Raw genomic sequence first — 72,089 nt, forward strand, 5'->3', positions numbered from 1 at the left:
CCATAGCTTGTTATAGCAAGCCTCAGCCATCCAATGCTTGTTGTAGCTACACATAGCTTGCCTAGGCGCTCCACGATAAGCCTCATCTTCCCTGCCATCGTTAAGGTCGACCCTTTTGAAATCCGTCAACGCCATCCTCGATGTCGACACAACTCTCATTTTACCTTTCATTTCATGCTTGTCATCGATCCTTGTTCATATACATGATCTATATATTTATGCCTGTGTTGTGCCTTCGTGCTGGTCTATCTCATATGCTATGATGTCTATCTCTTGTGCAATGGAAATGTGCTACTCCTTCAGTCGTCGTTTGTGTGTTGGTTCATTATGTGTTTGTGTTGTCTATTGGTAGACCAAGCCTTTGAGCCGGTCGAGGGATCATACCTCGTTTGAACGTTTTAGTCATGGGTTCGTCCCACCGTGGTCGTGATGTCGAGCATAACTTGACCCCTCATTTTTAGTTGACTTTGTAGTGCTGTGTTCATTGCCCCCTCCTACGGCTCTAGGATGTAGCCACCATGGGCTCGATATGTAACACCCCAGGTGTTTGACTTCCACATTTGCACTTGCATTTAATAAACATGAGCATCATTCACCCATTCATCACTTTAGAATTTGTCTGAAACATGCTTTTGAAACATTGCAACATATTGTTACATTCTATGTGTGATTGTTTTAAGGAAATGAATAGTGTGTAACAACTTAAGTGCAACATGTGCAACACACTTAGTGAAACATGGTTAGCTAGTACAAAGCCACCAACTCATGAAACATATGAAACATGGTTTTGAAACAGAAGTCACAAAGTCACTTGTTTGTCCTTGTGTCAGTACATGTAATGCTTGATTTTGGTGTGACCAATGTGTGGTGTGGCTAATTATTCTCCTAAGAACCTTAGTTATACTTAGAATGTCATTAGGAGCAATGTTCATGTTGATCATTTTGCCTAATTAGGTTTCCAAGTCATGGTTTGACTATTATGGACCCCTAGAGCTCCTGAGTTTGACTGTTTAAAAAGTGTAGCTTAGAGTGTTTGCATGTCTGAGCAAGCTAAAGCAAAGTTGTAGCAAATTTTATAAGGAACAAACTTTGTTTCGAAGCTAAGTCATGAAAATGAGCAGAACATGTTCAAATAGGGCCCACAATCTAGAAGACAGTGCTGTTTCAACACTTAGAAATTTTCTAAGTTATGGAGTTGTTCTTCAGTTTCATGTACCCAACTTGTTCACTTTGTAGCTCCCTAACCAAGCCGAACCAGCTCGAGCTCCAATTGGAAAAGTTGAAGATCTCACTTAGTACTACAACTTTGTCAACTACACCTTAACCTGGATCATCACGGATTAGGAGATTTATCATCATGAACTTGCTTTGTCAATCGGCATCGAGGAACTCTGAATCAGGATTTTTAGACCGGTACAGTGGCCGACCGGCCGCAGGTCATTACCGCCGCATGGCCACCATGCGTCTGGCTGGCCCTAACTATGCTGCGTGTTGTCCAGCATGAAGTGGAGGACGCCTGCTGCCTCTCCGTCTGCCTCCCACTCGCTCTCTCTCGCAACGCCGCTGCTCGCCATTGCCGATGCCGCTCACTTTGCCACCGTAGCTCACCTTCGATGCCGTGCTTTTCACCAATCCATCTTGGCCATCACCGCATCTTCTTCCATTCCACCTCCCGGACCTCTCGCTCTATTCCCTTGAACCGTTGATAAGGAACATTTCGATTTCCATCGTTGGAGACTTCACTAGAGCACGTCGTGCTTGCGGTTCATGTGGCCGTGGCACTCCACGGCACCACGCACTACCTCTTCCTCTGGTCCAGCACCGTGCTAGCTTGCTAATGCTCTAGTAGGAATAGCTCTAGATGCTACCGAGCATGTGCCTAGGAACGCTCCGGTGCACCCCACCGTGTCCACCATGGCCGTGAGCACAAGCTCATCGTGGCCGGCCACCTTGAACCTTTCCTGCCTCTTCTAGCATGCACATGAGGACCCTTATGAGCCAGTGTCTACCTCAAAGACGTAGTCCTCGGATTCGCCGCCGTTGAGCCGGAACAGCTATGTCGCCGTGTGACCGTCCATGCGGCCAAGCTCACCGGTGCTACCCTAGCCGCCCTTACCTTAGGTTATCTCTGCGTTAGGTCTCTAGGTAACTCTAGCACCTTTCACTGGGTGATACCATGGCTAGAGTTGGCTGGCATGCCATCGGGCATCCTCGCTGTCTGGGCATTATGTCTTTCTGGAAAGTTCTCGGGACTTTATAAAGTTCCCCATGATATTTTGGTTTGCTGGGAATGTGGTGAATACAAAAGTTGTAGATAACTTATTTATCTAGCTCCTATCAAAATTTGGTGGCATTTGGCCTAGTAGTTTAGGAGCTACAGCTGTTCTAAATTAGATCACAGTTTTGCTTGCTCTCTGTCTTGTCAGACCTGATTATGTGGTTCTATAAATTTGACCTGGTAAAAGTTGGAATCATGCCTTGAGGTCTAAAAATGAATTGTAGGTAATTTCATAAGCTTACCAAATTGTCTTGTTGCATGTCATTTGGAATTGTAGATCTTCAGTTATGGTCAGCTTACCGTACCGCTGTATAGTCTCTGTTTCGCTGAAATATGAATGTTTGTGTGCATGCTTTGTTGCAATGTTCTTGTTGATTGTTAGGTGCTAGCCTAACTTGAGAACATTCTTAGGTGTAGGTGCTAGGTCCTTAACTGAAGATGAGCAATTGTACATTAGATTGTATATAAACTTGGTAAGTTAAAGTGATTTGAATAGAGCCTAAGTCGGAAAATGCGGACTGTAGTAAGCATGTGCATTCCCCGAGCATCCCTAACTTTGTTCATGTGCATCCATGATATTTTTCTTGTGCATTCATGCAATAGGTGTGCCAGAGGGAGTGACGCTGCTAGAATTCGAGGGAGCCAGCCAGGAGGAGGAGCCCAAGGTGCAGGAAATCGACGAAGCAGCCGCCGAGGAGGATTTGCCCGAGTGCCCTGACCACCGTCCTTCCTCTTTCCTGAAAGGCAAGCCCCAGAGCATATTAAGTCTCCCATATTTTTACAAATACCTTGAGTATCTTTTATTCGTTGATGATGCATTAAGTATAGGAATTGGTTGGAACCAATTGTTGCATTATATATCCATCCTTGTCCAGATATCGCACTGGAATCCTATTTAAGTTTAGGAACAGGTTAAATGCTTAGCCATGCTTAGTGCGGTAGAAGTCAGGTGATTTACTGTCACTTGCGAGCTTTAGGATGAGGTGGATCACGGTTGGCTATATTTGCTATCATGGAAAAGAACCATGTTAATAATGAATTAAGACCGGGCGGAGTCTTGTGCAGGGTTGGACATAGTGACTCCATCTGTGTCGTTTAAGGACCAATACGCTGTACGTCCTCATGTCATGTTGAACGCAGCCTAACACTTAGCTGGTCGGATAAGTCATTCTGACCGTGAAGCCTAGTAGCTCGACTCAGGCCGGGGACGCGAGCAGTGGCATGAATTCTGGAGGTAGTAAGGATGTGCGGAGAGCCATTGGCATAAGTCCAAGGCGGGTTAGAGTCCCGAACAACCTTGGTAGAGTGGTTCTCTAAGAATGTCGATCTATTTAGACTCGCGACTCCTGAATCATACCAAAGGTGACTTGTTTGCGACCCTGATGGGGGAAGCAGGGTTTGTGTTTAGGAATACCCCTCCAGCTGGATAGGAATTAATTCGAATCGCCATCTCTCCCGGATAGTGAGAACTTGACTGAGCAGCGGCAACGTAGATTCAATTAATTTAACGATATGGTTAAATGAATGATGATGATAATGTTGCCACGATTTATACCTGCTATGGTTATTAATGTTTGCATCTTAATCAAATGATTGCTTAGTACAGGTGCTAATATAGATGACAAGTTAATGGCTAAAAGTCACTGCTAGTTCAGGTTATGAGTTGATCATTATTACATATGCTTTTCTGCAAAAAGAAAGTGCCAGCCAGATCCACTAAATTAAGCTATGCATGATCCTTGGTGTCATTTGTTTTGGTTTCCGACGGGTAAGTCTAGCTGAGTACATTCTCGTACTCAGGGTTTATTCCCTCTTGTTGTAGATGACCTTCTATATCAGGGCTTCTATAAGTATTGTCTCCACCCGGCGGGTGACGAAGACTAGATCATGGGCATGATCTCTATTTCTCTTATCCAAATGCTTTTGTGGGTTGTGATCAGCAAACTAGTATTGGTATTTGAACTCGGGTGTGTAAGTTAAACTATTTGCTTCCGCATACTTTAGAACACTTGTTTTGTAATAACGATGACTCTGAGGTGATGTAATCTATTTGCAAACCGTCTGTGAAATGTTGTAACGTATGATATGTTATGTTGAATTACTGTGATCTTGGTTGTATACAAGTTGGTTTGAAATCCTTTGAGGTTTCAGTTGACTACCGGGTTTATATGGGCTCAAGTGCGAGAATTTGATCGTTTCGGTGATTGTTTTTTGTACTTGTGCTCTTATAAATTGGTCAGTTCTATGACAGCTGGCATCAGAGCTAGATTCAACACTAAACATGTCATATGGGTATTTAAAACAAAAGCTTTTGTTATGAAAATGGTTTTCCAACTTATAGTTATATATAAGTGTTCAAAAATTCAAAAATTTTATGGTGTACTGGTGATCACATCCCTTGTAGCCCACTTAAGGACTTCTAGGTGGCTTATATAATTACTAACTTGGGGGAAATTGATTGTTTCTATTTCATCGTCCATACGGCGTGCTATTGCATGGGTGCCATTCGTTTGAATGGTAATGTATGGATCCATTGCCTCTATGCTAAGGTAAGTGTGAGTTGTGAGAGCATGACTGTCCAACTGTCGGTCTAGAGGAGAGTTAGTTGTGGTTACTGGAGTATTTACATGTTGCATACATGTATATATGAAGGTACTTAATTGTGGGTACATCTGTCGTGTAGTTTGGATACCAAAGTATATATATCTAGGGATGTATATATAGAGAGTATCTTAGTTACTACTTTTGTTATTAGCATTATATCTTGTTGGGTTGGGGCTGCAATGAAGTTTTCTGCAGGTACGCTAACAACACACCATGTAGATCGACTAGTTATCGCTAATTAAGAGAACGTATGTATGCCACCGTATATTCCGCTAAAACTTAAATTTTCTTAGGTTTGTGAGGACGTACGGAACGAGCATGCATCATATTCACTCATGTCATTCATATTGCATTACTCTCTCCCTTATAATTGCTTATCCCAAGTATTAAGTTCAATCTCTTAACAAAATAATCCTCTCACGTGAGTTGCATCCCTTGTTGATACAGATGGCCGCGCCCGCATTTCCTACTGGTAGCAGCACCTTTTTGGACCAGTTCGGTACGCCCACCTTGCTCTGGAGGGTGCTCAGTTCAGTTGGGTACTCGGAGGCACCCCGCTACACATGGAGGCAGGCGGTGCTATTGGGAGATGTACCATGGTACGTTGTGACCTTTATAGTGCCATAGAACCCCATGAGACCGTTGTGGCATGGGTGGAGCATTGAGACTGATGGGCAAAGCCCATGGGAAGCCGCTCAGGTTGCTGCCCTTGATGTGCTTATGGATATAGCACAAAGCTTCGGGGACGAGTTAGTGGGTGGACCAGCTTCATCCATTCCCCGAGTGGCTCCTACTGAGGTTGAGTGGACTCAAGAAGTTGGCCAGGCTTTGGTTCGAGGCCGTGGTGAACGTGTTCAGAGCGATAATGCTGGAATGAGTGCTATGATGGACGTCTTGAAGCTTTGTCGAGTCAGGCAGGACACCCTTTCTAGTGTGTTAGAAGAAGCTGGCAAGGCAATGGTAGCCTAGCACAAGTTCAGGTTGCGTGCCCATAAATATCGCCATAGGGTGGATGCATGTGGGCGAGCTCAGCAGGAAGTAGATGAGATCTAGGGTATTGCAAATTATCGCCTGCAACAGTGGCATCAAACAGCACGCGAGAGAGACGAGTTTCATAACCAGCTGATGAACCTCACCATAGAGAGAGATGAGGCAGCGTGTGACCCGTCATAGAGATGCAACCTTAGAATTAGCAGAAGAAAGATGTCAGGGCTAGATCATGGCTAACCACAATGCTTTCCAAAGGGAGCAAGAACTCCAAGAACAACTTGAAGAGCTTCAGGTTGAGCACCATCAACTGAATAACTGTCTATTTCCTATTCCTCACCCCATACCATGGTATCCTAATGTGGGTGGACCTCAAGTGATTGAGGCTAATAAAGAAGAAGAGGACGTGCAGATGGATGACAATGCAGCTGAACCTGCAAATGAAGAAGAAGAGGAAGATCTAGAAGAAGTCCAAGGCGTCTCTGATGTGGACAGCGATTACTTCGATGAGTAGTTAGTTAGCAAGTCTCACTAGTTTAAGCTTTTGTAGTCAGTGGTGTAATGGACTTAGTACTATGACTGATGTAGGATGTACCTTTTAATTCAAACTTGGCATGTAATGTACCTTAATTCGCTCCCTTTGGGATGCATATCTTGTTGGTTAAGTTTAAAACTTGTCATGTTGAAATGCACTGCATATGGCGCTAGTAATCTAATTGATGATGTGGTGATTGGAGAATGAATTATTGCCTCTGTTTATTGTATGAATTTTACATTCTCTCCAGTAAATTTAGTTTGGCGTAATTATATTGTTCCTCTCCAATGTACTAACATCACCAATAATTGCTGGTTGTGCATTATTGTAGATGCCTCGCACTCATTCCACTGGTGCGGCTGGTGATGATGATGATCTTCCACCGCCACCACCACCCACACTAATGGAATTGATGGCAATTCTTGTGGAAGGACAGCGCACTATGGCGGAGGCTCTCTGCACGATTACAAATCATGATGGTCGTGGTGCACGCCAAGGACCAGAACCAAATCAGTATAGCGACTTTAAAGATTTCCTTGACACAAAACCACCGATCTTCAAGGAGGCTGAAGAGCCTCTCCAAGCTAATGAGTGGTTGAACACTCTCGAGCAGAAGTTTTGTCTGCTTCGCTTGACTGAGGTGCTGAATACTGAGTATGCACTCACTAACTACATGGGCCAGCTGGTATTTGGTGGAGTCATCATTGGTCCACTATGCCCGCTAATGCCCAAATCACTTGGGATCAGTTCAAGTCTGCTTTCAGGGGAAATTATATTCCTCCTAGTCTCATGGCAATCAAGCATACGGAGTTCATGAAGCTCACCTAGGGGAACAAGAGCTTGAATGAATACCTGCAGGCTTTCAATAACCTTGCAAGGTATGCTACTGAGTTTGTTGACACTAATACCAAAAAGATCGCTAGCTTCAAGTGGGGACTTAGCCCCAAATTGATGAAGACCATGGGAAATTGCAAGTGTGCTCATTTTAATGAGTTTGTGAGTGATGCTTTATCGCAAGAGAACAACAATGATGTATATGCTGCTTTGAAAAATCATAAGAGGGCCTATGAGGCGAGTGCCTCACAATCCAAGGCTCCAGTCACCCAAAGAGCTCCATTTCGCCCTCCAGCATCAGCTGCTAAGTTCCGCCCATAGCAGAAGAAGAATCCAGGCAGGACTGGGTTTCACAAAGCCTTTATAGTTGCTCTTCCCAAGGGCACTACCAGTCAAGGCAGTTCCAAGGCTCCCCCAAGCAACATGCTATGCTGGAACTGCAACAAGACATGTCACTGGGCAAGGGAGTGCCCTTACCCTAAGAAGAATAACTACCAAGGTGGCCGTCAGGGACAGGTGAACCACACTATTATTGCTGATATCCCGTCAGGAGAGGTAGTAACTGCTGGTAAGTTCCTGGTTGATCAACACCCCGTAGTTGTACTATTTGATTCGGGTGCTTTGCATTCTTTTATTAGTCCTGCATTTGCATCCAAGTTTATGCAGAAAACATACACTATTGAGGGTGAGGGTTATTGTATTAGGGCTGCCAGTGGTACTATCCCAACCAAGCTTGTAGTTGGGGACGTGCAATTTGAAATAGAGGGGCGAAGTTATCAGGTTGATCTGGTAGTTTTACCGGGGCTAGGTATCGACGTGATATTGGGAATGAACTAGATGAGCAGTCATGGAGTGCTTATTGATACATCGACTAGAGTAGTCATGCTCAGAGATCCTTGTAATCAGGAGGGTTTTCTAGTACAGCTACCTAGGGACATCAATCTTTCTTATATGGCTAATGCAGTGCAAGCAAAGGCTATGGCAGATATCCCTGTCGTGTATGATTTTCTGGATGTTTTTCCTAATGATTTGCTCGAATTGCCCTCGGATCGAGACATGGAGTTCAAAATAGAGTTGCTACCTGGTACAGCGCCCATCTCTAGAAGGCCTTATAGAATGCCTCCCAATGAACTAGCCAAACTTAAGACTCAGTTGAATGAACTTCTAAAGAAAGGCCTTATCCGTCCTAGTTCATCTTCGTGGGGGTGCCCAGCTATCTTTGTAAAGAAGAAGGATCAATCACTACGCATGTGTGTAGATTATAGGCCCTTGAATGCAGTTACAATCAAGAATAAATACCCTCTGCCACGCATAGATATCTTATTTGATCAGTTGTCTAAAGCAAAAGTCTTTTCCAAGATTGATTTGAGATCTGGTTATCATCAAATCAAAATTCGGCCTAAGGATGTTCCAAAAACTGCATTCTCCACAAGATACGGTCTGTATGAGTACCTTGTTATGTCTTTTGGATTGACCAATGCCCCCGCACTCTTCATGTATTTGATGAATTCGGTGTTTATGCCCGAGTTGGACAAATTTGTGGTGGTATTTATAGATGATATCCTGGTTTATTCTGAGAATGAAGAAGATCATGTTGAACATTTACGAGTGGTTCTCACTAGATTGCGGGAACACCAACTTTATGCAAAGTTTAGCAAGTGTGAATTCTAGCTTCGTGAGATACCTTTTCTTGGACACGTGTTGTCCGATGGTGGAATTATGGTGGATCCCACCAAAGTGCAAGAAGTGTTGGACTGGAAGGCTCCAATCTCAGTGCACGAGGTTCAGAGTTTTCTAGGATTGGCTGGCTATTATCGTCGCTTCATCCCAGATTTCTCTAAAATAGCCAAGCCTATGACTCGGTTGCTGCAAAAAGACATGAAGTTTGTCTGGACTTCTGAGTGTGATGCGGCTTTTCACACCCTGCGAACCCTTCTAACTTCGGCTCCGGTTTTGGTGCAACTGAATATCGAGAAACCTTTTGATGTGTTCTGCGATGCATCAAGCGTAGGTTTAGGAGGTGTTCTTATGCAAGAGGGTAGAGTCATTGCTTATACCTCTCGCCAACTTCAGAAGCATGAGGTGAACTATCCAACACATGACTTAGAACTTGCTATAGTTGTTCATGCTTTGAAGGCCTGGAGACATTATTTGCTCGGCAATGTGTGCAATATCTACATTGATCATAAAAGTCTTAAGTACATCTTCACTCAACCGGAGTTGAATATGCGTCAGAGAAGATGGCTCGAGTTGATCAAGGATTATAACCTCCAAGTGCACTATCACCCTGGCAAGGCAAACATCGTTGCGGATGCCTTAAGCAGGAAATCTCATTACCACTCTTTGATTGGAAGTGACTTCCATTTGTTAAAACTCCTACATCCTGCAGTCCTTCACAACATCACTGGCAGTTGTACTCTACTGAGTCGAATTATTGAGCTACAGAAGGCTGATCCAGGTGTGTTCCACATCAAGCGTAAGATGAAAGAGCAAGAAACCAAGCATTTTTGGGTAGATGAAAATGACGTGTTATGGTTCAAGGATAGGTTAGTAGTTCCGAAGGATAGAGAGCTTAGAAATCAAATCATATCCGAAGCACATTCCTCAAAATTATCTATTCATCCTGGTAGTAACAAAATGTATCATGATTTGAAGCCTCGCTTTTGGTGGACAAAGATGAAGAAGGAGATAGCCGCTTATATGGCTAGGTGTGACACATGTTGTCGAGTCAAAGTGGTGCACATGAAAGCTGGATTGCTTCAGCCACTCTCTATTCTAGGTTGGAAATGGGAGGAGATAAGTATGGATTTTATCGTTGGGCTCCCTACTACTCAGAGGAATTTTAACTCCATTTGGGTGATTGTAGACCGTCTAACCAAGTCTGCACACTTCATTCCTGTCCGCATAGATTTCCATCCAACTAACTATGCGGAGTTGTACTTTAATCAGATAGTCCGACTTCATGGGATACCTCATGCTATTGTCTCTGATAGAGGACCATAGTTCACTACTCGCTTTTGGGAGCACTTACACGGATTATTAGGAACTAAGTTAGTAAGAAGTTCTGCCTATCATCCGCAAACCAATGGGCAAACTGAACGAGTGAATCAAATCTTAGAAGATATCTTGAGAGCATGTGTCATCTCGGCTAAGGGTTCAGGGGAAAAGTGGTTGCCCCTAGCTAAATTCTCGTACAATAATAGTTATCAAGAGAGTATCAAGATGGCACCATTTGAAGCTTTGCATGGCCAAAAGTGTAGAACCCTGTAGAATTGGGTAGAAGCCAGTGAAAGGAGATATTATGGAATTGATTTTGTTCAAGAAGCCGAAGAACAAGTTCGTACTATCCAAACCCATATGGCCACAGCTCAAGCTAGGCAGAAAAGTTATGCTGATCGTCGTAGAAAGCCTATCGAATTCGAAGTTGGAGACTTCGTTTATCTTAAAGTCTCACCCATGAAGAGTATCCAACGCTTTGGTGTGAAGCGAAAGCTTGCGCCGAGATATGTCGGTCCGTTTGAAATCATTGGACAAAGTAGTAAGGTGGCATACAAGATCCAATTACCTCCTAAGATGAGTGCTATCTTCAATGTCTTTCATGTATCCCAATTGAAGAAATGTCTTCGCATCCCTGAAGAGAAAGTTCCACTAGGGGATATCGAGTTAAAATCGGATTTGACTTTTAAAGAGAAACCGGTCTGAGTAATTGACACTCGGGAGCGAGTGACTCGGAGTCGGGTGGTCATGTTTTACAAAGTCATGTGGAGTAATCAGGGTAGTGAACGCGATGCAACTTGGGAAAGAGAAGATTATTTGAGGGACAGTTATAATGAATTCTATCAACAATGGTATGCTTGTCAAATCTCGGGACAAGATTTTTATAAGGGGAGAGGGCTGTAACACCCTAGGTGTTTGGCTTCCACATTTGCACTTGCATTTCATAAACATGAGCATCATTCACCCATTCATGAGTTTAGAATTTGTCTGAAACATGCTTTTGAAACATTGCAGCATATTGTTACATTCTATGTGTGATTGTTTTAAGGAAATGAATAGTGTGTAACAACTTAAGTGCAACATGTGCAACACACTTAGTGAAACATGGTTAGCTAGTACAAAGCCACCAACTCATGAAACATATGAAACATGGTTTTGAAACAGAAGTCACAAAGTCACTTGTTTGTCCTTGTGTCAGTACATGTAATGCTTGATTTTAGTGTGACCAATGTGTGGTGTGGCTAATTATTCTCCTAAGAACCTTAGTTATACTTAGAATGTCATTAGGAACAATGTTCATGTTGATCATTTTGCCTAATTAGGTTTCCAAGTCATGGTTTGATTATTATGGACCCCTAGAGCTCCTGAGTTTGACTGTTTAAAAAGTGTAGCTTAGAGTGTTTGCATGTCTGAGCAAGCTAAAGCAAAGTTGTAGCAAATTTTATAAGGAACAAACTTTGTTTTGAAGCCAAGTCATGAAAATGAGCAGAACATGTTCAAATAGGGCCCACAATCTAGAAGACAGTGCTGTTTCAACACAGAAATTTTCTAAGTTATGGAGTTGTTTTTCAGTTTCATGTACCCAACTTGTTCACTTTTTAGCTCCCTAACCAAGCCGAACCAGCTCGAGCTCCAATTGGCAAAGTTGAAGATCTCACTTAGTACTACAACTTTGTCAACTACACCTTAACCTAGATCATCACGGATTAGGAGATTTATCATCATGAACTTGCTTTGTCAATCGGCATCGAGGAACTCTGAATCAGGATTTTCAGACCGGTACAATGGCCGACCGGCCGCAGGTCATTGCTGCTGCATGGCCGCCATGCACCCGGCTGGCCCTGACCGCGCTACGCGCTGGCTGGCGTGAAGTGGAGGACGCCTGCTGCCTCTCCGCTCGCCCGCACGCGCTCTCCCACTCGCTCTCTCTCGCAATTGCCGCCGCTCGCTTTGCCACCGCAGCTCGCCTTTGATGCCGTGCTTTTGGCCAATCCATCTCGGCCATCACCGCATCTTCTTCCACTCCACCTCCTAGACCTCTCGCTCTATTCCCTTGAACCGTTGGTAAGGCACATTTCGATTTCCGTCGTTGGAGACTTCACCGGAGCACGCCGTGCTTGCGGTTCACATGGCCGTGGCACTCCACTGCACCATGCGCTGCCTCTTCCTCTGGTCCAGCACCGCGCTAGCTTGCTGATGCTCTAGTAGGAATAGCTCTAGACGCTACCGAGCATGTGCCTAGGAATGCTCCGGTGCACCCCACCATGTCCGCCATGGCCACGAGCACGAGCTCGTCGTGGCCGGCCGCCTTGAACCTTTCCTGCCTCTTGTAGCATGCGCATGAGGACCCTTATGAGCCATAGTGTCTACCTCGAAGACATAGTCCTCGGATTCGTTGCCGTTGTGCCGGAACAGCTATGCCACCATGTGACCGTGCGTGCAGCCAAGCTCACCGGTGCTACCCTAGCCGCCCTTACCTTAGGTTATCTCTGCGTTAGGTCTCTAGGTAACTCTAGCGCCTTTCATTGGGTGATACCATGGCTAGAGTTGGCCGGCATGCCATCGGGCATCCTCGCTATCCACCGTGGCCGCCACCGTCCATGCTCCGAGGGGTCATTCGTCGTGCCCCGTACATCCCTCAACGCGGTTCGGTTTGGAGATGGCGTCGGTGGTGACGCAACCGCCTGAGCCCTCCACGCCGACGAGGAAAAGCTCACCGGAGCACCGCGGCAGTCCCTCCCCTGTTTCCGTTTCACTGCCATGCAGGCCCAGCTAACGTGTGGACCCCGCGTGACAGTGACTGTGTATTCAAAAGCTAGCTCAATTATTCCAGAATTGATTGATGTTTTGTAAAAAAATGTATCTCCACTTTTATAAATCCAAATTGGGTGGTTCCAATTTTTTTAGGATCATAGTGAAGTCTAGTATTTAGGAAAAATATAACATGAACACTTGTAGTGGAAGTTTTGGATGAATTAAATAGGAACTTGAAATGTGTTTTTAAATGCATGCAAACTTATTTAAATTATATCTTGAGTTCCAGTGCTCAAAAAATTATGAAATTTTGTTGGTAAGCTATTCCTACTTAGTAGAAGCTCTGGTAAAAATTTGAGAGTCATTGCATGTATGGTTTTTGAGTTATAGATTTTCCTTTTATCATTGAATGATCCTTGAGTGATTTTTTGTAATTTATCTAGGAATCCAATGACCATGAAATTTTGTGGGGAATGTCCTAGTACCTTAAGGATGCTAGGAAAAAATATAAATCTATTGCTTAACACTTTTCACTAGGGTTTCCTAATTATGTCATTTTAAGCCTTTATGCCTTGTCATTTTTGTATAGGATGTTATACTTTCTCAAATGATGTGAAATTTTTATAGTAGTCTACTTGGAGCATGTGGTACCTACTATAATTTTTGGACATTAAATGGTGCAGTTTTCATATATGTTTACCATTTCCCCTAATTAATTAAATAAAGAAAGAAAGGCATTAAAAGAAATGAATTGGTGGTGAACACTTTACTTTCTGGTGTTCTTGTGACATGTGTGATAAGTGAGTAGAGTTGGTTTTATCCAATTGGTTGTTTGCAACATAAGTTAATAAATATTTCGAGGCATTATGTCTTTCTGGATAGTTCTCGGGACTTTATAAAGTTTCCCATGATATTTTGGTTTGCTGGGAATGTGGTGAATATAAAAGTTGTAGACAACTTATGTATCTAGCTCCTGTCAAAATTTGGTGGCATTTGGCCTAGTAGTTTAGGAGCTACAGCTGTTCAAAATTAGATCATAGTTTTGCTTGCTCTCTATCTTGTCGGACCTGATTATGTGGTTCTGTAAATTCAACCTAGTAAAATTTGGAATCATGCCTTGAGGTCTAAACATGAATTGTAGGTAATTTCATAGGCTTTCCAAATTGTCTTGTTGCATGTCATTTGGAATTGTATATCTTCAGTTATGGTCAGTTTACCGTACCACTGTATAGTCTCTGTTTCGCTGAAATATGAATGTTTGTGTGCATGCTTTGTTGCAATGTTCTTGTTGATTGTTAGGTGCTAGCCTAACTTGAGAACATGCTTAAGTGTAGGTGCTAGGTCCTTAACTAAAGATGAGCAATTGTACATTAGATTGTATAAACTTGGTAAGTTAAAGTGATTTGAATAGAGCCTAAGTCGGAAAATGCGGACTGCAGTAAGCATGTGCATTCCCCGAGCATCCCTAATTTCGTTCATGTGCATCCATGATATTTATCTTGTGCATTCATGCAATAGGTGTGCCGGAGGGAGTGACGCTTCTAGAATTCGAGGGAGCCAGCTAGGAGGAGGAGCCCGAGGTGCAGGAAATCGACGAAGCAGCCGCCGAGGAGGAGTTGCCCGAGTGCCCTGACCACCGTCCTTCCTCTTTCCTGAAAGGCAAGCCCCAGAGCATATTAAGTCTCCCATGTTTTTACAAATACCTTGAGTATGTTTTATTCGTTGATGATGCATTAAGTATAGGAATTGGTTGGAACCAATTGTTGCATTATATATCCATCCTTGTCCAGATATCGCACTGGAATCCTATTTAAGTTCAGGAACAGGTTAAATGCTTAGCCATGCTTAGTGCGGTAGAAGCCAGGTGATTTCCTGTCGCCTGCGAGCTTTAGGATGAGGTGGATCATGGTTGGCTATATTTGCTATCGTGGAAAAGAACCATGTTAATAATGAATTAAGACCGGGTAGAGTCTTGTGCAGGGTTGAACATAGTGACTCCGTCCGTGTCATTTAAGGACCGATACGTTGTACGTCCTTATGTCATGTTGAACGCAGCCTAACACTTAGCTGGCCAGATAAGTTGTTCTGACCGCGAAGCCTAGTAGCTTGACTCAGGCCAGGGACGCAAGCAGTGGCATGCATTCTGGAGGTAGTAAGGATGTGCGGAGAGCCATTGGCATAAGTCCAAGGCGGGTTAGAGTCCCGAACAACCTTGGCAGAGTGGTTCTCTGAGAATGTCGATCTGTTTAGACTCGTGACCCCTGAATCATACCAAAGGTGACTTGTTTGCGACCCTGATGGGGGAAGCAGGGTTTGTGTTTAGGAATACCCCTCCAGCTAGATAGGAATCGATTCGAATCGCCGTCTCTCCCGGATAGTGAGAACTTGACTGAGCAGCGGCAACGTAGATTCAATTAATTTAACGATATGGTTAAATGAATGATGATAATAATGTTGCCACGATTTATACCTGCTATGGTTATTAATGTTTGCATCTTAATCAAATGATTGCCTAGTACATGTGCTAATATAGATGATAGGTTAATGGCTAAAAGTCACTGCTAGTTCAGGTTATGAGTTGATCATTATTACATATGCTTTTCCGCAAAAAAAAATGTCAGCCAGATCCACTAAATTAAGCTATGCATGATCCTTGGTGTCATTTGTTTTGGTTTCTGATGGGTAAGTCTAGCTGAGTACATTCTCGTACTCAGGGTTTATTTCCTCTTGTTGCAGATGACCTTCTATATCAGGGCTTCTATAAGTATTGTCTCCACCCGGCGGGTGATGAAGACTAGATCATGGGCATGATCTCTGTTTCTCTTATCCAAATGCTTTTGCAGGTTGTGATCAGCAAACTAGTATTGGTATTTGAACTCAGGTGTGTAAGTTAAACTATTTGCTTCCGCGTACTTTACAACACTTGTTTTGTAATAACGATGACTCTAAGGTGATGTAATCTATTTGCAAACCGTCTGTGAAATGTTGTAACACATGATATGTTATGTTGAATTACTGTGATCTTGGTTGTATGCAAGTTGGTTTGAAATCCTTCGAGGTTTCAGTTGACTACCGGGTTTATATGGTCTTAAGTGCGAGAATTTGATCGTTTCGGCGATTATTTTTGTACTTGTGCTCTTATAAATTGGTCGGTTCTGTGACACGATATCGGTGCGCATCCTACCTGCACATGATGAGCCCATCTTGACCTAGTCTATTGAAGATGAACTAGGGGATGACCATCGTGGAACTTTTAGAAGCCAACCCATGTGGGTAAAGCTCATGATAGCGAGTTGCCTCGCTATGATCATCGGGTTCTACCTCTTTTGTTCTTTTGCTCTCCTTTGCTATTTTGTTCTTCCTAACCATCTCATATGCTTGTGCCACTAACACCGTCGCATTTCTATGGTTCTCATGGTGACAACCGCACTGCTATGAACCTAGGGAATTGCAAGTATCGATCTAGTTGCACATAGGTCATGGTGCCCTACGAGATGGTGAGGATCGAGAGACCGTGGGATTTGCCTCCTTTCTTTCAACCCTCACCCAGTCCCATGGCGTGTTGGTCAAGAGAATATGGGGACTGTTCTTCTGTCTTCTCTTGTTCTCTCTTTTTCAATCCTTATCGATCTAGTAAGACATGGATCGAGCTCTCATGTTCCAACTTCTTCGATTCCTGTCAATTGCCAATACATGTGGATCAAAGTACCATGGAATCAAAGTCCCTTTTTTGCTTGTTTGTTTCCCTTAGTGTTCTTTTGTTGCATTCTTGATTCCATTCCTTCAATTCCCGTCAATTGCTATGGCGACAGGATCAAGGGAAGGTGAATTCATATTTCCCCTCTTTTGGCTCTTTCATGCTCGAGCCCCTTGTATGCTTGTACCTATTGTAAACTATAGCACTCTCTAGGTTCTCATGGTGACAACCACACTGCTAAGACCCTAGGGGTGTCTTGGTGCCATTTAGTGCACGTAGGTTGAGGTACCCTATGGTTGGATTTGGGTATTGGTGTTCTTTTGAGTGTCGCTCCTTTCCGATGCCTCGTCCTTTACCATGGCGTGAGGATTGGAAGAAGCAGACCACTGTTCCTCTCCTTCTCTTTCTGTTCCACTCTCTCTTCGGTTCTCATCAATTACAATGGCGTACGGATTGAAAGAGATTGGAACAGCTCCCTTTCCCCCTTAGCCACTCTTTTCAATTCATATCGATCTCCATGATGCTCGGATCAGAAGACCATGAGCCATGGTGTTCATTTAAGATGAGCTAGGGTTTATACCATTTTTATTGAAGCCGTACAGGTCGACACGATCGACCTAGGAAGTACTGGCTAGGCTATGACTTAAGCTTGTGCTTAGCGAGCAATCACTCCTGTTTCTTTTGGCCCAGGTATCGGATATCCGTCGAGAGGGCTAAATCATTTTTCCCTTGGTGTTCTTCCGATGTAGTTGTTCTTTCGTGTCTTGTTGCCTTTTTAGAGTATTGATTGCTTTCTGTCTTGCTTGTCACTCTACCGAGGTAGTTGCATCAAGGTTAGCGCTGATTGGATCAGAACCAGTTGGAGGAATGACGTGCAAAAGATAGTAGGACCTTGGTGGAGAATGACTATGGTTACACTAAGGATCTTGGAGATAATCAATCAATAGGTGCCATGTCCCACCCAACCTCATAGAATCCTATTAGATATGCAATAATGTAGCTGCTAGTGCTTTACTTTCATGCAAATAAACTATGATAGGTTGCATGGTAGAATTGCTTGAAGCCAATACCTTGACGCAACCTTTACCCCAGCACACCCGTTGTTAGGCTAGACACTCGCTTACTACTTACTGCTTACTTCTACTATGCATTATATCTGTGATGTGATGCTTGGTGGAGGATTGTTTGTGAGTGGCTAAGGCACATGGTGCCGCTAAAACTTGTGATAACTTGGGGAGATCTTGGTGTGTGTCTTGGGTGTGTGGTGAGGGTTGAGTCGTCTGGATAGGATTCTACGATGATTCTTTGGATGAGTCTTGCCAGGGGGATGTGACTTGGGCATTCCCTATGAGAGGTACCTATGGTACATGTGTGAGGAGTATATTCTGAGGAGGTGACTCTTCAGGGTGGAGGTGTCATTGATGCATGGGGTGTTGGTTATCCCATTTGAGAAGATGTCTTGTCTGGTCCCCCTAAGGACTGGTATATCGAGAGAACCAGATCATAGGACCCTACGTGCACACCACTCATTCTAGAATGGGCGGGGGACAGATGCTGACTAGCTAGGACGGTGCCACTACTACTAGGTTGTTAGCAGATAGTGTAGGGAGGTATGGGCATGGGATGCACACCCTCCTAAGACAGTGTAGTGACCTCTAGGGGCCCAGTACTATGTCTCATAGTCTCAGTGTGCCGGTGGACTCCGGGGTAGCCTAGGCCTGAGTGGTAGGGTGGCATCGCATCAGTTGGAAGGTAGCTCAGCATTAGCCTTGACAGGGCACTGCCGATGATGGTGATCTTGTGGTTCTAGATCTATAAGCTCTGTAGAGTTGATCGATCTATACGTATAGTCGCATCCTTGGATATGGACATTCCTATGATCTACGCTTTCCTTGATTAGTGAGAGGAGTCCTTTCTTCTTCTTCTTCCCCTAGGTTTGGTGTTGGTTTTTGGCTTTGGCCGTTGAGGCAAGGCACGAGAGGGAGTCGTCCTTGCCGCCTAGAGAGTGAGAGTGTGGTGAGATGTGTGTGATGGGGTGGGTGAATGTGTGTGGATGAGATGGGTTAAAACTTGATGAGCTATTATAAAATATTGATGAACTTGCATAGGAAAACTACAGCCATAAATAGGCCTTTTGCTCTACCCTTGCATTCCACTCACCACAAAGCAAACACAAGACATAGGGTGGGAGTCAGTGGCCAGTACAAATCGTACTACAAGATTTTTGGTAGGTTTTGGATGTAATCTACGATGATAGTGGAGATTAGGAGGATTAGATGGTCTTGTTCCTACGCTCAAGTTTAGTTGAGGAGATGAAGTCTATGCCTACTGACTTTCTATGCTAGCTCTGATGATTGCTCATGAAGGAGGAGCCTTCATCCATCGATGCACTACGTCTACTCTGATCTATGTGCATTTCCACTAGTATGCGTTGTAGGTAGGTGTGATATCAAGTGTTGTAATACCTTGTAAACTTGTAATTTTTCGATGTATAAACTGTGATATCAACTAAACAATGATAATGTGATAGTTTGGTCTTCTTGGACTCTCACATTATGATGTAATCTATGGATTTTCCTTCAAGGAAATCATGGATCATTTCAGTTAGTGACCAAGCTCTATGGCACCCAAATGGCTTTCTTGTTTGAGCCCGACCATGGTGCACCAATGAACTTAATCTTCACACCATTTGCACCCTTAGTAAGCACATAGAAAGAATCAAGCTTAATAGATGATACATTGGCTTGAGGCTTCTTTTTCATGCACATTTGCTCTACATGACCAACTTGCTTGCAATTAGTGCAAAACCGACCATTGTTCTTCACAAAACTAGTTTTGTAAGGAGCAAAGGTCGCCTTGCCTTTCTTGGGGGTATAGCCCAATCCCTCTTTGTAGAGAGAAGCTCTTTGGCTACCCAAGCACATAAGCAAGCGGTCCTCACCACCATAGGCCTTAGCCAAGGTGTGATTGAGCTCTTTTACCTCCTTCTTGAGTGTCTCATTCTCAACCATTAGTGAGGCATCACAAGTGAAACCATCACTACTAGATGAGGTAGAAGTGTATGTGTTACAAGAAGGGTTAGTGGTAGCAACAATGATAAGCTTATAGAATGATTCATGAATTACATCACAAGTTAAGCTTTTGTCACATGTTACAACATGCTCCTTCTCATTTTGCTCATCAAGTAGAGAGGAATGAGCTTTTTCAAGCTTATTGTGAGCCTTGCCAAGCTTCTCATGGGCTTCCTTTAGCCTCTCATGAGATGCATTGAGCTCATCAAAGGCTTGCTTAAGAGCTTTTAGTTCCTTTTGTAACTCTTTGCATTCCCTTCTCTTAATGTCAAAATATTCTTTAACATCTTCTAACATGTCAATTAGTTCATCTTTAGTTGGTTCATGATGAGGACATCGCCAAGATGGAGTCGAGGACGACTCCAATTCGAGAAGGGGAGGATGATGAGGACATCGCCACGCTGGACACACTGACGCCATGGTCTTCTCCAAGTTGCAATTCGTTCCCAACTCAGCTGCCACGTCACCCTCGGATTCAGCAGACACGTCGTCACTGTTTCGGTCATAACTTCCTCATACGACATCGAAACGGGCCGTTCTTGGATGCGTTGGAAAGGGGACGACGACGCCGTCGTTTTGGATCTGGTCCCAGCTACAGAAGGTCCATGGATCATTCTGTGTGACCACGGCAAGGTGCTGCGTCACCTATTTGGGCCAACTTGGCCATGTATCGTGTCGGGCCTTAAGCCCAAGTTGTGGGCGCCCAACCCCTGGCCGTCCCCAACCCTAGGTCGAGTCTTAGACTATAAACACAGCCGCCGCCGCTGCTACTCAATTGGGTTTTGTTTAGAGTTTAGTTTTCCATCGAGAAACTGAATCGTTCATTATAACTGTGGTGACAAATCCTTTTACAGTGATCCAGGGCCCCCGTTCTTGATCTCCTCCACTGTGTCGATTAGTCCTTTGGAACCGAGTTCTTGAACCCTCTATTGATATTCGTGTCATTCATATTTGCAATTTCAGATTGCGTGTTTTACCTTCTTGCTTGTGCTCTTCGATTCGCTTGTAGGAAAAGCCTTCTTGGCGAGGTCAATCAAGTTGTGCTTGGTTGATAACCAACGGAGCAGTGGTGTAACGGTTGCAGGGTTCGAATCGTGTTTGATTTGAAGCTGGATCGCCAACGTCGAGATCTCCACAAATCGAACTTACCAGCTACCTCTCGGAAGATCGGGCCTGTACTCATCAATTGTCACTTCCACTTTCATTATCATGTTCCTCATCACTTCCATCATCACAAGTTTATACCTTAGTGGCCTTAGCCATGAAGCATGATGGAGTGTTGTAACACCCTAAAATTTGCCTCTTTTGGAAAATAGGTTTAAAATGATTTAATTCTGTATTTTGTGCTCATGAAATGTAGGGAAAAAATAAATAAATAAATTTCTCATGAATTTAAAATTTATCGTAAAGTAGCAAAATGTATGTGCATACATGCTGCTGCACTTTTATTTTTGTAATGAGTGGTTTTGATTTAAACTCAAAAGGATTCAAAAAAATTATTTGAAAATGAATTTGAAAATTTGATTCAGAAAAATAAAAAGGAATTCATTTCCTCTCTCCTTCACTTTCTTTCAATTCGACCTGCTGGTCATTCCTGCCCCGCCGGCCTGGGCTAGCCTGCTGGCCCATTTCTTTCCCCGCCAGGCCAGCTCCGCTCCTCCCTTGCGCACCACGCTAGCCCAGCAAGGCACCGGCCCACTCGGGCGGCAACCGCAGCCGCGCTGCCCGCCTCAACTGCCGTCGCGCCTCTGCCGCTGACAGCTTGGGGCCGCAAGTCAGCGCCATCCCCCACCTCTGCCCCGCGCCCGGTCAAGCCAGTCATGGCCGCTACCACTACGCCCACGTCCCGCGGCGTGGAAGCGCCCCTTCCCCGCGCCCCTGCCTCTACAAAAAGGAAGCCCCGCCCGAGCTGCTTCCCCTGCTGCCTTCCCCGCTCCCTCTCGCATTCCCCTGTGCACGAGGAAGCTGCACATGCATCATCGGGATCCGCCATCCGCCCCTCCGCGTGAACAGCCGCCCCCGAGCTGCCTTCATCTCCATTTTTCCCATGGTGAGATTCGCCGTGCCCTCCTCTCCTTCCCCGACCATTTCCTTTGGCAATTGGTGCCTTGTATGACCATTTTCGGGTGCGTCGACAAGCTCCTCCTTGTTGCCGGTCATGGCGGGCGCCGTGTGAGCCATCCCCTGGCCGTGTTTTGTCCCAGGGTGAACTCGCCATCTTCCCCGCATCTTCCTCGTGGCCTCGGTTGGGCACACCGTGGCCCATAGGCCGAGTTTCCCGCACACCGGTGAGCTCCACGTCGCCGTCAATGGCAGCCCTGCCGTGGAAGCTACTGTTTTGGCCGTCATCTCCTTCTCTCTTATTTCCCTGATCTAATCTGAGCTGATCGTCCTTGATCCAACGGCTCTCAGTGGACGATAACCCTTCACGGGTAAATTTGCTAAAGAGCCCCCCTAGTTTCACCAAATTGAACATGCCATCCCTAGCATAGTTTCCAGAGTACGCTTTCTTGTTTTGAAAAATGTAAAGTGCACTATTTTAGTCAAAAATACATTTTCAATATTTACAGAAATGCCACTAGATTTGTTTTGCTCATAAAAACTTCGTTTTAGCTCCGAATTGACCCGTTCAAATTGCTTTAGCTTCGTAATTTCATAATTTATGTGTTAGTACCACTGTTAATCAAGTTTGCAACTTTTAAATTTCATGGTTAGGATTAATTAAATAAAGTGCTATAGGAAAACCCGTTTAATTCATAACTTTCACGTTTTAGCTCCAATTTTCGTGAACTTCGCATTGATGTGATCGTAGCGAGACGTAGATTCTTTTCATAAACATTTTATCTTGTTTTCTACACTGTTGGTGTACTGTTCTAACTGTAGGATTGTGTTTGCTTTGCATGAATGTTCCTGGAATGTTGTGTGTTGCCGTGTTGGTCGTGTTCAGACGGTGAGGAGAACGTTGGAGACCAAGAGTTCTTCGACGACCAGCAGAATCAGCAGGAGTTTGTGAACCAAGGCAAGTATAGCATGGGCCTACCTTGATGTCCTATTCACTTTAATCATTTACTCATGTGCATGTGTCTAAATTTGATAACCTTAAGGACATCCTAGTTATTTGATGACATGTTCCCTTGACTCCTTTGGGTTAATTGCATTTGGGTAGATTGCTAGTGCTCTAACTGAACATGATCTATACATTGGTTAATGGTTCTATGGAACTAAAGGTAAAACATGCTTTATAACATCTAATCCATACGGCGAAGGAGCAAAAGACTTTTGATCATGTTGCTCCCGGCCCTCCATAAGGACTTATCTGTCGGCAAAAGCTGGGACTGACAGTGTAACCATGAGAGTCATATGGCTTTGACTTTAGCTCAGTAACAGGACCTTTTCTAGCTTGTTAGAGGTTACCTTTATGGCGCAAAAGGGGCTTGCCACGTTGGGTATAGGACTGCCTCTGTTCCTATGTGTATAGCCGCGATGGATATGTGCCATAGGAAAGGGGGGTTCCTACATCTGCCTGTCGAGGAAACCTAGCGGCCCTAACTTGTTAGAGAAACCTATGAAATGGCTTCATAGTGTACCCTGCCCACTCACCTTGGCAGTGACATGGGAGTAATTAACCTGGGCATATGGGAATCACGACTCACGGTGAATGTGCACCACCTCTGCAGAGGGTTACAAACTGTTATAACAGTCGTGCTCACGGTCACGAGTGGCCCGAAAAACTCACAGAATAATTGGTTACTCATTGTTGTTCATTTATGATGGTTTATGATGATATGATCCAAATGATGCTGATATCTGATTAAGTGGGTTTAAATGGCAGCTTAAGCATAACTTGACAATCACTGATGATAAAATCTTGACTTACTAAAAGTGCTAACAGCAGTAAACCAGTGTCATCCTTTTTGAGCCTCATGAACTCCATGTTATCTTGTTGAGTACGGGATGTACTTACACTTGTTTACTTTCTATATTTGGATAAAAATCCCGGATGGGTAATAGATGACAACGTGTATGAGGAGTTTCCTGAGGATTATTAGGCTTATGGTCAACTAGTTGACCTTTCCTGTGATGGTGTTCCATGAGAGAGAGTTATCTTTTATTTTTTGATGTGATGTGTAAGATTAAGTTATGTTATTTTCGTGATGTAAGATACACTGTGATGATTTTTTTTTAAATTTGTCAGCTTGTGTGTGTGACTGATCCCTAGGCACATATGAGTTAGTGCATTCAATTTTATCCTTAAAATTGGGTGTGACAAATTGGTATCAAAGCAATGTTGACTGTATGACGCAAGCCTAGTAGAAACTGGTCGTTTTAAGGTTTATAAGTTGCTGCAAAAACCCTTGCTCTATGAACCTTGATATTTTCTTCTCTACTATATCTCTACCCTTGCTATTCATCTCTACCTTGATGCTTATTGTAAGATCTTTGTTCTCATCTCCACTCCTTGATTTGACATGCCTTTGGAACTGTTCCTCACCACCTTCTTGCGTAATCTGAAGATAAGTTTTAGGATTGTTACCTCTAGCATAATAAGGACGATAGTATCGCAAGTCGAGTTAATAGTTGAGTTGTGCACCTTTATTGCTTGTTGAATTGTCATTATGCTTATGATTGTTTTGAATCTTTGTAATGATTGCAATGATCTTGTTGGGTGTTCCCACAATTTCTTTTAGTTATAGGCCTAAGGCATAAGGATTAATGAAATAAATAGTCAGGTTTTGGTTTTCTTCTGTTTTCCCTATCCTGTCTTTTCGAAGCAGTCTACACTCTTTGGTTTATATCTCTATTCTTGGACAACCAAAAATCATGAGAAAATTCTAGACAATAGTAGACTTCAATATCTTTCTCTGAGCGAAAGAATCACCTTTACAACTATTTTGGTTATGGAGATACGAAAATCACAAGGCGATGCATTTGCGCTATTTGGAACCTGGAACAGTTTCTATTGTGTACCGTCTTCGACCAAATTATCTATGGAATTTGGAAAAGTGTTCTATAAACAATTTTACAATCTTTCCAATGGTATAAGCTACAATATCATTGGATTAACAGAATGAGAGTTACAGCTATTTTATTGCACTGCTGTTTTTCTGCTCGCGAGAAATTTTAGGTTTCTTGTTCTTGCCCATACACAAGAGTCTCATTGGGATGTCAGGACATCGTGATACTAGTTAGATCATCTGGAAGAAGGTGAAAGTTACCCTTTTTGTGTCCCTAGTTTAATTTTCTTAAGGGGGTAGCCAAGATGAAGAATTTGCAAGAGGAAGTGTCCCACGTTCTAGTTTGTGCAGCGGAAGCGTGGTGGTAACCAACAATGTGAGAGAAACTCAGAGTTTCAATGAGGTTTGATTGAAGGTTCAATGAAGGTTTATGCAAGATCATCAAGATTTTGGTAGAGCTACCAGAGAAGTTTTCAAGTTAGTTTGGATCAAGAGACCTCAGCTAAGTGTCGGAAGGAGTTCAAGAAGAGTCTAAAGACGGAGTATTCCTATCTCCAAGTCGACATCATCCGAATCTTGAGGACAAGATTCATCTTAAGATGATCCTTGCCACCAATTGAAGCACCTTCTTGACTTTTTCTTGTTCTTGGATGAAGACTTCTTTCTTCTAGGACGGTAGCCCTTTTTCACCATGAACTTGCCAAATCTCTTGACAAAGAGAGCCATCTTCTCATCATCCATCTCATCAAAGCTCAAGTCTTCATCTTCACTTAATGATTCTTGTTTTGCCTTGCCCTTGGATGATGTGGCCTTGAATGTCACACTCTTCCTCTTCTCATCTTTCTTCTCCTTCTTTTCTTCCTTCTCATCATCATCTCTATATTTGTCATCGATCATCACATCTCCCAACACTTGGTTTGGTGTCATGGTGTCCAAACCACTCCTCACTAGAATAGTGACGAATATGCCAAATCTCGAAGGTAAGCATCTCAAGAACTTGTGCGAAAAGTCCTTGTCCTTCACTTCTTCTCCAAGTGCTTTGAGATCATTGATAAGCACTTGAAGCCTATGGAACATCTCCGGCACACTCTCATCATCCTTCATCTTGAAACTAGCAAATTTCTCCTTGGGGATATATGCCTTGGCACCCTTCACGGCTTGAGTGCTCTCAAATGATTCTTCCAACTTCTTCCATGGCTCATGAGCCATCTCAATGTTCTTGATTTGCTCAAATGTTATCTGATCCAAAGCATCATGAATGGCACTAAGAGCAATGTCATTGTTCTGGAATAGCACTTTTTCAGCGGCGGCGGGAGCCTCTTAACTAGCAATCTCAATCTTGGTCTCCATGACCTTCCACACCTTTCTATTAATCGACTTGATATATGTTGTCATCTTAGCCTTCCAATAAGGATAGTTGGAGCCATCCAATTGGGGTGGCTTCTTGGTGTTGTTCATTTGAGCCATTTTGACATAGAAGGTTATTAATCCTCAAATCACAGTGACCATGGCTCTAATACCACTTGAAAGGTCCTAATGGCTAGAGAGGGTTGAATAGCCTATTAAAAATTTCTACAACAACACTTAACAAACCGGTTAGACAAATATGAGGCGAAGCGAATGTTGCGCTAGCCTACAAAAAATGCAAGCCACCTACCACAATTCTAGTGAATATGATCTCTAAGCACACAAAGGCTATGTCACTACACTAAGTTAGAGTGCTCTCAAACACTAAATAAAGAGACACACTAACTGCTAGACTCGACACAAGCTTGCTCTCAAAATTAATTATACTAAAGAATGAAGCAACACTAGAAATATAAGTACAAGAGAGGGGATGCGATGATTATACCACCGTGTCGAGGATAGAGCCCATCAATCACAATCAATCAAGAAATCCTCGGAAGAAGATGACACAAGATTTTTTACTGAGGTTCACTTGCCTGTCGGCAATCTAGTCCCCGTTGTGGCGATTAACTCACTTGGAGGTTCATGGGCTAATTGGCATCACACACCAACTCCTTAATAGGGTGCCGCACAACCAACATAAGATGAGGATCACATAAGCCATGAGCAATCCACTAGAGTACCTTTTGGCTCTCCGCCAGGGAATGGTCAAGAACCCCTCACAATCACCACGATCGGAGCCACAAACAATCACCAACCTCTGCTTGATGATCCTCACTGCACCAAGATGTCTAGGTGGTGGCAACCACCAAGAGAACGAAACAAGCGAATCCCACAATGAAACACGAACACCAAGTGCCTCTAGATGCAATCACTCAAGCAACACACTTGGATTCACTCCCAATCTCACAAAGATGATGAATCAATAATGGAGATGAGTGGGAAGGCTTTAGCTAAGCTCACAAGGTTACCATGTCAATGCAAATGGCCAAGAGAGTGAGCTTGAGCCGACCAAGGGGCTTAAATAGAGGGGCAAACAAAATAGAGTCGTTACCCCCTTACTACAAATGTCTACGTGTTGACCGGACACGCTGGTCAGGGCGACCGGATGCACCTGAGCCATCATTTGGTCCCTAGATGGCTGCCATGTGGCCTCGTGGTTCAACCACGATTGCCTGATCTCAATAGTCAAGTGGCAACCAGAATCAGCGAACAACGACCGGACATGGCCTCCCAGCGTCCACTCACACACGCCTTTGCTCGGCCACCACTAGGACCAGAGTCATCGCTGCGCCACCTGACTCGCCACCCACTCAGAGTCCAGTCGACTCTAGAGAGGGTCCAGAGAGGCAAAACCATGACCTGATGCATCCGGTCCAACATGACCTGACATGCTCAGCGTCTGGTCCTCTCTGGTCAGCTTCACCGTGTTGCTTCAACATACATCAGCACCGATCAGACTCACCCTCTGCATGTCCGATCATTCTCTTCCTTTAGTGTTCGGTCAAAGACCGAATGAACTCCTCTATGCAAAACTAACTGGACTCAGGGCTGAGTCCAGTCCTAGGTTCGGTCCAACGTCCAGTCCCTGCACAACTCCTCCTTCTCTTCTCCAAACTTCACCACCCTTGCTCAAATATGCTAACCACCAAGTGTATCACCTTGTGCACGTGTGTTAGCATATTTTCACAAACATTTTTCAAGGGTGTTAGCACTCACTAGAATCTAGATGCATATGCAGTGAGTTAGAACATCTAGTGGCACTTTGATAACCGCATTTTGATATGAGTTTGACCCCCTCTTAATAGTACGACTATTGATCCTAAATGTGATCACACTCGCTAAGTGTCTCGATCACCAAACCAAAAAGCTCCTATCAAGTTTCACCTTTACCTTGAGCTTTTTGTTTTCTCTTTCTTCCTTTCCAAGTCCAACCACTTGATCATCACCATCATCATGATCTTCACCATTGCTCCATACTTGGAATAGTGCTATCTATCTTATGATCACTTTGATAAACTAGGTTAGCACTTCGGGTTTCATCAATTCACCAAAACCAAACTAGAGCTTTCACCCAGCCAATATAAACCCTACTCATCAAGTTCATAGTTTGCTTGATGTTAAATGTACACAAAAGATAAGCATTGGCTTGTAGCCTAATACCATTGCAGAAGACCCATCCAACATATACCTAAGTCATCAAGTTTATAGTTTCCTTGATGCTAACTTTACACAAAAGATAACCCTGTGTCATTCACAAAAGATGGCCATGGCTATATCATTCACAAAAGAATTGCTTGATGCCTATAGGTCAAGTTGCACCATGCTCAGAGTCCATGTGGCCACCACCACCAACTTTCTTGGTCTTGGCATTGGCAGCACCCTTCTTGCCCTTCACTTGACCATCCTTGATCTTTTGAACTGTTCTTCCTTTCGTAGCCATGATTTCCTTGCCTTTCTTTGTTGTTGTAGTCATTAGACGTGGCCTTGCAGCAGGTTGGTTGGAGTCAATGAAGGAAGAAGTAGGCAAAGGATGGAGCTGCAGGTTCATGCTAGATGCTTGAGATGGCTGCCATAGCACAATCAATTTAGTACTCATACAAATAGAGCAAATATATGAAGGTACACAAAAGAGAAAAATCTATGAAAGAAATTGGGAGAGCATAGTTTCTTATGTAATTTCTTCAGGTCCAAGGTCTTCAGCTTCATTCACTTGTGGTGTAGTGAGCTCAGGCTCCACCTCTACATTTGCCTGATCTAAGACTTCAATGACATATGGTGCTGGTGGACTGTTATTGCCTAGTGTAGGCTTGATGTCGGCTTTCTTCAGTTCATAGGTCCTAGCATTATGCTCTATGGAGTTGCACCAACTGTAATGCATGATCACTCCATGTCTTGATAGCTTAGGTCCATTTCTCCCTTGTACTTCATGAGGTGCCTTCTTCCTTGCCTTTGGGGGTCGACCAACCTTCTTCTTATAATTAGGACAACCAACTTCTGGTCCATTTACTTTCTCCCACTCAGATGTATCTCTGCATGGCCAAATGTTACTTCCATATGCACTGGCAAATGATTCAACTGTGTAGCAATTGGCAATAATAGATTTAGGGGGATCCTTTCATGCCTTAAATAGGAAATTGCATGGGAGCAAGGAATTCCAGTAAGCTGCCATCTACTGCACTCACATTCCTTGCTGCATATGTCGATAATGTATTGATGGTCCCTGGACTGTACTTGGAAGACACCTTTCCTAGTTGGTAATGCATAGCAAATGTTTGCAAACTCAGCATTTTTGGCTACCTTCTTCCTTTTGGGACAAATGGTTCCAATAATGCTATCCATCTCTTTTTGCTTGTTGTAGTGTCTAGTCATCAATTGGCCTTTGATTGTCTATAACATGCTAAGTATTGGGAGTTCCCTAGCCTCTAATATGTATCTATTGAAGACCTCATAGCTATTGTTGAGTAGTACATCACACTTGGGGAATGTGCTAAAATAAGCCCTACACCATGTATTTGGTGCCATTTTGTCCAACCATTGAAATACTTTCTCATCTAAATCCTTAAGTAAACTCATGTTTCTAGCAAACTAACTTTCACAACTAGATCTAGCACAAGCCCATAATTGATTTTTAAGGTTCCCACCTTTGAAATGCATCTGGAAGTTTTGGTACAAATGCCTGACATAATCTATGCTCAACTTTTGGAAATTTCTTTTGCACAGCTGGTATAAGTCCCTGCATGCATGAAATAAGTTAACAAGTTGTTGTGAGCAACTAAAAACCATTTGTACATGTTAGCAAAGTTAACAGGATTTATACCTTTTGTCATCTATCATAATAGTCCATGGGTAGGTGTTGACTATTTTGAGGTCTTGCTTCAGAGATTGTAAGAACCATGTCCATGTCTTCATTGATTCCACCTCAACAACTGCTATTTCTATAGGAAAAATGCAGTTATTTGGATCTATGCCTACTGCAGTTAAAAGCTGCCCCCAAACTTTGTCTTGATGTGGCAATCATCTAGATAGATTAGTGGCCTGCAACCCAAGAGGAAACCTCTCTTACAAACATCCAGTGACATGTACAACCTACTAAATGATCCTTCATCTAGATTCAAGTAAAAAGTGCTCCTAGGATTTGACCTCCTAAGTTCCTATCCATAGTCTCATAGCTAGTTGTACTGCTTCAACTCATCACCATAAATGACATTCAGTGCAATCCTTCTAGCCCTAGACAGTTTGCTTCTGCATGGAGTAATGTTCCAATCCTTTTGCACTAGTTTTGCAAAACTGCTAAGTGACATCTTGGTATCTGCTCTGAAGATCTCTTTGTACTTGCTTGCCAGCCAAGTTGATGTGCATATCTTGATATTCCACTTCCTCTGACAATTATGTTGCCCAACATAAGTTTTCACAAGGAAACACTTCACTCTATTACCAAAAGATGCATACAAGTTCCATCGACAACCCTTTGCACAGTGAGCCTTCACTCTTCTCTAGCCATTCCTTGGCATCTTTATATCAACCCTGTTTTTAAAACTACACTCAATAATTGTCTTCCTTAGAAGCTCAACTAATGCAAATGTCTGGCCTAACATGAATGAAGGATTGCCCAAATCCTCTTCCCTAAAGGGCTTAAACCTCTTACTGTTTGGCTCTTCACCATCTAAATTTGGCAACTAAATCCCTTCCTCATCTATTGATAGCTCTTCATCATCAGATAGGTCTTCATGCTGGTACTTTTGTCCTTTCAGCCTACTGCCTATTGCTTTCTTCCACTTGAACATTCTCATGCCCCTACTAGCTCCTTCATCCAATACATCCACATCAACATTGTCAACAAACAGGCCATCATCACTATCAGCTACCTCATAATCACTATCAACAAAGTCTGCATCTTCTACATCACTGCCCTCAGTGACATCTTCTGCTTCCACATTAGTCTCACTCCTACTTTGCAAATTATTATAGAAGATAGACAATTTCTCTCTTGATATGTTAGCCACTCCTACCTTAGGTAGCTCTGCCTTAGGATTCATCACTATGTCATCCCAGTTAACACCATTCAAGTGGCCATCATGATCAACATAAATAACCAAGTTCTTGACCCTATCAATCACAAAAACCATGATATTGGTGTCACTGTCAGTAGAAACAACTCTAAGACCATCTGCAACTTCTTTGCTAGGTAGCAGCCAATGGACCTTCTATGAGGAAACACTTATCTCATAACCTAATTGACCCAGGCAGTCATCAATCCATAGAGGTGACCAGGTATCTGCGTCATAGTCGTCAAACCAATCTAACTTTTCGTTGATGTACATTCTCTGTTGCCCACTCCCAACAAAAAACCATCCTGATGCACCTCCAAACTAAAAAAATCCAAACCATCTCCTACATTAAAGAACAAGAATTCAACTTTAGTGCAATCGACCGCAATCTTCACACATTATTAATGAAAAATTCAACAGAACATCGCACTGATTTTGGGGAGCAACGCAGAACTCCAAACCCTTGCACAACCCAACTACTCAAGGCGCATGGAGAACAAATCGAAGACAAAACCCACTTCATGTGGCAGAACCACCTAATCTAATGCCTCCTAGGAGTACTTGTCTTCCATTAGACACTAAGTACTCAAGAGAGGACACTAAACCACGTAGTTTTGTCGAGCACACCCCAAGAGAGAACTCGAAAATCCATATTTTTCCATCAGGATCATAAATGAGAGAATACAGCTTACAATATTCTTAAGTCATTTCTTACATCACTTTCTTACAGCAATAAAATATTACCTCAATTGATTATAACAGCAGAATATAACAATATTATCAGAGTTATAGAGGAAGCAAAGATTAATTTAATGACATGGTGGAGCATTAACGTAGTGGACATTTATATACAAGAGATGCTAGCAGATTTTACATCTTTTCTTATAAAAACCTTTAGTGAGGGTTATAAATAAATACTACGGTCATAGCGTGAAAGGAATCCTCTCTGAGCCCACCAAGAGGTTTCCACACACAAGAGTCAGCTCTATATATCCTTCGATCACCTGTAATAGGGGGAATAAAACCCTGTGATGTAGACAAGGCCTGATCTTCCGAAAGGTATGATAGCATCGATTGGTGGAGACTCGACGTTTATGATCTAGGCTTCGAACCAAGACTGATTCGGACCCCTGCAACTGTTATACCACTGCTCCATTGATTATCAACCACACAAATGCGATTGACCTCGCCGAGAAGGATTTCCTGCAAGCAAATCGAGAACACAAGCAAGAACAGGATGAACGCAATCTGAAATTACAAATAAATATAAGGCTTATGATAACAAGAAGGAGTTCAAGTCTTTATTCTAAAGGACTAATCGCCACAGGCGAACAAGATCAAGAACTGGGGCCCTGGTTCATAGCAAGCAGCCTTGGCGGCACAGTTGCAGCAAAGCGATGTCTGTTTCACGAGGAAATCAAGAACTAAACAAAACTCCAAACCCTAAGGAGAGTGACGGCTGCTATTTATAGTCTTGGGTGTCACCCCCCTGGACGCGCCACCTAATGGGACCAAACACGATACACGGTCCAACAGACCAAAAGACGGTGTCACAGCACCCTGCAGATTTTGGACGCTGACTTATTTTGATGTTTCCCATTGATTCCAAAGGGCTTTTGATGCGAGACCACTTTATTGGCTTCCTTATCAAATTAACTTTCCAACCATATGTGGATCGTCAAAAACGGAGTTCAGATGCCTCCTGGGTGACCTGTTTAAGGCAGACTGGTCCTAGAACCCGAGATGGCTCCAACTTCAGTTGGACTGGGCCTCCACCATGAGAAAGATGAATTGAACGCCCATGTTGGACCTCCCCCTCTCCTTGGCTTGTATGTGATGAAGAAGTGATGTCCTCATCACCCTGAGTACTCAATTGTACTCAGCAAGACTTACCTGACAGGAGGAAAATAAAAGACTACAAGGATATGCAAGGCTTATTTGGTTTGTGGGTTATTGCATCTACGGAAGCATTACTAATTATACGTCCTTATATTAAATTTTATTAGCAGTCATCATTAATTCATTAACTAACCATTCTATGTGAGCACCTATGCTACTTTTAAGTAGGTGGTAAGCAATCAGAATCATTTTACCATCTTTCATATTCCAGTTCTTACTACGGTGCTAGACCATAGCCAAATCGGTACCGTCTCACAGAAACGACGATTCATGAACCAATGTATCCTAGCTGGGTACCCTGAAACACATGCCCCGTTTGTACCCTAGGCACAAACAAGATCAACTCATTCCACTCCTATCGAGGGGTCCAAGTCCCCATCCAAACTTGGACTCCAAGCCCCCACACTTGAGACCGGTCTCAGCATGGTGCTTAGACCTCCACCTTTCCCCGCCTCCAATCAAACGGTCCGAAAAGAGCCAGAACCCATGACAAGAGCGTAACGAGCCTTTCTGCTCTCATAAGCAAGTATGTGCTCAGGATAATAAGTTTATGACTTGACTACCATCCACAGCAACGGACGGTCCTCAATCGACACAGGCGGAACAAGTGCAATCTGAGCCTCGCTCGAATGTCTAACCAAGTCTAGATCCAAAGTACCATTTTGCCCGGTCACTAATTATCATTCATATATATTCTATCTGATAGTAATATAATAACAACAATAATATTTTTCCTATCTCTCGCAAGTGACAAGTAATCACTCGACTTCTATCGGATCATATATATAGCATAGCAAACTACATGATACTGACATACTAGTGGGACTCATAGGATAAGGATATATATATATATATATATATATATATATATATATATATATATATGCAAGTGGTTTTTATTCAACTCCTTAAAACTTAATGCACAAGCATAAAATAAAGTGCAAAATAATAGGGGTTATGCATCGGAGCTTGCCTAGGTAAGATATAATGAAAAGTTAGCATTCCATCATGGTGACATGATCATCAAGGCACCATCGGTCGACTCCAAGATCCATCGTTGTTCCTATTAGGATGTACGTGGATGCAACGCAAAGACATAAATAATCAACGGCAACTGCAACTCTAAAATACGATTACGCTCCGCAAGCTAACGAGCTAGCTTTAGTGACTAACGTACTAGTCTACATATCCACATCATCAGATAAGGCTTCATTTCCAAAAAATGTTCTAGTTTTAAAATCCCAAGGTGTTTCAGGATTTTATTGATTAAATATATATTTTTGAACTGTGGCTCATTTAGCTACCTTAGCAAACTAATTATTATGGAGCTATAAAAATTACAGTGAGTACCTAATAATGTTAGGAATTTATTATAAAAGTTTTAGAGCCAACACTATCACTAATTTATCACAAAAATTCCTAAAAAATTATATCTTAACAATGTTAAGCATCTCAATTTAATTGGATAACTTATGAAAAATATTATAAAACTATGAGAACAAAATATACTAGCCGATAGATCATGATTTTAGGAACTAAATAAAATTGATTTCACAGTTTTTGGTTAACTACACAATTTTATATTGAATTTACAAGTTTACCTTAGAAAGTAAATTAAAAATGCATTAGAAAAAGAAAAGGGACGACAACAACCCATTCTGGCCTGGCAGCCCAGTGGCCCAGCACGGGCGTGGCCACGCGTGCGTCGCAGCAGCCTAGCATGGCCCAAGGCTGGGGGCGCCCACGCGCGACGATAGCTTTGCAGAATGGCCCCTAAGCTTTTAGATAATAATAAGACTACTATGCACACTATTCCTACCGATAGCGGTTTTTCAAACAAACCCTAAGATGTTTTTACCTTTACCACGGGGAGACCCCTGGAAACCCCGCGTGCGCCGACGCGGCGGCCGACAGCATAAGGTGGTTACACCGGGCAAACTAGGCTCGCTACGACGGAATTAAGGGGTCGACCACCATCTAAAGTTAAACGTTCAAGGATGGGTGGCGGTTAGGGACTCGGAGGCGCACTGTCGCGGGCTGCAGCGGCGAGTGACTATCACAGAAAGGTAGAGATGGTAGAGAAGCATTAGTAGCTCACCCTGGTGTATGCCCTACTGACGGTTGAGGCAAAGAAAAGCTAAGGTAGCCTAGCCACGTGCGCCCGGGCACGGCGGCGAAGCCCTGAGCCGGACACCAACGCGTCACCCCATCGCCAATGAGTTCTCTAGCCAAAGTAGTGCGAGCACCGGATAGAGGGAGTCAAGCTGAGTTTAGGGTTACGACCAATTGAACTATTACCATTCCTAAGGGCCTTACCCCCAACCCTCTGGTCATGGTGGCGCACATGATCGGCGGCGAGGAGAAATCAAAATTGACCGTTGATAGACCACGGCTAGGCTCGATGAGAATGCGGAACCTAGCTAACTTCCTAAGCTACCCACTTGTGCGAGGAATTGGACTGGGAGGGCTTGAGTTGGTGATTATGAAGGGGAGAGGAGAGCGGCGCACTGCCATCGCCATGTCGCAGGGAGTGGCCCCAGCGGAGGTGACCCGGCCAAGACCCGACAAGGCATGGTAGCATGAGGACACAACCTCATGAGCGAGGGCAAAGGTTGCATGGTTAAGGCTTGGGTGGAGCCCTTAGGGGTGCCTGTGCGGCCATGTGCACGCGGCAGCGCGACCTTGCGATGCGGCAAGTCACGGCACGGCTCCAAAAATAGAGCTGGGGTAGGTGGGTTGAGTGGCGGAGGGCGAGCGCTGCAGTAACTGAAACAACAAGATGACAAGGTGTAGCCCTGCATGTGTGCTCGGACAGCACCACGATCGGTAGCATCTCGCGCACAGCAGAGAGCGGCTGCGGCCACGCCTGGTCAGGCGGGCAGCAGACTCCACACGGCTATCCAGCGGGACAGTGGTCACAGCCACAGGGTACGCCAGCCAACACACGGCGCAACGTGTGGTAGCAGTGGCCAGCAGCAGTGCAGGTAGCTCGCGACGGCGCGACACCAGACGCGGTGACTGTGTCCCCAGGCCCGAAAGGTCGAACCACGTACTTGCACAATTTTTAAAGCGAGCCAAAAACTACTTGGCGCCTCGATTAAGGCTCAACTAATTCCACTAACATGTAGCTGGTGCTAACAGCTAACTAGCAAAAACAATGCTTACGACCAGATGATGGCCTAAGAGAAAGATGGAGAGATGCCAAGATAAGATCATCGCGCTGAACGTCGGTTCGCGAACCAGCACCAATTCATGGTTCACAACGCGTTCTAAGGAGGTTTGGGTAATTTTTACGAGAGCAACATGACATCCAACATAACTTTGACTTATGACATGCTCAAGTGCTTACTTAGAAGCAACCAACAGTAGAAAAACATGAAACCAGTGTTTAAGTATTTTAGTTAGAACTTAAACGTCAAAATAGCATTGTCTACCACCCTTCCATACTTAGAAAAGTTAAAGGTTTTCAGCTAGGACTAAGTATTCATTAACTCTTTTGTTATAATTTTTAAAAGGCCTAAACCCTATTAACTACTACCAACAAGTATTTCATGCAATAGTCCATACCTTATACTAACCCATAGGAACAAAATATTTAAGCATTAATTAATTATTTCGCTCAATATAATTCACCAAAAATGGTATTTTAAACAATAATTTGATTTTTGAGCTCCAAGAGCACTAGTTCACACTATTTATTTTGATTTTTCTCAACCACAAAAGTGAGTCACATAGGATTCGCTTATCATTTCACGTGCGTTATAAATTTTTTTAAAACCCAAAAACTTATTTGGCTAATTCCTCTCAGACCTAAATCTCGGTGCTAAGCAAGCTCGTAACACCAGGGGTGTTACACTTCCCTACACTACATGGTGAACAAATCGAAGATAAATCAAAGACGACACTTACCATATGAAGGCGCCTCCTGTCCTTTGCTCTGCAGGCTGGATGCCGTGTCCTATGGTGGCTGACTCCAAGGGCTGACGGTGGCGCAACCATCGAACCCCTGGTCCTCCATGCAGGTACCTTCTTCCGACGTCACCTTTCGCCGGCGAATGGTGCCTATCACCTTCCGGTTGCACCTTCTTCCGCCTTGGTGAGAACGAAGCGGGGAGAAGAGAAGGACGAGGAAATGAGGATTGGGAGGATCCTAGGGACTTCTTTGCAAAAGATGAGGCATGGGCCGTGTGGTCGCTGCCACCGTGGCGTGCCACGTAGGATGGAGTGGCATCTCGTGCAAGATTTGGACCGGGATGAGATAGCTTTGAAAGTTCATGGAGCCAGGTGTGCACTTTTAGAGTCAGGGGACCTAGATAAGACCGCAGGGATAGTTCAGGGACCGCCAGCGTAATTCTCTCTTTTTTCAATTATAATTCTTTTTAATACAAGTTAAGATGTGTGTTATATTAAAGTTGTTCTTTGTTACTTCCTCCACCCACAAAAGAATACAATTATGAAAAACGTGTCAGTCAAACTAGTTTAACTTTGATCAAATTTATAGTAAATAGTATTTGCATTTATGTTTTTAAATAAATTTATTATGAAAATATATTTTATAACTAATATAATGATACTTATTTTGTCTTATGAATGTTAGTACTTTTTCATATAATTTTAATCAAAATTTAAACTATTTGACTTCTCGAAATGTGAGTAACAAATATAATTTTTTAAGTCTTTTCTAGTAACATGATTTTTAAGAAAATATATATTTCTTGCGAATTACTCCATCCATTTCCAAATATAAGACATGCATGTCTAAATTCAAACTTTGTTATGTTTAATCAACAATTACTCTAATCATATAAGTACAAAGTTTATTTATATAGTACTCCCTCCGTCCCAAATTATAAGTCATTCCAAGAATCTTGGAGAGTCAAATTTTTTCAAGTTTGACTAAAATTATAGAGAGAAACACAAAGATTGATGACATCAAATAGGTATAATATGAAAATATAACTAATGAAGAATCTAATGATACTTACTTGGTATGATAAATATTATTATTTTGTTATATAAATTTAGTCAAACTTGAAAAACTTTGACTCTCCAAGATTCTTTGAATGACTTACAATTTGGGATGGAGGGAGTATAAAAGCTGTAACATTAGATTTGTGTTTACAAATACTTTCTAATATACTTTTATTGTCATAAATTATTATAAATTACGAGGGAAATTAACGGTTAAAGCGTGATACGGAGAAAATAGAATCCAATTTCGGACCAAACGACGCCGATTCTATTTTGTAAAAATCTGGACCTAAAACAGTTGCACGAGAACCTCATTCCGTAGCAAACGCGGCCTGGCACGTGACGGTACATTCCGCGTCGTACGGTGTCTGTAAAAAAACGTATATTGTACGTGTTTGTCACGTGCACGCACACTCGAGCTCATTTATCATGCCCAGCCAGGACGTCCACCCACACCGCCACACTGTCCACCGGGGCCCACTCCCCGTGCACCGCGCTGCCGCCGTAGTGTGTGTACGTGTCCGTGTACCCCTTCCGTGCGCGGACGTCGACGTGGACGTAGCAGCACCAGTCCTCCAAATACCAACGCAATGCGACAACAACTGGTAGGCAGCACACCCGACCCGTTAACGGGGCGACCCTTCCCCTGGCCCGTGATAAATGGCCTCGGATCCAACCAGGGAGGAATCCAGGTCACTCCATCCCCTCCGCTCGCTGCTTCCTTCCTTCTCTCGCCTTCTGCTGCCTCGGCGTCTCCTCCTCCCGGCGACGGCAGGCCATCCGATACGACGCCGCGGCCGGGGCACGCCGCGGTTCCTTCCGAATCCCAAGACGCACCCCCCGCCCTTCCCGATGCTGGTGTTCTCGAGCGACGGCCGCGGCTTCTTCTAGTACTAGTAGGCCGCAGGATCAGGAGGTGATGTTTCGTTCTGTTGTTCGATTCGAATGGGAGAGTTTGCTTGGGATTTGTTGATCGGTTTCAGAACGATCAGTTCATTAGTTTTGGGGATTGGGACTAGTTTTTTTTTTTAATGCAGGAGAGCTGCGTTTCATTGTATTAGAGAGATGAAAAAAAAAGTGTTGGGGCTAGTTTTGTTCAAATGATTTAGAAGCAATTAACACGGTAGTTGCATTGCATGAAAGGGATTCATATACTGGGCCTTAACGGCTTGATGGCGATGCGGTTTTCATTAGCAAATTTACCGTGAGAGGTTTGGTACTCGCTGTTACTCAGTAAGTGGGCAATCTGTTAAGCCGGGCAACTAGTTACTACTGACATTGGCACTTTTTGTCTTGGGTTTCAGTTTCAGAGGGGCAAAAAAAGAAAAATACTACGTAAGTATTATTTGATGAAAAGTGGTACTAGTATGTGGATAGACGAATGATATGTCATCGCACTCCCTTCTCAATGTCAATGATCATGTCATGATCTGGTGGAGGGTGGTCCCGATGCCCCTTTTCTTTGGCTTATCTGGAAAATGTTGTTTGCCGCATTAAGGTTATCTATCTATAACCTTCAAAATGTCGTTGTGTCTACCTTTCCTGGTTCCGTGCTGACATGCGTGTCTCAAATTCTCGCTCATTTGGTTACTGATGATGATGTGGGGTCCTGTCTGATGTTGGTGCGGAAGGTGAGTTGGTAGTGGTACCCTCTCCACCTCGGACCTGGCTGCTTTTGGTACCGGCTTTGGAGCTAGGGCAATAGAGCTCAGACTTGGGTCTCAAAAGCGATTATGGTCATCGCTATGACCAGTATGCTAGGACAAAACTGTTTTCGTATATAGTTGGTTGCCAAATGCTAAGGGCCAATTTGACTCTTTGTTTGTTTGTTGCTCATATTGGTCTTTTGAGCACATCATTTTTCAGATGTTTATGTTTTGTATCTAATGTTAAGAAGTTCATTATGGTTAGATGAACTGTGAAGGATGCCTGCTGAACTTGAAAGCATTTTTCACTCTGCATTTCCGAGGGTGTTAGGATGAGGTTCCATTTGGTAAGTTTATAGTGCAACAATATCCATACCAATGATATACCCCCAATACAAAGAGACCCTTGGTCATAACTGGTTTTCATAAATTCATATTCACAGTGTCCCAAATTTGTTATTATGATTCTGCTGATGGACAGTAATCTTAGTTCCAAAGCATTTTATTGTCCAAGTAAAAAAAATATTCATTCTCAATATGTCCAGGTGTATATTTCTGAATTTTTCTTGCTCATTCGTTATTTGTATCCCTCCTCCAGTTTTTATTGTTTACTGACCTTTACAAAATGTCTTACAGATCTGCAGAACTATAGGATATCTCAGAAAAATTATTGAGGTACTTATTGCAACCTGATTATATGGAGGAATATTCAGATAGGAGATCAAAAGCAGAAATTGCATATCTCAGGAGGGGTTCCAGATTCTCTTCCAGGAATCAAAGTTCAGAAGAGAGGACTAATCACAACATCGATAAACCGGGAAGCAGCACTAGATTCAATCCTATGAAAGCGAGAATTGGCGATAATCAAGAAAGACCAAGATATATACACGATTCATTTAAATCTTCAGGCTCAAAGGTGACACCTGCAAGCTCTTCTAAATTTCCACTTAGCAAGTTTGAGGAAAGGCGAAGACAACCTTTTGTGCCAGGGATTGACATTGCTGAAAGTAGTAGAAGAAAGGCTGATACTAAGCGGCTAGAGGGTAGTAAGAAAATTGCTATAGACAACGAGAGTTCAGACACTCTGCAAGGTGAATCAGAAGGTTTTACTACTGAACAAGTACCTTATCCAGAAGGCTCTCATTTTACCAGTCATTCAGGTGTTTCTGCACATACAGTCAAGTCCTTGGTCCAAACTGCCTCACTAAGTTCTAGGACACAGACACAGAAACACAAAGAAGTAAATATGGGTACTCCAGGAGCATCTTCTTCATCTCTGACTAATGGGCCTACTATACCCAGAAGTTCTACCATGGGTCTGAGGCCAGCTTATGGTCATGTTAGTGGAGGGCAGATATGTGGTCTTAAAAACCTTGGTTGCACTTCAGTACCTGATGCTCAGACATCAGGTTGCCCATCTGAGTCTGTTATTAGTAGGAGGTTTGAGTTCATGAGAAAGAGGGCATTTGATGAGGAAAGCTCTTCCAGATCAAGGAACTTAAGTTTAGGTCATTCCCCTCATACAGATATTCGTAGTACTGGTCACAGAATCAGAATGAATGAACAATCACTTTCTCAACAAATACCACGAAGAAGCAGCAGAAACCATAAGGAATCGGCAGTTTCAGTTAGGACGAGACGACCGTCTCCTCATGCCACTAGGATGAGTGTTCCTGATGAAAGAGAAGATGGCATACTTTCTCTGCATGAGTCATCCACAAGGAATGTACAGCCAGCTCAGGAACATCTTTCATTGGAAGAAGTCTCCTCTGAGAGTTCAATAAGGCCATTCTTTGTGGAATTTGATAACAACATTTTTTCATCTAGTCGTCGACGTTGCTCGAATACTCGAGCTGAAAGGGGGAGACCAAGCTCCCTTTTTGAAGAAAGTCCTCGACAAATGTTCCATAGTCTCATGGGGGAGAGAGATAATCATAGACACATAACCATGGAAGGAATTACAGAGGTTGTTTCTAAAATGTTTCCTATAGTGGTTCCAGCTGTTCTGTTTTTGTTGTTAGATCTTATGTCATTACAATCCAGTTAAATATATAGTGATACTGATCTTATTTTGATAGATATCTTTAACTTTGACTAAGAAGGTGGTATAAGTGTAATATTTTGGAATGAAATAGGTTTATTTTCTGTAGGTTTTGGTAGCATTGGAGAGGATTGAACAAGCAGAGCTGACTTATGATGTTAGTTCGTTTTTATTCTTTGCCCACAAGTTGTTATCATCTTTCTTTTGCCTGAAATCTTGAATAAACTTTTTTTTGCAGCAATTGCTGGTGCTGGACATGAATCTATTTTTTGGTGCTGTTGCCTCCTATGATCGGCATAGAGACATGCGGATGGATATTGATAATATGTCCTATGAGGTACTATCTTTTATCATGTCTTATTCTACCTGAATGCTGGAGGGGTTTTGTTAGAGGATGCTTTTCTTTCTGGATTCTTCCTTATTCTGTCTTTTGAAGCCCTTGCTATGATTTGAGTACTAACTATGATCCTTTATGAAATACTCATGGTTCATATTTATACTCACACAAGAGGTGCTTGTATCTCCTTCTGAACAGGAATTATTGGCCCTGGAGGAGAGAATAGGTTCTGTAAGCACAGCTCTTTCAGAAGCGCAGTTCACAAAATGCCTCAGAAGAAGCATATATAGTCAAGTCGCTTCAGATGTGAACAAATCAACCGTTGATGACATGAAATGCAGTATATGCCAGGTATGTGGTAACCTTACCTAAGGGGATCTACTATTTCTGTGGGTATAAACATATGCATATAAAGATTCAACATTGAGCACTTTCTCTTCATGTGGAACTGGTTATTTTGGGCACTAAAAAAGGGCAGACCCAGTGCCGGAGACTCCCACATGAGTGGGGTCTGGGGAAGGGAAAAACCGAGGCAAAGGTTTTGAGTTTTGACCTTTTGTTTTGGACAGTCGCATTGAGTAGTACAGGTCTTGTCTACCCTTCTCACAGAAGACAGGCCCTTTTATGCTGCTATTACCCCACTACCGAAAAGTCTTATGAAAATAAAAATGTACTGGATTCCTGCCAGTGTTTTTTAACGTCTGAGTCTGCCTTTCTTGAAAGCAAATACAAGTGCAAAACAAGATTTTTTTGTCTTGATCGCGCAGGAGAGCTTTGCATTTTTATTTATATTATAAAAGAAATAACAGTCCCTTACAACCTCCTCATCTCAACTATGACTATCAGACAAGGATGGGTTGCTGTACATCACGAGTCAAAAACAGAAAAAAACGACCTCCAACCTGGACTATAGGATATGTTGCGCAAATTATACCAGAAATTGATGAGCAAACACACAAGTGGAGAGAATACGTTGGGCAAATTCATCCTCCTAATCACATGGCACACATTGCTGGAGTGCGCTAGACCTCTTGCTAGTCGATCGGCTGCCCAACATTTGTTCTGAATGGCCAGCCATAAAAATACTTTACATTCTGACAACACCCAGGATTTCCACAAGCATTTGCAAGGTTCAAAGGCGATGAACCATACAAGCCGGTGTTCTATAAGCTGTTACGTATTACTTATTACAGAGGTTATATTTCTCCAATATCAGTGGTACGCGTCAGACTAGGCTTGAAGTTGTCGAGCCAATTCAGCACCCTTTCTGCAAATGTTATTTATGCTTGATTTTGCAGTGTACTGCTTATTGCTCTCATTTTTTTTGACGTAAGTGGCAGGACCTCTGCCTTTTAATTAATGCAGAAAGCTTATTGCTCTTTTCTTTTTTGAAGAATTAAAGCTTATTGCTCTCATCACTGATATTTTTTAGGGTTTAACTTTTTTCAGTCCTCTCATGTTCATAACCAAAGAAACTGGTGCAGAAATATTCTGTTATGGATTGAAATTTGGACATCTGTGTCTATTCCAGGAAGAGTACATGGAGGGCGAAGAAGTTGGGAGGCTGCCGTGCGAGCACCGGTTCCATGTGTGCTGCATAGGCCAGTGGCTTAGGCAGAAGAACTGGTGTCCAGTATGCAAAGCGTCTGCAGTGCAGTGCCTTCCAAGGGCTAAAGCCGAGGACGTTGGGAGGCTTGTAAACTGGCGTGGTGTCCGAGAGTCCATGAACTGTGCTGTACATACAGACGGACATACATTTGAACTTGTGAATGAATAATAACATGCATGGGCTAGGTTCACGGACAGTTTTTGAGCATCAAACTTCTTGAGTTCTTGAAATTGGAAAGCAGTTCTGCTTCAGATACGGTGGCATTTCTGCTGTGCGGCCGCACCACTTGTGGGGCGTGGGCGTGGGCGGGGTGGGAAGACGATCGACATGACACCTAACTATTTCATTTTCACCCACTTGATGATACCATCATGCATAATACCGCTAACACCATGCAAAAAAGGCTACGTCGCATCTGGCCAGTGCAAAGCCTTGCGCTAGTTGCATAACGGTGTGTATGTCCCGACTGTTTCGGGTCGTTTTCATCCCTAATCCACGCACCCCGACTCATCACCCCTAATCCACACACCCTGACTCAGTCGGTAGTCTTCATCCCTAATCCACAAACCTCGACTGTTCCGGGTCGTTTTCATCCCTAATCTACACACGGACCGTTTCCGGTTGTTTTCACTCCTAATCCACTGGCAGCTACTCCCTCCATATTATAAATCATTCCTGATTTGTCGATGTACTTTTTTTCTAGATAATATTAGCTAGTTAATAGTTTGTAGCTAATATTGGCTAGCCAACTATTAATTGGCTACCTATTAGCTATGTCTTTTCAAATTGTGATACAAGACAAATGGTTGTCAGATTGTGAACAGCCTTATAGCTCGATGAATGAAAGTCAAAGAGGAATATGTTGTGCCAAGCACAACCGTATGCTTTCTTCGTGTCTAAAGGAGGGGATTCATATGCATTTTTTTTAGAAAACAAAAAAAAAAAAAGAATTTGGTCTAAGGCATAAGGAATTATTTAAATCACACCTCCGTCCATCCTAAAATTAAATGCACTCCACATATGCACATAACCTTTACCCTTAGCACTCGGCAGCCTATAAGATCTTCTTAATAAGAGATACCTACTACAATTCTCTCTTTTTGCGAAATAATACAATTGTCTTTTACGGTGCATGCATGCGTTCATCTCTTTAAATAAATATATATACATGCCAGCACAGCACACTCTATTCTGCGAAGACCTCCACGAAGACCTTCGAAGAATGTTGAGATGCACAGCATCACCATTGGTGCCTCGCTTGCTATTTTTTTAAGCAAATAATAACAAGTTTTTTGAGTTTGCTTGGAACTTGGGCCAACGAAATCGAACAAACAAGGTCCACAAATGGCAAGTCGTCTGTTCCTCAGCAAGCACAACGAGATCAAGAACATGCCGGGCTCGACTTGGGCCCGGCCCACGCGCACTCGTCCCAACCCTCCACGGCGTCCGTGGCGGCCCTCCTCCGCCTGCGTGCGCGGGCGCGCGCCAGGGACGTGCCGACCGCCACCACATGCCTCGCCGGCACGTGCGCGCACGCCTCCAGGCGCCGCAGCGCCTCGCCGTGGCCGCCCCCACCCCCGCCCCCGCCGCCGATCCCACCGCGCCCCGCCACCTCCCGCCACAGCGCGGCGGCCATGGCGACGCGCAGCGGGACACGAGCGGAGGCGAGGTCGTGGGCGCAGGCCCGGAGCGCCCGCGCGGCCGCCGCGGCGCACGGGCGTGCCGCCGACCCCGACACGAGGCCCGTCCGCTTGGCCCACCCCTCGAGCACCTCCTCGGCGCGCGCGCCCGGGCTCGGGCTCCCGCTCCCGGCCGAGTCGGTCGTGGACACGCAGGAGCTCGCTGCGGACTCGTACCCGTCCTCGTCCGGCGCCGGCGCCGGTGATCCCACGGCCGCGAGAAGGAGGCGCGTGCGGCGGTGCTGCGACACGATGGAGTTGGCGCCGTGCACCTTGGCGTCGCAGGCGGCGCAGAGGAAGGCGGCGTCCGCCACGCAGTGCACGGCCGCGGGCGCGCCGCAGAGCTCGCAGCAGCAGCAGCCTACGCCGCCGCCGTGGTGGTGACCCATCCCCGCGCTTGTAGCTACCTGGCTCCTCCGCCGCCGCCGTGGTGGTGACTGGATCGAGCTGTCGCGCTCGCCTCTCGTGCTGCGCTGCTGCAGCGCTTGGTGAGCAGAGCAGAGCAGCTAAATCCTTGGAGGTGATCGATCGATCGATGGTGGACGCGAAGCGATTAACGAGAGCTCGGCGTGGCGCGTATTTACGGAGGCCGGGGCCGGGGTGTATGTGACGTCGTTGGCTGCCGCCTTCCACGTGCGGTCTGGTATCCATCACCATGTGTGACTGGGACCTATGACCGGGACCTCTCCTCCTGCACATGCGCGCACCGGCGGCGCCATTATTTATTTATTTAGGCTGTGTTTAGTTCCACCCAAAATCCCAAAAAGTGTTACAGTATTCATCACATCGAATGTTTGCGATCTGTGCATGGAGCATTAAATATAGACAAAAAAAAACTAATTGCACAGTTTGGTGGGAAATTGCGAGACGAACGTTTTGAGCCTAATTAGTCCATGTGTGAACACTAATTGTCAAATAAAAACAAAAGTGCTACAGTAACCCTAAATTCCAACCTCCTGGAACTGGAACTAAACACGCGCTTAATTTCGCTTGAGCACTCTGATACGACGAACTCGATTGCTGAACATAAGTCTCCGAAGCCTAAATAAGGATAAACCTCTCCTATCTTGAGTGTCAATTAATGTATTCGTACTTTGTAGAGACAAGAATCTATTGAGAGTTTTCGATGGTATAATGGGAACTAATTGAAATTAATAGTCTCGGCAGTTGGAAAATGTAATTAGCATTTATCTTTGAAGAAAATGTACTCCAAATATCACTTGTATCATTTGCTTTCTCGATGGAGTGGTACATTTTCTTTGGCAAGCTTGAGTCAATTTTTTTTAAAAAAATTATCAGCTTTTGTAGAAAATATTAGCAATATTTTATTTCCAAATAAGTTTATTATAAAAATATATTTAAAGATTAATTTAATGATACTATTATGAGCCATAAATATTAATAATCTCTATTATATATTTGGTCAAAGTTAACAATATTTGGTTTCTCAAAAAGTGAAAATGAAATAGTGTCATCGTCGTGGTTGAGGTGCACCCCCACTCTTTCCGCGCCTCTATCACTACCAGAGAAATGATTTTGAAACGCAGGTTCTCCAATGTCCGCATTCGTAAATGGTCTAGCGGTATCTAGGAAAATGCTCGCCTTCGAAAATCATTTACAAAGGTCGGCGTCCTATGGCGACCGCCTCTGAAAATCATCAATTAACAGAGACAGTCGTCTTAGGACGCACGACTACATAGATCGATTTTTAGAGGCGGAGACCTTAAGATGCCTATCTCTGAAAATGACTAGAGGCAGGCATTCTAAGCGTGTGTTGCTAAAAATCAATTTTTGGAGGCGGGTATCTAAACATGCCCGTTTCTATAAATAGTTGCATCCAAGAATCATTTATAACTTTTTCATATGAACTCGGATGGGCCAGCAGGCCAGGCAGCACATCTGGCTCCAGGCATCCAAAATCCAACGCCTGACCAGCTCTGAACCGCAAACAGTCCCTTAGTTACACAATATATTTAATTACGAACCAGTAATATCTTCAGTTACATGTTTTACCCGTTATACTTTGTTCCTGACTTTGTTCTATGGGTGCGGGTCAATCAGACCTGAGAGTAAGGCATTACCGTGGTCATTAGGAGTGTATTGCGCCGATACGAAGTGTGGGCGCAGCTAGCAAAGCGCGCCTACCTGTCATGTCCTACAAGTTCATGACTGAGAAAAGATAGCGAGGATGAGGCCGGCAATCCCTTCCTCGATCGTCCCTCTGCTCGTTCTGTCATTTCTCATTTGTCAACAGTCGATCTTGATATTCACCAGTGAAACTGGACGATGCTAAGTTTCCATTTTCCAACATACCATGAAATTTAAATGCTTATGTGTGCAGGAAGCTACACCTAGCTAAAACTTAGCCATGCATATTAGTTTGTTGGTAAGACACATTAGCTTATATATATATATATATATATATATATATATATATATAGATATATATATATATATATATATATATATATATATATATATATATATATATATATATATATATATATATATATATATATATATATATATATATATATATATATATATATATATATATATATATATATTAGATGTGTGAATTTTAAAACAGATCTTAGCAGCTAAATAGTTATTACCTGGAACTGGAAGGGATCTAGCTAGATATATGGCTTAAGTTTGCTCGAACGATCCAAGCATTCATGGCCCACGACGCAATGCTTTTTCATCCGTTGTATGTCTGCATCAAGTCTACGTCATGCTCATGCAAAGCACGCCGTCTTCTTGCTGTGCCACTCTAGACGACGTACCAGTTGCTGCTTAACCTGCGTAATAAACAAATTAGGTCATTAATTAGCTAGCGTGATCCAACTATACGTTTCTAGTTGCATAATTCATATGGTTGCATAAAGGTTATTAGGTACCATAATACCATAACTTGGAAATGGAAACCATGCATGCATATGTAGTCATGCATCAGCGTCACCAAAGCAATGCACCAAAGCTCTGGTTCTACCTAGTCTCCTATTGGCATAGTGCGTGCGTGCGTGTATTATTGCTTCGTTCCTTTGTCTAGTTGGGTCTTTTCTACCATGTACACCTAGTACTAGTAATCGTGGCAAGCAATGCAATGCAACCATGTAGCTGTAGGAAACAATTGAGACATAATAAAGGAAATGTTATACATCAAATAATTTATAAACATGCATGCATGTGACTGAGAAACATATATGTCATGCATCCGGGCACCGATGATGATGAAGACGATATCGATCGGACTGAACCAAATAAAGATATCTTCTCTGTCATTAGTTGGCCTTATCTCTTTCCTCTCTTGTGATGACTTGAACTGAGCGGAGACAGTACGGGGCTGTTTGGTTACTCAGCTAACCTCTAGCCAGGTTCTAGTAGGCCAGTTGCAAGATGTTTGGTTGCCTGGTTTGGGCACATAGCCAGGCTTAGCTAAGTCAGGGAGGACCCCTTAGTCAGGCTTCCTGGAAACAGATCGCCAAGTCGTTTCCCACTAGCCACCTTGGTTAGCGCATCCCGTCCTCCGCTCACCTCCCTCCTCGGACTCGTGCTGCGCCGTCGTCCCTGCACATGCCCCTATGCCGGCGACTCCCTTCCTCCGCTCTCCTCCCTCCTCGCTCTCGTGCTGTGCCGCTGTCCCTGCTCACGTCTCCCCACGCCTCCGTCGAATTCGGCTGGGCCCATGTCTTCGCCGCATCCCGCCGGCCCCGCCTCCGCCGGTTCCCCCGGACCTTGCCTCCGCCGCACTTGTGTGCGAGCTTCTCCTGTAGGCCCTAGAGCTGGTTGACGAGGGCGCACACCTGGAGCCGGTCGATGTGCGCCGCCTGGTCGGCGAGGACGCGCACCTCGCCCTCTCGCTCGACGCGCCCTGGAGGCGGCGACGGAAACAACCCGGACCAACGATGAGGGCGAAGGCGGGGTGCGCAGCGAGGAGGCCCTCGTCGCGCGAGGGCGCAGGGACGGCGGCCGGCATGGCCCCCGACGCCCGGCCAAGGAGGGGTGGGTTGGAATCGTGAAGCTTGATGATGTGAGGCCCGCGCCGGACGGCCATCGGAGGCGACTGGCGTGGCCGCGATGGGGATTATGTGGATTCGTTGCTCGCCGGACATGGTGCTGCTGCTGGTGGATGGTGGTAAGTCCACCTCCATTCTTATGCAAGGTGATTCTATTATCATAGCCAATACCAACCAAACAACCTAATAGCATCTCCAAGAGTATGGCTAAATTTGGATATGAAAATTGGCTCTCTAAAACAATTTAGCCTATCAAAATGAAAAGGTTCCGCAACAGCTTGGCTAAAGCTGGCTCTCTATTTGTTGAACTGGCTGCCACGTCATTAGGCTTGGATTAAACTCATATGTCATCACTTTAAAGCATATCATCGAGCACCTCGGGGGCATGGACAGCGGCAGCTCAGCGCCTCTACTTGCTGTTGGTGCCGAAGGTCTACTTTGAACAGAGCAGGCGCTGCACTTCCCTCTGCAAGGCATCCACCTCGCTGCACAACAACAGCACCTCCTATACGCTCTCCTCTTGGCCAGTCAGATTCCTTGGTGCTCATGGCCCCACGAGCAAAGGCATGCACAAGCACACAAACATGCCTCCTCGTTGCTGCCATTGTGGCGGCGGCGGCCAATCTTGGTTTGGCCTTCATCCCAGGAGTAGCAGTTAGGTGCTCGTTTGACTTCGGGTGGTGGTACACTTGATGCCCGCGGCTGCACAGCTGCCGGAGCCTATGAATGCGTGTTGCTTCCATGACCGTTGCTGCTCGCAACTTGTTGCTTCATGGCCTGGGGGCATGGACGGCGTGACGCTTGGTGGGAGCGTGGGACGTGAATGGTAGTGGCGCTCGGCGGGGATGGGAGCATGGTCGGCGTCGGCACTCGGCGGGGAGACGGGTTAGGACGACAGCGATGCTTGGCGGACGAGGCCCACATCGGATGGGATGGCGAGCGAAGTCTGCTCGCTTTTTCTCCCGAGCGACAAAGGCGGGATACCGAGTTTGTCATTTTGGAGATCCGTTTGACGAGGCTATTGGAGCCTGTTTTTCTGAAGTTTTGCCAAAACCGAGTAGGATAGCTAGTCTGTAGGAGATGCTCTAAGGTTACATTATTGGAGCCTGTCTTAGATTATCCTGGCTTAAAATGTAAGCCATGCTAGCTAGCTTTAAGAAGACAAAAAAATAGACCCTAGGTACTAGCAGTGGCTAGAGATGTGTCCGCTAGCCAATAATTCAGTATAGGCAAGGGATACATAGACATGCACTTTCCTCCCTGCCGGCCGGCCGCACGCTGCCTCTATTCTACTAGTAAAAGGAGGTGGTTTTCTTTCTTGTTTTTTATACTTTATTTTTAGGAGCAGGCCACATTGTGGACCGCCACTAAAAATCAATTTCTAAGATTATGAATCAATTTCTATAGGCAGTTATAAACCCGTGTTAAAAAATACTCAACTTTTAGAGACACTTGCTGTATGTACATCCTCTGCTGAAAATCTATTTTTACCATTGCTGAAAAATTATTGTGTAAGACTAGTGTTTATCCAACATTTGATTGACTATAGAGACTCTTTCTTGAAATCTTCCCTCTTGCCTCCCAGTCACCAATGACTGTTGTATTTTAATACAAATTTGTTAGGGGATTTTTGAAATAAGAGACTCATTTAAAGATTTTAGAATAACAGTAACAAATAAAAGTAATTTTTAAATTTCTCATTAAAAATGAACCAACAGCTTGTTGGTTTAAAGACCTGATTTATGTTCCGAATTATACAAAATATTTGAACAACTAGTTGTACCATGATAAAAGTATCTTTATTTTAATACAGTAATAGACCACACTTATCATCTCTATAAATAATGCACATCCTACCTTTTACAACATATTATCAAAGAAAAACTAGAAGCGAAATCACTGACCCTTTAGATAAAAAATACATCTTTTTTCACGAGAAAATATATACTCCTATGTATATATAGTAATAATAAAATAAAATACTTTTCTACAGCCTTTTTTATACACGCATCCTCAGGAGGACGACCGCAGCCGTCCACCCTCCCTGACCTGGAGATCCGACGGTGCAGATCGCCCACCAGGTGGATAGCGTCACTAGACAACCCTACCACCAGACCATAGGCTCTTTTCGCAGCTCTGCTAAATTTTGGCTATGGCTTGATTTGGCTGCAACCAAATTTTGGCTATAGCTTGATTTGGCTACGGCCAAATTTTGGCTTGGCTTGTTTGGAGCAACAACCAAACAAGGTAGAAGAAAAAGGGAAATAGTGTAGGCAAGGGTTTTGGATAAAGAGGATTTTAGGAGATTTCGGTATTTATAGAGAATTTCGAATTGGACAAAGACTAACTGAGACATGAGGAAAATAAGGAATGGTTAGATCAAAACTAAGGCATATTAGCATTGATACTTAATTAACTCCAGACTTTAGGGGTTAGAGTGAACGATTTGCATGACATATACTCCCTGTGTTCTGTAATATATATAGTGTATTCAAGCATTCAAAATTTGTACTTAAATATAGGAGATTCTAAAAGACAAAAGCAGTTTACATTAAATAGTAGCATAAATTTAGTAGGTATTATATTGTTACTTATCATTTTGTGTTCTCTCTTAGGGCACCCTGGCTCTAAGATAACTTCTCCGGTGGTACCAACTTTTAGCACATAGCTCATAACATAAATAGCCCCACGACACTCACATAATCTTGAAAATGTGTGTATATATATGAGACTAGCTCTTGATGAAGAGATAGCTTTTCTCCCCCCTTCTATTAAAACATGAAATAATATGCTTTGAGCTAGCTCATAAGTTACCATTAGAGCTACCCTTAATCTGTTCTAAAGTCTCTAGAATGCACTATATTATAGGATAGAGCTAGAGAGTACGATGCTAGAATATTTATGGAAAGGCTAGCTGACTTAAAAGAGGTTTCATATGCAAAAAGGCAAGGATTTTTAGTGATATGCAATAAAAAGGAATTTGGGAGGTTTTATGGAGATTTTCACAATTGGTTTTCAAACTTTTTTTAGATTCATTTTAGTTTGAACTCGTTCTTGACATTTTTCTTTCTCAAAAGGGACAAAACCTACTCTAAAGTTTATTCACGCTTTGGAAATCCATTTTCACACAAAACCAATGCATGCAACATAAATGAATTTGTCCCTCTAACTTGCTAAGCGAAGAACTGAAGGTTTAAATAAATTAGAAACACGAGAAACTCATTCATCTTATTTAGTGCAATCTAGTCACAACTTAAACTTAAATTTGGGTTGGCCTGATCGATGCAGTGCTTTTCCATCCATTGTATATATGTGTGCATTATGCATATATAGCTTAGCCCTCAGCAACGTCATGTGCATGCAAAAGAAAGATGTCTAGTGGGGCTACTGTAGGCAAGCGTACTCGGTTGCATAAAGATGCGCTCATCCGCAACTATAGGTTCCTAGTTATGTAACGGCAGCATAAAGATCATTAGTTATCCTGCCCCAACTATATATTGCTAGTTGTACAATTTGGTTGCGTAAAGGTCATTTGGTACTGCACCCCTATTACTACTTGCATAGCTTGATATTGATGGATCATATAAACGAGCGTACACACTTATTATCATCTCTATAAATATGCATGCGCATCCTACCTTTTAGAGCAATACAAAGAAAAACTAGAAGCGAAATCACTTACCCTTCAGATAAAAAATACAACTTTTTCACGAGAAAAAATATATATGTATATACAATATATTAGTAATAATAAAATAAACTACTTTTCGTCAACCTTTTCTACACACGCACCCTCAGGAGGACGATCGTAGCCGTCCACCCTCCCCGACCTAGAGATCCGACGACGTAGATCAGCCGCCCGGCACTCTGTCTTCCCAAACGCCTCTCCTCCCCTCGCCGTCGCCGTCCACTCGTTCGTCGCTGCCTTCTCCACCATCACCTTCCAGTAGTCCATCCAGTGCCGCTGCCTTGCCCCCCCCCCCCCATTAACCTCGCCAATTCTGGTCCCACCGTGGTATAAATCCACCCTTCTTGACCCCGCACCCCTCGGGGGCAGAGCCAGGGAGTTGATTTTTAGAATGTTAGGGGGGCCAGCAGTGTTAAATTTTCAAAAATTATTTAATTTAAAAATATGTAAATTTCACGTTCTTAGGGGCCTGAGCCCCTGCTCGCCCCTCTTGTCTCCGCCCCTGCTCCGACCACAACCCTAGCTGTGCGCCCCAGCATGGGCTAGGGTTCCCGCAGCGATGGAGTGGGACAATAATTATGACGGCGGCGGCGACAACGAGGAGGAAGAAGAGGTCCGCCACGGGCGCGGCGGCAGGGGCGAGGGCAGGGACGCGGTACCGAGGTTCTCATTGGCCATCGAGGGCGCGCTGGGCGTGTGCGGCATGGTGGTCTCCGACGTGCTCGAGCCCAATTTCCCCATCATCTACGTCAACCGTGGGTTCGAGGACGCCACCGGATACTGCATGGAGGAGGTGTTCGGGAGGAACTGGTGAGCTGACTGACCTGCCTGCTCTAGGCTCCAGCTTCGATTCGATAATCGTGGGTTTCAATTTATTCAAGCTTGTTGGTCTTGATGTTGTGCAGTTTACCAATAACGAGCATCGTAGATACAAAATCGAGCGATGGTAAAAAAAATGCTATCGTGGACCCCCTGGCCGACTTCCTCCGGTTTAATAAGAAAAATCGTGACCTCGGTGCAATGCACGGGTATATATCTAGTAAGATATAAAAGTGGCCTTGCTCAGCTAGCTTAATTATATTTTGGGACAACCGTGATAGTTGCAGCTCCAGCTCCATAGCGAGCCACAATAGGTTGTGTCGATAAGGAAGATCGAGGATGTGTATCTCGGAACAGGAAAAAAAAAACATAACTTTCCTCCTATCCATACTTCATCTAAATGCTTGGTTGACCATATTAGGCCCTCAGGCCTAATTAGTTTGTTGGGTAAGACATTGTCCTACATGTTAGCTGTGAATTTAAAAACATATCTTAAGAGCATCTCCAGGAGTTTGGTATAATTTAGTTGCTAAATTAATTGATTTAGCAAGTTAATAAAAGAAATAGTAACCTTATATTTTATCCTTCTCCATCAGTTTGCCATTTTAACTTACAATTTAAAAACCGCCGCCGCCCTTTCGTCCCTCCGTGTGTGAGTGCTCTGCCGGACGCCGGCGACCATCACCTGGCACCACAGACCTACACCTGCTGCAACCGCAGAGCAGACTCAGCAATGGGCTAGGCGTCTGGCCATGCATCTGGCTGATGCTCCATGCCACCGTCAGGCACACAACCGTGAAAACAAGGCTGCAAGGCGGCAGACAGGTACGTACTAGTGGCGTCGGAGGGGAAGGGCAGCGGCGGTCGTACAAATGGGCGGTGGCGAAATAGATCAAGTCAACAATATATTTCACGGCAAAAACAAACTCTCGCAAAAATAGGTCCATATAGGAGAGATAGGGACTTTGGAAATCTATGAGTTGAGGAGGATATTTGACAACTTTTATTTTTAAGGAGCTCTTTTATCAAACTGTTAGATGAGACTTTTTTTTTCCTTTTTGCTAAAAAATTAAGATAGGGAGTTATTTTACCAAATTTCTGGAGATGCTCTTAAATAGATTTTAGCAGCCAAATAGTTAGCTGGAAGTCGGGTCGGCTGGCCCTCGACGCAATGCTTTTTCCATCCGTTGTACGTGTGCATCAAGTCTACATGATGTTGTTCATGCAAAGCAGGACGTCTAACGTCTTGTTGTGCCACTTTAGACGTACCAGTTGCTTAACCTGTGTAATGGTCATCAGCTGGCTTGCTCCAAATATACGTTGCTAGTAGTTGCATATTGGTTACATAAAGGTTATTAGGTACCATACCATAACTTGATAATTAACCATATGATACACACTCGTACACACACTCCTCGTCTCTATGAATCTGTTCTAAATTACAAGACATTTTGGTTTTTATAAATACATTATTTTCTTTTTTACACTTATTAAAATACACTATGTCCAGATATATAATAAAAATAATGTATCTAAAAGCAAAAACATCTTATAATTTAGAATAGAGAGTATATTCATAGGTGGCTAAATGTGTATACGAGAATCTAGATGCAAATGTTAAGATTGACAAATCAACACACTTCAGATTACCTTTATATTGGCAAACTCTTTGGCTTGTTTTTGGTTGGCGCCTAATTTCGCAACTAATATTGGGCAAAGCCGCACCTTTATATTGGGCAAACTCTTTGGCTTGTATTTGGTTGGCGCCAAATTTCGCAACTAATATTGGCAAAGTGCGTCTGGCGAACAAAAAATAGTCGCCACACTTTTTGCAAAGAAAATAAGTTAATTACATGTGGAGTGGAGTTTGTCGGTGTCAGCAAGCTCCGCGTTGGGTGCCGCCCGGCCGCACAACAGATTGCGGCGCAGCCGCACCATGTCAGGATGGCGACGACCTAAAGGGGTAAAAGCTCTAGTTTCGTTTTGATGAATTGATGAAACCCTAAGTGCTAACCTAGTTTATCAAAGTGATTATGAGATAGGTAACACTACTCCAAGTGCTGAAGCAAATAAAGATCATGACATGGTAATGGTGTTGCCATGGTAATGATCAAGTGCTTGGACTTGGAAAAGAAGAAAGAAAAACAAAAGGCTCAAGGCAAATGTATAAATGGTAGGAGCCATTTTATTTCGGTGATCAAGACACTTAGCGAGTGTGATCACATTTAGGTTCGATAGCCGTACTATTAAGAGGGGTGAAACTTGTATCGAAATACGGTTATCAAAGTGCCACTAGATGCTCTAACTCATTGCATATGCATTTAGGATCTAGTGGAGTGCTAACACCCTTGAAAATATTTGTGAAAATATGCTAACACATGTGCACAAGGTGATACACTTAGTGGTTAGCACTTGGGAGCAAGGATAAGAAACTTCACCGACGGAGTGTCTGCCCATACAGAAAAGACAGGGTTTCACAGAGTGCACCGGACGCTAGTCTCAACTGGACCGGAGCGTCCGGTTAGTGGAAGCAGTGAAGACGCTGACGTTGGTCTTCGATCGGACGCTGGGTCACTTTGTGACTAGACGCTGGATGGGTGCGTCCAATCCCGCTGATGTGGCAGCACATAGAGGAGACAGTGTGTGACCGAACGCTGGGTGAGTCCGGTCGGGCATGACCGAACACGTCCGGTCACCTCTAGAACCGTAATGGAAACGGCCGGACGCTGATGTTGGTGCATCCGGTCACTTCGAGCAGTGCGTCCGGTCATCACTTGACCGTTGGGATCGGGCACTCAGTATTTGAAGAGAGGGATGACGTGGCAGCCATCCATTGACCAGACGCAGGTAGGGTGCGTCCGGTCGATCTGACCGGAGCATCTGGTCACCCCGAGCAGTGCCCAGTGAAGGGGTACAACGGCTCTATTTCGTGGGGGCTTCTATTTAAGCCCCATTACCGGCTCTAGCTCACTCTCTTAGCCATTTGCATTGACATAGCAATCTTGTGAGCTTAGACAAAGCCCTCCCACTCATCTCCATCATTGATTCATCATCTTTGTGAGATTGGGAGAGAATCCAAGTGCATTGCTTGAGTGTTTGCATCTAGAGGCACGTGGTGTTCGTGTTTCGCTGTGGGATTCACTTGTTACTCTTAGTGGTTGCCACCACCTAGACAGCTTGGAGCAGTGAGGATCATCGAGCAGAGGTTGGTGATTGTCTCCGGCTCCGATCGTGGTGATTGTGAGGGGTTCTTGACCTTTCCCCGGTGGAGAGCCAAAAGGTACTCTAGTGAATTGCTCGTGGCTTGTGTGATCCTCATCTTGTGTTGGTTGTGTGGCACCCTATTGAGGGTTTGGCGTGTGATGCCAATTAGCGCGTGAACCTCCAAGTGAGTGAATCGCCACAACGAGGACTAGCTTGTCGGTAAACAAGTGAACCTCGGTAAAAAATCGTTGTGTCAATATTTGATTCTGAGGTGATTGGTCTTCATTGGTTTTCATTCTTGTGATTGATTGGTTCAATCCTCGACTTGGCGGTATAACCATCTCACTCTCTATTTATATTACCGCCAACTAGTTGTCAAGCTCTTTAGTGTAGCTAGTTGTGAGAGCTTGTTAGTTTGGTTAGTGTGGCTCTTTAGTTAGCCTTTGAGAGCACACTAGCTTAGTGTAGTGACATAGCCATTGTGTGGATAGAAACTATAGAAACTAGAATTATGGTAGGTGGCTTGCAATTTTAGTAGGCTAGAGCAACACTTGCTTCGCCTTATAATCGTCTAACCGGTTTGGTAATTATTGTTGTAGAAATTTTTAATAGGCTATTCATCCCCCTCTAGCCATTATGACCTTTCAAGGGGAAGCGGCACCAATCTATGTAGGTGTCCTGGAGCTCTATCCCTATAGTGAATGGTACCTATTGCAGTCATTTTGGGGCCGTAGTAGTTGGTCTGGTAGGCAGCAAACTATTTTGGTGGATATGCTCTAGTTCTGTTTTAAAATTTAGGGTTGATTTTTGTTCTTTAGGGCCTAACAATGAAAGAGTTTTTAGTGGAAGTGCATCATGGGGGATTTTTCTGTGGGTCTAGTGTGGATCGGGTGTACCTGGATGGCAAGGTTGATTGGTTTGATCATATCAAAGTGCAGTACTGGTATTTTTATGTAGTAGATGAGATATCAATGGTGCTAGGTTATGATCTGGGTGTCCTAGTGTATTGGTTGTTGCCTGATATGGACTTGTCAACCTGTTTGTGTTTGATTGAATCAGATAAAGAAGCACAGATAATGAAGCAAGTTGCATTTAAGGTCAAGAACTATGTGCTTTATATGGACCATTACAATACAATTGATAGCAACAACTGGGAGGACATTGTGTTCAATCTAATTGCAACCTTAACCAAAGTGATTAGTCCTACAAAGGTGCATGTCCCTCCTAGTATAGATGTTGATGATGGTGATGATAGTGAAGGTAGTTCAGAAGTGGATTTTGTTAATAGTGACTATAAAGTTGTTGATGATGATGATAACCTATTTTTTTATAATGTTGATGAAGGGGTGGTTGATGAGGGTGCAGCAAAGGGCATAATAGTCAGAGTAGGGAGCAAAAGAAATGCTTCAACTAGCACAGACAAGGACTCAGCAGGCAAAGAATGGGATGAGTTGGATTTTGATGAAGAAGAATTGGAGCTATCGAAATCTGATGAAGAGGGTCAGGCTAGGCAAAACATGAAAAGTTTTAGACCAAAAGATTTGCAGAACCCAATTTTCAAAGTTGTTATGAAGTTTGACTCAGTGGATGTGCTTAGGAAGGCTATTACTGAGTACAGTATTATCGGGTTCATAAACCCGAGGTTCCTCGCAGACCGGCTTCCACGCCTAGGCTCGGCCCAAGCAGACAGCACGCAACTCATGGGCTGGCCTAAGAGTCTAAAACAATAGGCTAGAAGGGCAGTCCAGTCACCGACCGAAAGGTCTGGCCGAGGAGGAACAACGCCCGCTTGTCGACTCTGTCCCACCTCTCCGACCGGAGCGCTCACTTCGGTCTCCAGCCGCCTCCGGACGGTCTCTCTGACCAGAAGGCCTGGCAAAGCACTATCTCCGACTCCGAACCCATGTCTCCGACCGGGGTATGCAAAGCCCCTACTCACTGCTCTTCTCTGACTGACACAACCAGAGCCGACTGGGACCAACCGACCGGGGACGCCCGCCCAGAAAGGACCAAGGAACGAACGGAGAAAGCAAGGCAAGGCGCTCAAGTTAAACCATGATACCAGGGACCGTACCCTATCACTTGCAGGAACAGTACTCTACAACCGCCCTAACACAAATAGTGTTGTAGGCGCCGACATTTTCCTCTACAGTATTGTGGGCGCCGCGACCCTTCGCTCGGGACTCCTTGACTGGAGTAGTGGGTGGGGCATCCTTCAGCTGCGAGTCGCGCAACGCGTGGGTGCCAGTCTGCTCCTTAGACCGTTCGGCTTGCTCAACCGCGTCCACAGTAGGCAGGCCTCCCCCGACTGCGAGTCACGCGTTGGCACCGGTCTCGACGACACACAAGTGCCAGTCCGCTCCTCGGACCGCCCGGCTTGCTCAGCCGCGTCCACCACAGGCGGCGACGGGATCGGTGATGCCACTAGAGGGCGCGGTGACCGTGTCCACTTTGCCTCCCGTTCGCCGACGGCGTCCGCGCTCGCCGCACGCTTCCTCGGCATGGGAACCACCACGCGCCGTGTGGCCTCCTGCTCGTCACTAGTGGACGTCGCCGTAGGGTCGTGATTCTCCGCCGAGGTCACAATGACCTCCTGACTTTCCTTTGCCTCAGAGAAAACCATGTTGTCCACATCTATGGGATCCTCTAACTCAAGCTCGGACTCAACGTTGCTTTTTCTCTCCTCGGCCTTCACGCGTCGGGCGACCTCCTTCTCCTTCTTGTACTTCCAATGAGCCACCTTGGCTCTCTTTTTCTTCCTGATGTCCGCCGCCTCCTTCTGGACGGCCTATTGGGTCGTGCCCTTTGGCCCTTTCAAAAGGTGCGGCCGGGACCTATAAGCATGAAGCCCCTACGCAACAAGCAACTCAAGATCAAAAAGCAGGAAAACAAGGGGGGAAAAGAGCACGAAGTAAAGAAAGAGGAGCATACCAGTCTGGAAACCACCGAGGCGTTGAGAGGTATGGGCTTCCCCTCAACCTTCTCTCTGGGCTTCAGCTGCAACAGCCATCCAAGGTGACTCTAGACCTCGTCATCCGGTAGCTCCTTCGACGACACACGATCAGGGTCCGACGCGCCGCTGTACTTCCACATCGGCCGCACCCTCTCTGCCAACAGAGCGACCCGGCAGTGGTAGAGGGTGTGGAATACCCGCACCCCATCAAGACCACACTACACAAGCTTTCGGAGCTCCTCCTCGATGACCTCCACCTTCTTCCTCTCCTTACAAGCGTAACCCCATGACCAACTTTCCTACTTCTCCGGCCTCTCGTTGGTGAACGTCGGGAACGGCGCCTCCACCAGATTCCTGATGTAAAACCACTCCCCATGCCACCCCCCATTGGAGTCATAGGGGAGGTACGTGGGATACGAGCCTCCAGCGCTCAGTTTCCTCTGCAGGGCGAAACCCCCCACCGACGCAATCTCGACCGGATTCCCCACCGTCAAGGCTCTCCTAGAGAATAGCCGTCAGAAGAAATCCGTGTGCGGCTCCATCCCAAGGAAAGCCTCGCAGACGATGACGAAGCCGGTGATGTGTAGCACCCCCATTGGATTAAGGTGATGCAGCTCTAGACCCCACTCATTGAGGAGCCCATGCAGGAACCAGTGCACGGGGTTCCCTAACCCATGCTCATGGAAGGTGAGAAAGGACACCACCTCGCTAGGCTGAGGTTGTGGGAACTCCTCCCTCCTAGGAGCCCTCCAGTGTGCCACCTCCTTCGGTGGCAGAAACCCCTTCGCAACGAAGGCCTTCAACACCAAGTCCCTCACAGTGGACGACCTCCAATCCGACATTTCGCTCCGGGATCGCAAAAGGATTGGTGAGTTTTTCTCTTCTCCTTCGCTCTCCCCCTTTTCTTTCCTAGAAACCACCACGGCTCAAGAACGCTCATGGCAAGAAGGAAAAGGAAAGGAGGCAGTAGATGAGGAAAAGGCAAAAGAACAGGGTGAAAACCTTCTCCCTTCTCCTACTTAAGGAAAAGGATACAGTAGTTAGGGGAGGGCGCGCCAATCGGGAAAGATGAAACGGTGGAGCAAAAAACCCTCTCTCTTTCCCATTTAATGTAGATGAGACGCACCCTGACTGATGAGACGTGCCCTACCTGACGGAACGGCTCCTGATCAGACAGGACGTGGCCTAGGTATGGCCCACCACTACTGCACGCCAGCCACTATCGCACGCTGGGCACAAGAACCAAAGCGCCACCGCACACAGGCGGCTCTCGCATCCCTAGGTGGGACTCAGAAAAAACTCAAAAATGAGATCTCAGCCAGGAGAGACCGTCGGTCTTCCTAAGTTGATCGAACAGCTCGGAAAAAAAATACCGAGGGATAGGTAAGGAGCAAAAGAGATGCCCCATGTAGGTCATGCCGACTCTGTCATGAACGACGAGCATGGGTCCCTATAGGACATTTCTAACTAGAGCTCTTCAAACACCGTCACTCGAGTCATCAAGGTAACAGTACCGACCCTGCTATTTCTTTATAATCACTTCATACATCCATATGTGCATTCATTCCATACGCCCATGCTTCCCGGACGATTTGGGCCCTGAACCGCCCAGGGGCTCGGGAACTAAGCATCGCACGTGTAGTGAAATGTACCACAACGCTCCGTGTTGTGTCACAAAGCGGCGGTTGCCTCATTCGACATGAGCAACCAATAGAGCCAAGGGAGAAAAACGTAGATGAGCCCCGTGCGGCCCTCGCCCAGTCTAGCAGACAGGGTCATCTCAACCTTCCCGTTCGATCCTAAACCTCTTGCTAAGCCCATAGAATCTCCATTGAGGGGAGGCCGTTAGGCCACTCGGGTCAGTCTCTGGAATGACCTAGGCATCTGCCAGGTTGCAGGTAAAGAAGCAGTGGAATGTCACAAGAGGGCTATGCCAACCGCATCACGAATGACGAACCCGAATTCCACTCGATCATACTCGTTAGTGAACTCACCGAGCGCGTCACTCAAGCCCGAGCGATCGGGACAAGCAACAAAACTCAGCCCCTCCGGTTGTGAGGAACCGAGGATGGGGTAACACACACAACTCACACCGACCCCTACTAAGGCCCAACAGGGCTCAGGGGCTCAAGATACAAAACGCCCGGGTCTATGACCCCAAACTCGCCCCATCCAGCTATGCTCTGATTGTGCTCCAAACACCTAGGTCTGCGACCCCGATCTCGCCCCATCCGGCTACGCTCCGACTGCGCTCTAAAAACAACCTGGGTCTATGACCCTGATCTCGCCTCATCTGGCTACACTTCGACTACGCTCCAAACACCTGGGTCAGCAACCCCGATCTTGCCCCATCCGGCTATGCTCCGAGTGCGCTCCAAAAACAACCTGGGTCTGTGACCCCGATCTCGCCCCATCAGGATCTACGAGCTTCGGCTCGTTCGATCCCAAACTAACTAAACTAACTACCTTAGTTGCGTGGGCCGCACCGAGGCTAGGTTCCACGACGCCGCCTCACCCGATCCCATGGTGTGCATCGACGCCAGGATCAGTGAGCTCCATCTTGTCCAAATTCCTTGACTAACTGCCTCACCCGATCCCATGACGCACATCGACGCCAGGATCCACAAGCTCCATCTCACCCAATCTCTAAAGCGACTAAACGCCATGGCTATGCAATGACGCCTTGGTTGAAGAACTCCACCTCAATTGAAAAAACACACACACATGCCCGCAAACGAACACCCCCCAAACGGTTCTGCCTGAACCGCCCGGGGGCTACACCCGTGGGTGCGCTCGCGCACACCTACCGATGAAACAAAAACCTCCCCCACTGACAACACACAAAACCCCCCAGACGGTTCTGCCCGGACTGCTTGGGGGCTCAGGGGCTACACCCGTGGGTGCGCTCACGCGCACCCACCGTCAAGACAAAAATCTCCTAGACGATTCTGCCCGAATCACCCGGGGGCTCCTGTCGGGTTCATAAACCCGGGGTCCCTCGTAGACCGGCTTCCATGCCCAGGCTTGGCCCGGGCAGACAGCACACAACTCATGGGCTGGCCCAAGAGTCTAAAACAACAGGCCAGAAGGGCGGTCCAGTCACCGACCGAAAGGTTTGGCCGAGGAGAAACAGCGCCCGCTTGTCGACTCCGGCCCACCTCTCCGACCAGAGCGCTCACTTCGGTCTCCAGCCACCTTCGGACGGTCTCTCCGATCGGAAGGCCTGGCAAAGCACTACCTCCGACTCTGACCCCACGTCTCCGACCGGGGTATGCAATGCCCTTGCTCACTGCTCTTCTCTGACTGGCGCAACCAGAGCCGATTAGGACCAACCGACCAGGAACGCCCGCCCGAAAAGGACCAGGGAATGAACGAAGAAAGCAAGGCAAGGCGCTCAAGTCAAACCATGATACCAGGGACCGTACCTTGTCAACTGCAGTAATAGTACTCTGCAACCGCCCTGATATAAATAGTGTTGTAGACGCCGATATTTTCCTCTACATTATTGTGGGCGCCGTTAACTCCCATATGGTAAGGCCCCCCACATGCCTCTGGGCATCGACAATGTTGTGGGCGCCGGGATTTACCGTACCGAGTGAACGTGGTGAAACTCCTCACATGCCTCTAAGCATCAACAGTATATGCAGGTGCCGACATCTGCCATACCCAAAAACAAGACAACGTAACCTCCCACATACAACCGACATCCAACAGTGTTGTGGGCACCTACCATCATCTTGTACCCACCGGCGTGGGCAACAAGACTTAGAAGCATACGTACTCTCTCCCTCTCACTTATAAGGCCATCCCCTTTATCTATAAAAGGGGATGCGCTCTCTCCCAAGAGACTCAGTTGATTCAAATCGATACAAGTTAATCCAGATCGATTATGTTCACTAGCTCACAACCACAAAACCGCCAGGTTCAGACCTCAGGCACACACTTGAACACTTAGCCCATAGCGGAGCTCCTATCGCTCTCGGCCCTTCCGACTAGAGCCGACCGGACCTCTTGTATACCCCATCTTTCTCTTTCTCGTTTGTAACCCCACTACAGACTTCGAGCACCTGGGCTTAGGAATAAAGTCACCGACTGACTCAAACTAGACGTAGGGCACGTTGCCTGAACCAATATAAACCCTGTGTCATTGAGTGCTAGGCGACCTCCGATCACAACGTATGGCGAAACTACAAATATTTATGTGTTGGTCACTTTCTGCACCGACAAGTATAAAGAATAGAGTGGAGATAAAGATGCCCAAGAATGATAGGACCAGAATCAGAGCTCATTATGATGAATAGTGCCCATGGTTCTTGTTTGCTTCATTTGACAGAAAGGTGAACTGTTTCTTGATCAATACTTATGTTGGCAATCACACCTACCAGAAGAAATGGGTACTAAAAAAGTGTACTACAGCATGGCTAGCCAAGAAGTTCATAGACAAGTTCAGAGCTGATGAGAAGATGACTTTGACAAATTTTGCAAGGACAGTGCAACTGAAGTTAAATTTGACCCCATCTAGGAACAAGTTATCTAGAGCTAGGAGACTAGCATGGAAGATGATATATGGAGATGAAGTGCAGCAGTTTAGTGATTTATGGAACTATGGGCAAAAACTCAGGAAGAAAATCTAGGCAGCACTTTATATTTGAAATTGCTTGATGGATGTTTTAGTTTACTCTATGTCTCATTGGATGCATGCAAGAGGAGATTTTTAAGTGGATGTAGGCCTGTCATATATCTTGATGGTTGCCACATCAAGACTAAATTTGGGGATCAGTTGCTAACAGCTGTAGGAATTTGATCCTAATGATTGTATCTATCTTGTAGCGATGACAGTGGTTGAGGTTGAGTGTCTGGCTTCTTGGAAGTGGTTCTTAGAAAAACTAAAAGAAGACCTTGGAATAGAGAACAATACACCTTGGACCATCATGAATGATAAACAGAAAGGTTTAATATCTAGTTTATAGCAAACTTTTCTTGACTCAGAACACAGGTTCTGTGTTAGGCACCTCTACTCCAACTTTCAAGGTCAGTTCAAAGGGGAAAACCTAAAGAATTAGCTTTGGGCCTGTGCAAGGGCAAGTACAGTGCCAAGATGGAACCAAGAGATGTACAAAATGAAACTACTCAACAAAGATGCCCATGCTTGGTTAGAGAAAATGGCCCCAAACACTTGGGTAAGGGCATTTTTCAGTGAGTACCCAAAATGTGATATTCTACTCAACAATACCTGTGAAGTGTTTAACAGGTACATATTAGATGCTAGAGAACTTCCCATCTTGAGCATGCTGCAAAGGATCAAGGGACAGCTCATGAGCAGGCACTACAACAAACAGAAAGAAGTAACCATGCATTGTAGTCACTGTGGAGAACCTGAGCACAACTCAGCCACTTGTGCTAGAAAGAAAGTAGGAGAACTAGCAGTGAAGAAGTCAAAGAAAGCTACCCCTACTACAGTTGAGCCAGATCAACAACCAAGTGAACAACCTGCCACTATCCAAGTTTGTGCACAGCCAACCCGAAGCAAAAATGTATCATTATATGAAACTCATCTGTCATGTTTTTCAGGAGGTGAACCTGTAGGAAAGTGAAACACAACCACTTATGTCAACTTTAGAGAATCCAATGGTGTCCCAGTTGTTTGATGAGGCAACACCTTCTTCCCAACAGCTTTCACTTTTTTCCCTTTGTAAGACTACTAATTGGATCCCATTTGTGCAAACTATTAGGCAAACTATAGTGAGACAACCTATTCTAGATTCTACCTACATCAGCTCCAACCTCTCACCAGCAAGACACATGCCACTTATAACAGCATCCAAGATTGTGAGGGCTAGTAGGGTAACTACAGAGAAGAAGAAGGGAGCCAAGTCGAAGAAAGGGACAATTGCAGAGAAGTGAAGATAGTGTACTGTCATACTTTTGTACATGACAAATAGTTGGCTTTTGTGAAGTAGCTATAATTTTCTTTTGTCCAGCAGCAAGGCTGCCTTTTGTCAAGCAGCAATGGCTGCCTTTTGTGTAGTGATCATAGTGGACCAAATAGGTCATATGCAAACAATCTAGTTGCAGTTTCATGGTCATAGAAGGAATGGCCTAAACTATGTTAGTTGATTGCAGTGACTGCAGACATGTTCCGGTTAATGTTATGTTCATCTGGTATGTTCCAGTTAATGGTATTTTCATCTGTCATTCAATCAGCTTGTGTCAATTGGATGAGGGAATTGCATTTACTTCATTCTCTTGCAAAAACAGAAAGTAAAACAACCTTGCATTCACAGAAATTGCAACAAAACTCAAATTGGCTGAACATTACTCTTAGCTGCACATAAAACATAGGTTTTACATACACTTCAACTCATGATTAACATGATGAATAAGGTGACACTTTTACTTGACTAACATGATTACTACACCCACAACAACAAACACAGCAACAACTACAAGGCACACTGCTGTTATTTTTCCTATGTCTATCAACTTCTATAGCTTCTCATCTACTCTATCAGCTCCATTCTTCAGAGACACAACATCATCAAGCAAAGGTACCAATTTAGTCTTGTTTGCTTCAACTAGTCCCTCAAGCCATTCAATTGCAATCCTGATTTGCTCAACTTCAGGCAAGGATTCCTCAGGCCTAATGATGGCCACAGTAGTCCCAGTCTGATGTAGACTAGGCCTAATGATAGCGTCGATTGGTGGAGACTCGATATTCATGATCTAGGCTTCGAACCAAGATTGATTCGGACCCCCGCAACCATTACACCACTGCTCCGTTGGTTATCAACCACGCGAACGCGATTGACCTCGCCGAGAAGGCTTTCCTGCAAGCGAATTGAGAACACGAGCAAGAACGGGATGAACGCAATCTGAAATTGCAAATAAATATGAGGCTTATGAAATCAAGAAGGAGTTCAAGTCTTTATTCGAAAGGACTAATCACCACAGGCGAACAAGATCAAGAACTGGGGCCCTGGTTCATAGCAAGCGGCCTTGGTGGCGATAGTTGCAGCAAAACGACGTCTGTTTCACGAGGAAATCAAGAACTAAACAAAACCCCCAAACCCTAAGGAGAGCGACGGCTGGTATTTATAGAGTCTTGGGCGTCACCCCCCTGGACACAGCCCCTAATGGGCCCAAACACGATACACGGTCCAACGGACCAAAAGACGGTGTCGCAGCACCCTGATAGATTCTAGATGCTGACTTGTTTCAATGATTCCCATTGATTACGAAGGCCTTTTGACATGAAACCAATTGGGTTGGTTTCCTTATCCAATTAGCTTTCCATCCATATGTGGATCGTCAAAAACGGAGTCCGGATGCGTCTTGGGTGACCTGTTTAAGGCAGACGTCCTGGAGCCTGAACCGGACTCGAACTTGAGTTGGACTCCAGACTCGAACTTGAGTTGGACTCGGCTTCCACCACGAAAAAGATGAATTGGACGCCCATGCTGGACCTCCTCCTCTACTTGGCTTATATGCGATGAAGTAGTGATGTCCTCATCATCCTCCCTTTCTTGAATTGAAGTCATCCTCGACTGAAGTAGATCGTCTCCTCCATTGGATGACAGCAACGATGGTTCTGGAAGAAGACGTTCATCTTGGCACCCCATCCTTCGCAAAGGTGACTGCATGGTGGCTTCCCTGTTGGGAATTCATCCTCCTTCTCCTGTAAAAGGTTAGTACCAATAAGAGGCATAGCACTAGGAGTAGGACCACGTGGACATATCGGTGATGTACAAGTTAGAGCATAACATGGTTCATCATGATCAACAAGAACAGATTTAAGAGCAAATAAAACTTCTTTCATGTTACTTGATGGTTCATTTGTTGGTTTGCTAAAGTCTTTATCATGGCCTTTCATTTTCTTTTCAGCAAGTTCCTTTTCATATTGCACAATTTCAGCAGGTGATAAAGGAAGTAAAGCAATGGTCTTTCCTTTAAACATAAAAGTATATCTATTTTGCCTACCATGATGTACAACATTATTATCATATTGCCAAGGGCAGCCTAACAAAAGTGAACAAGCTTGCATAGGCACGACATCAAAATCAGCATAATCATGGTATGACCCGATAGAAAATTGCACACGAGCAGATTGTGTTACCTTTGCCTTACCACTATTGTTGAACCACTGAACATGGTATGAATGTGGAAGAGCACGTGTAGATAAACCAAGAGTCTTAACAAGCTCAGAACTTACTAAATTATTATTGCTCCCTCCATCAAATATAGCACGAACACGGAAATTATTGACAATGAGGAACATTTGAAACAAATTATGGCGTTGTAGCTTGTCTACTGGCTCAACTTGTGTACTCAAAATACGCTGAACAAGGATTGATTTGTAGTCTTTAGTGCATGCCACACTATCAATTACCTCATCAGGATCTTCAGCACTATCCGCAAATTTATCTGCATAAAGATCAGTTGCAAGTGCAAATTCATTCTCTTCATCACTAGCACTAGCATACCCACCATCATCAGTAGCAATATATGCGTGTTTGCTGGGGCATTCTTTAGCAATATGTCCCATGCCCTTGCAGCGGTGGCACACAACTTTAGAAGAGCTGCTAGAGGAAGGTGTAGCAGATCCACTGGAAGAAGGTGTGATAGGAGAATTCTTCTTTATAGGCGCTGGTGGTGTCTGCACATTAGAAAATTTACTCACCTCAGTTGGACGTGAAGGAACGGATGGAGTCGCGGATGGAGTCATGGATCGCCTAGGTTGTCGTCCCTGTACTTCTCTTTCAGCTTTAATAGCATAATGATATAATTGGGAAAATCTAGTCCATTCTTTATAGTCAAGAACATCCTGTATTTCACAACGTAAACCTCCAAAAAATCTAGAACACTTATCCATATCGTCCTCTTGTATGTTACTACGTGCTAGACCAATTAAAAGCTCCTGATAATATTCCTCAACAGTTTTACTACCTTGATTTAAATGTTGCAGTTTTAATCGCAGATCACGCTGATAGTATGGAGGAACAAATCTTGATTTCATTCGTCGTTTAAGTACAGTCCAGGTTTGAGGTATTTGAGCATTAGCATTAGCATTAGCATTATTGCAAATATCATTCCACCAGAAAAGAGCAAAACTAGTAAACTCACTAGTAGCAAGTCTAACTCTATATTCTTCAGGTACTTGATGGGAGCTAAATTTTTTATCTACAGCCATCTCCCAATCTAAATATGCTTCAGGATCAGCAGAACCAGAAAAAGGAGGTATCTTAAACTTGGTTTTAGAGAAAAGATCATTATTACCTTGGTTGTTACCTCCCATACCGCGTCGGTTAAAGTTCAACCAATTACGGTTACGTGCATCCTCAGCACGTCGTTGAGCTTCGGCTTCAGCCTCCGCGTCGCCATCGTCCTCCTCAGAGAGATCATCATCATCATCTTCAGGACGTGGTTCCGGATGTCGTTGTTCAACATCTTCAATCCTCTTGGCCAAATTGGTGATTTGTTGAAGGATCTCATTGAACTTGTCATCAAGAACGGCACGGAGCTCATTCTTAGAAACACAGTCATTGAAATCTATAGGTGCGTCCTCGTTTCCTTGGCCGCTGCCTCTGGCTTTTTCTGACATGGTTAGTAGAAAGAAAACGACAACACAAATAGTATTATCCCTACCAACTACTTAGGTTGTGGACAAGGAAAAATAAGGCACTCAACTCTCAAGCGTCTTACCACGGTCTTACAAGTGTTCTTACCAAAGCAACAGGTGGTGCAATCGGTTGGTGACTGTGATACCGTTGTAGCTTGAGTGTAACAGTTGTAAGGCAAACCTGTACTTGGTTAGAAGAAAGTGGAGCTTAGACAGGCACAATATAGTAGCAAGGAATAACAAAATTCGCAACTGAATAGCAAAGCTGAATAAGTATCCCAAGTACTTGTCTTAGTTGCTGGCCTACTCACGTTCCAAGTACCAAATGTTTCAAGTGATGTGGACAGCAAGAATATGATAAGGAACAAGGTAGAAATCAGCACACGCAAATACAGCTCAAATGGCGCTCTCTATGTGCTCCTCTAGATATTGTTCCACTTTTGCCCCTCTCTTTTTTCTCTATTTTTGGGCTATCGTTGTTTTTTTGGGATTCTTTGACTTTTTCTTTTTATTTTTTTGATATTTTTTCTTCACTTAGGAGCACAAAATAAGTAACCACAGAAAATTTGAGCTTAAACAAGTGAAAGACGTGGCCTATGGAATTTCCAGAAGATGTGCTCAAAATCGATAAAGACCTTGTGACCACGAAAAGAGGATCTTGTGACCACTTTTTGGCCAATCTAAAATTTTTGAACCCTAATAAAGCAGGGGATGGATGGATCCAAAATTTTTTTCTGATCGATTTGCATATATGGAACGTCAAAAACGGAGTTCGTATGCGAAAACTAGACCAGTTTTAAGAACGGACTCCGAATTAGAGGACAAAACGGGAATAATGTGCGCAAAATTGGTCACGACAGCAAGGATTTGATGAAAACGGTGAAGACAAGTGTAACAAATAAGATGGCATGGACTAGGGTTTGATGAATACAAAGGAATCACAGAAATACTTGAAGGTGTTCACGGATTATGATGAAAAATAAAGGGAAAACGCAAACTGGACTTAAAAAAACGATCTAAAACCAGCAACAAGAACTTGACCTAGGGCACAAACTCAACAACGCGAAACAGAGACGAAATTGCACGGCACAATGAGGCTATAGGATAGGGAATATGTGACAATATATATTTTTTTGGCTTTTTGTGGACTGTAGGTAATGCAAAAACAGTAATAATCTAAAGGGGGAAAACAAAGGTATACCTAACGGGCAACAAGGTCTCTGATACCACTTGATGTAGACTAGACCCAATCTTCCAAAAGGTATGATAGCGTCGATTGGTGGAGACTCGACGTTCACGATCTAGGCTTCGAACCAAGATTGATTCGGACCCCCGCAACTGTTACACCACTGCTCCATTGGTTATCAACCACGCGAACGCGATTGACCTCGCCGAGAAGGCTTTCCTGCAAGCGAATCGAGAACACAAGCAAGAACGGAATGAACGCAATCTGAAATTGCAAATAAATATGAGGCTTATGAAATCAAGGAGTTCAAGTCTTTATTCGAAAGGACTAATCGCCACAGGCGAACAAGATCAAGAACTAGGGCCCTGGTTCACAGCAAGCGGCCTTGGCGGCGACAGTTGCAGCAAAATGACGTCTGTTTCACGAGGAAATCAAGAACTAAACAAAACCCCCAAACCCTAAGGAGAGCGACGGCTGGTATTTATAGAGTCTTGGGCGTCACCACCCTGGACGCGGCCCCTAATGGGCCCAAACACGATACATGGTCCAACGGACCAAAAGACGGTGTCGTAGCACCCTGATAGATTCTGGATACTAACTTGTTTCGACGATTCCTGTTGATTACGAAGGCCTTTTGACGTGAAACCAATTGGGTTGGTTTCCTTATCCAATTAGCTTTCCATCCATATGTGGATTGTGGAAAACGGAGTCCAGATGCGTCCTAGGTGACCAGTTTAAGGCAGACTGGTCCTGGAGCCCGAACCGGACTCGAACTTGAGTTGGACTCCGAACTCGAACTTGAGTTGGACTCGGCTTCCACCACGAAAAAGATGAATTGGACGCCCATGCTGGACCTCCTCCCCTACTTGGCTTGTATGCGATGAAGTAGTGATGTCCTCATCACAGTCTTCTCAATATATCCTTTGGCAAACAACATTTTCTCGTACTTGTCGGCAAAGAGATACCATGGGCAAGTTCCAGGCACCTGCAATTGATATAGGAGGGTTCAACCAAATCAAAATGAGGAGAAAGCTACTAGTACAGGAAGAGTTGAACCTTAGGGCTTACATCTCTCTCATGAAGCTGGCACTTGAAGAGATGGCTCTCGGGACCTTAGATCCTAGACCACAAGTGAGCTCCATGATCTCCTCGCCACATTTGGGGCAGGGCATAAGCGGCAGCCCCATGCACTTCTCGAATTTGGGGGCCACAATCCCCTACGCTGATGATGAGCCACCGAATGTCATTGCAG

At 44.5% G+C, this 72,089-nt stretch overlaps 2 protein-coding genes across 5 annotated transcripts; one reads left to right on the plus strand and one right to left on the minus strand.

Moving 5' to 3' along the window:
• The first annotated feature begins 38,718 nt into the window (after positions 1-38,718).
• LOC136466648 (uncharacterized) lies at positions 38,719-43,874 on the plus strand. Of its 4 annotated transcripts, none has more exons than XM_066465114.1 (7): positions 38,719-38,956; positions 39,952-40,033; positions 40,323-41,652; positions 41,837-41,884; positions 41,966-42,064; positions 42,263-42,415; positions 43,596-43,874. In XM_066465114.1, the coding sequence occupies exons 3-7, from the start codon at positions 40,384-40,386 to the stop codon at positions 43,839-43,841; spliced, it is 1,815 nt and encodes a 604-aa protein (XP_066321211.1). In that variant the 5' UTR covers positions 38,719-38,956; positions 39,952-40,033; positions 40,323-40,383; the 3' UTR covers positions 43,842-43,874. The 4 variants fall into 4 exon arrangements, with proteins under 4 accessions (XP_066321211.1, XP_066321214.1, XP_066321212.1 ...); XM_066465117.1 differs by having other exon boundaries at positions 43,514-43,821; XM_066465115.1 differs by lacking the exon at positions 39,952-40,033.
• An 820-nt stretch (positions 43,875-44,694) lies between these two features.
• Positions 44,695-46,075, minus strand: LOC136462705 (B-box zinc finger protein 32-like). The gene has a single exon (XM_066461764.1). It carries the CDS (start codon positions 45,739-45,741, stop codon positions 45,055-45,057), a length of 687 nt encoding a protein of 228 aa, XP_066317861.1. The 5' UTR covers positions 45,742-46,075; the 3' UTR covers positions 44,695-45,054.
• Positions 46,076-72,089: the final 26,014 nt, after the last annotated feature.

The sequence above is a fragment of the Miscanthus floridulus genome, chromosome 7 (assembly GCF_019320115.1).
Source record: "Miscanthus floridulus cultivar M001 chromosome 7, ASM1932011v1, whole genome shotgun sequence".
Lineage (NCBI taxonomy): Eukaryota > Viridiplantae > Streptophyta > Magnoliopsida > Poales > Poaceae > Miscanthus > Miscanthus floridulus.

Excerpts from the sequence above, each read along its gene's own strand:
- LOC136466648 (XM_066465114.1), top strand. The coding sequence starts at position 40,384 with ATGGAGGAATATTCAGATAGGAGATCAAAAGCAGAAATTGCATATCTC. Across the intron at positions 41,653-41,836 it reads CCATGGAAGGAATTACAGAG|GTTTTGGTAGCATTGGAGAG; the intron begins GTTGTTTCTAAA and ends TATTTTCTGTAG. Across the intron at positions 42,416-43,595 it reads TGAAATGCAGTATATGCCAG|GAAGAGTACATGGAGGGCGA; the intron begins GTATGTGGTAAC and ends TGTCTATTCCAG.
- LOC136462705 (XM_066461764.1), bottom strand. The coding sequence starts at position 45,741 with ATGGGTCACCACCACGGCGGCGGCGTAGGCTGCTGCTGCTGCGAGCTC.